The sequence below is a fragment of the Poromitra crassiceps genome (assembly GCF_964638095.1).
Source record: "Poromitra crassiceps genome assembly, chromosome: 10".
In the NCBI taxonomy this organism is placed as follows: domain Eukaryota; kingdom Metazoa; phylum Chordata; class Actinopteri; order Beryciformes; family Melamphaidae; genus Poromitra; species Poromitra crassiceps.
The window spans coordinates 46,265,729-46,337,817 of record NC_139631.1 but is presented as its reverse complement, the minus strand read 5'-3'; the positions used below and the strand labels follow the sequence as shown (position 1 = coordinate 46,337,817).

General features: G+C 43.3%; 2 protein-coding genes across 2 annotated transcripts; both read right to left on the bottom strand.

Annotated features, from left to right (window-relative positions):
* Nucleotides 1–16,118: 16,118 nt before the first annotated feature.
* Nucleotides 16,119–45,978, bottom strand: LOC310784476 (torsin-2A-like; the record flags this gene model as incomplete). The annotated part of the gene is made up of 6 exons (XM_083645465.1): nucleotides 16,119–18,601; nucleotides 27,417–27,544; nucleotides 36,282–36,457; nucleotides 40,037–40,302; nucleotides 43,217–43,364; nucleotides 45,811–45,978. 6 exons carry the CDS (start codon nucleotides 45,976–45,978, stop codon nucleotides 18,357–18,359), a joined length of 1,131 nt encoding a protein of 376 aa, XP_083501591.1. The 3' UTR covers nucleotides 16,119–18,356.
* A 1,841-nt stretch (nucleotides 45,979–47,819) lies between these two features.
* On the bottom strand, nucleotides 47,820–63,186 carry LOC310783875 (SH2 domain-containing protein 3C-like). Its single transcript, XM_083644776.1, has 4 exons — nucleotides 63,173–63,186; nucleotides 50,746–50,857; nucleotides 49,297–49,503; nucleotides 47,820–49,130 (listed from the first exon to the last, which is right to left on the bottom strand). The coding sequence occupies exons 2-4, from the start codon at nucleotides 50,768–50,770 to the stop codon at nucleotides 48,946–48,948; spliced, it is 417 nt and encodes a 138-aa protein (XP_083500902.1). The 5' UTR covers nucleotides 50,771–50,857; nucleotides 63,173–63,186; the 3' UTR covers nucleotides 47,820–48,945.
* Nucleotides 63,187–72,089: the final 8,903 nt, after the last annotated feature.

Here is a 72,089-nt window from a genome sequence, read left to right as displayed (position 1 = left end):
GCCTTTCTTTTGCAAAGAAGACATTAGCCCGCATCTATTCTTGTACAAAACATCATTTTCTGCGAAGTATTAGTAAAGTTATAAGCGAAGATCGATTCACAAGGATCTGACAGCTGTCTCCGCCATTTTTTTTTCTACGTTGTCATTTGAGGTAAGCCTTATTATTACTCTCTTAGTAAGAGAGTTGCCATGGCAACCAATAACCCATGGCCATGGGTTATTGAACTCGGTTACTGGAATTATACAATGGCTGTGAACCAATCAGATTGCTTGATTTGAGAGAACCATTTTATAATATATATATATAATATAGGGTATAAGGATATGAGCCGCTTAGTGTCGGAAAATAAGCTAGGACATAAATAGAAGCATTTCACATGCATGCCCCGAATTCCTCGTTTTCAGCAAATCAGATTAACGTTTCCGCGCTTGTTCATCAAACCGAAGTTATCGGGTTGAATTAAAAATCATATTTAAAGATGGAAATAAGGTCCAGGTTGTAAAAGAAAAAGAATGATCCTTTAACCCATTGATAACTGATGCAGCATTTGCGTGTATATCCCTCATTTGTGTGCGTATCCCTTTAAGACCGCGAACCGCGTTAACGCGGTTCGCGGTCTTAAAGGGATACACACACAAATGCTGCATCAGGTATCAATGGGTTAATAAAACAAATTTAGGAGAATCATCAACACGCATGAGTGAGGGGGTAGGCAGGGCATTGTGTACGTAGACTCTACGTATACGTAGAGTCTATGTACACAATACGTACATCATTTGTTGTAAATCTGCACTATAATCATTTCTGACTGGTTTGTTTGCTTGTTTTCAAGTGCTGGGTGTCTCCTTTTGCCCAAACTAACGGATGTAAAAATCAGGACACCAGGATGAGGGGAAACGAGGCCCATAAGAGAAGCTCAGCATGCTGGGATGCAGGTGGCATGTGCTTGCAACGCCGTAGGTTTGAGTCCAACACGTTCCAACAACCTTCGTGGACGCCATCCCTTCTTTCTCCCACCCACTTTTCATGTCGCGCCTGACTGTCATACCGTCCAACAGACTGCTGGAACATTCAGCTCTGTAGATGTTTAACACATTATCTACTGACTGTCATACAGCCCAACAGACTGCTGGAACATTCAGCTCTGTAGATGTTTAACACATTATCTACTGACTGTCATACAGCCCAACAGACTGCTGGAACCTTCAGCTCTGTAGATGTTTAACACATTATCTACTGACTGTCATACAGCCCAACAGACTGCTGGAACATTCAGCTCTGTAGATGTTTAACACATTATCTACTGACTGTCATACAGCCCAACAGACTGCTGGAACATTCAGCTCTTTAGATGTTTAACACATTACTGACTGTCATACAGCCCAACAGACTGCTGAACATTTAGCTCTGTAGATGTTTAACACATTATCTACTGACTGTCATACCGCCCAACAGACTGCTGGAACATTCAGCTCTTTAGATGTTTAACACATTACTGACTGTCATACAGCCCAACAGACTGCTGAACATTCAGCTCTGTAGATGTTTTACACATTATCTACTGACTGTCATACAGCCCAACAGACTGCTGGAACATTCAGCTCTGTAGATGTTTTACACATTATCTACTGACTGTCATACCGCCCAACAGACTGCTGGAACCTTCAGCTCTGTAGATGTTTTACACATTATCTACTGACTGTCATACAGCCCAACAGACTGCTGGAACATTCAGCTCTTTAGATGTTTAACACATTACTGACTGTCATACAGCCCAACAGACTGCTGAACATTCAGCTCTGTAGATGTTTTACACATTATCTACTGACTGTCATACAGCCCAACAGACTGCTGGAACATTCAGCTCTTTAGATGTTTAACACATTACTGACTGTCATACAGCCCAACAGACTGCTGGAACCTTCAGCTCTGTAGATGTTTTACACATTATCTATTGACAGTCATACAGCCCAACAGACTGCTGGAACATTCAGCTCTGTAGATGTTTAACACATTATCTACTGACTTTCATACCGCCCAACAGAATGCTGGAACATTTAGCATTGTAGATGTTTAACCTATTGCTGACTGTCATACAGCCCAGCTGGAAGCTTCAGCTCTGTAGATGTTTTACACATCTATTGAATTTATGTGACAATTCATGAACATACCCACATCCTCTCACATTTGATTACTTTCCCTAGTAACTAGTAATGTAAGACAGTACAATTTCCAAAAAAGTAAATACAGTTACTAGTTACTACTCCAAGTAACTTGAAGTTACTGCATTACTTTCTCCAGCACTGGCACAGTGCTCAAATGAAGTGTGGAGATACTGTAGGTCTGGCTATGTGAGACTTCTGCATTGCCAGAACATGATTCATGTTGTTGTTGTTGTTGTTGTTGTTGTTTAGGTAGGCAAATAAATAGAAACTGTGCAGTTTGGCTCCTGTAAGGTTCATTATTGTTCCAATAAAGTGGATTCAGTTGTAAAAGGAGCTGGCTAACAGGTTGTACGTCACTTCACGGAAAGGTGGGTACCTAAACTAATATAGTAAAGTAACGAGTAACTCATTACTTTGGATAGCAAGTAATATCTAAAGTAATTGTATTACTTTCTAAAGGAGTAATCAGTAATAAGTAACTAATTACACTTCCTGAGTAACTTGCCCAACACTGGTCAGGTCCATTTACAGGTTACATGCACGGAAGCATATTTTAACGACAAAGCAGAAATGGCTTAAAAAAGTTCTTTCTTAAAAGATCTCAAAACGAATGAGGGAGTAGATGTCGTTGTTGGGGCTGGCTCTGCAGAGCGTTGCGGCTGGCTCGTGGTTCCTCTGCGTGTTTGGGCAGCATGGGCCTTTTTCACAGCAGCCATTTTGTGTCTAAAAGGCAGGGAAAACACATGGTGCAACCAGAACATTAATGAGGGCCCCATGCAGCACTGGAACACCTAAATGGATTGGAAGTGGGAAACCCTCATTCATGTTTTGGTCGCACCTGTGTTTTACTACCTGCCTTTTAGACACAAAATGGCTGCTGTGAAAAAGGCCCATTACCATAACCTGTGGGTGGGAATGTACTCACTCATCAATCAGGAGCGTTGGGAAAGTGACCACGTCAAAGACCCGGGGGGGGGGGGCGCACAGGGGTCAGCTGGGGTGGTGTTTGTGTGTGTGTGTGTGTGTGTGTGTGTGTGTGTGTGTGTGTGTGTGTGTGTGTGTTTGTGTGTGTGTGCGTGTGCGTGCGCGTGTGTGTTGTCATTAATCACTCCAAGTTTGAAGAGAGCGAGAGGCGTCTCAGGCATTATCCCTCCCTGCTCTTCATCCTCCTTCACGGCCTGTGGCCTTCGCACCCCATCTGACCAGCGCACAGAGGCCAAGGTCATCCTACCCCCCCTAACCCCCCCTTAACCCCCTCTCATCAGCCCGCTCTAGTCACACATCAGCCCCCCCCCCAACCGTCCCCCTCACATTCCCCCCACCGCCTCCCCTTTGTTCACCTGTTGTCTTGGAGACTCGATTGCCACAGAGACCACCCCTCTGTTGCGTACAAAGTGTGTGTGTGTGTGTGTGTGTGTGTGTGTGTGTGTGTGTGTGTGTGTGTGCGTGTCTGAGTGTGTACGTGTCTGAGAGTGCAGGTGTGTGTGTGTGTCTGAGTGTGTGTGTGTGTGCATGTGCGTGTGTATCTGAGTGTGTGTGTGTGTGGAGGTCAGAACAGAAGCTAAAATAACATATAATCCCACGGCACGCTGGTCAGGCCATGACACCATGGAGCCTATTCAGCCACATAGTCACACATGCACAGCTCGCTGCTCTGAGCCGGAACGTACGTTAATGTAATGTAACTAGGTATGTCGATATAGGCATTGTGATATGATGTCACATATGATGTCACAATGCCTCTGACATCACTGATGATGTCACAATTTATGACATCACTCATGACATCATCACTGGGACTTTGTGTGTGTGTGAATTTATGACATCACTGATGATGTCATCAGTGGGACAGACAGAGAAACAAACAGAGCCAGCTCCCTTTTATATAGATAGATGTAATGTTAATGTAATGTGATGTTAATGTAACGTTAATGTAACGTGAAGGTAATATAATGTAAATGTAATGTAACGTTAATGTAATGTGACGTTAACACGTTCACTGCCAACGACGTGTTAACACGTTTTCAGAATCCAGCTGTTGACTGCCAACGACGTGTTAACACGTTTTCAGAATCGATTTTTTTTTTTTGACGGTGGGATGTGCATCTAACCCTTTTACATCTCTTATATAAGTATTGGACGTGTACAACGTGTACAACCCATTCCACCGACCCACTAAGTGGCGACAAGGAAGGAGGAAGGCAAGCAAAAAGCAGTGTGACGAAGCCATTCTCATGAAAATGGATTGGCGAAAACGCTTTCGTTTTCGCGCTGATTGCTGGCAGTGCGGGATTGCAAACTTGCATAATAGATTACGGATGGAACACACTTTGAAACACGCAGCATAAATATGACCAGAATCGCAAAAGCTTCATCAAAGCTCTCAACCAAAACTCCAAGAAGCGAGCGAGTCCAACCAGACTTCCTCAAAGAGCGGCCGCGCAGACAGGCACAGCCAGGCACAGCCGCACAGCAGCAGGAGCAAAGCAGTGAGACTGGTGACAAGCTTGTGACACGGCCGCTGCAGCCAAGAAGAACGCCCACGGAGGGAGGAGTTGGAAGCAGAGGGGAGTTTCCTGCTGTTATGGAGGAAATTACTGTTCAAAACTATTGTTTAGGTCTTACTGATGCCAAAAATGAATGGTTAAAGTGACTGTTCTATCGAATTTCACAAAAAGCCGTTTATCTCTGAATATTTTTTCTGACGCTGAAACCATGCTGTATTCAACTGCTAATGCTTACATAACTACTAACTCTACAAACTAACTCTTTTAGACAGAGAAAGCACACATTCTATTAGTTCTTTTTAGATGATTGGTGTTCACGAAGTCCTAACAGAAAAGAATCCTCGGCTCTTGTAAAATGAGCCTAGAATCCTCAAAAAAAAAACTGGCAGAACCTACCTACAGCATTGAAAAAAGGCTGGCAGTCAATGTGTTAATATAATGTAATGTAACGTTAATGTAATGTGACGTTATGTGATGTAATGTAATGTTTAATGTAATGTAATGTTAATGTAGTGTAATATTAATGTAATGTAATGTAACGTTAATGTAATGTGATGTTATGTGATGTAATGTAATGTTAATGTAATGTAATATTAATGTAATGTAACGTTAATGGAATGGAATGGAATGCAATGTAGTCTTATGGAACAGAATGGAATGGAACAGAATGTGACATGATGCATATCAGGATAGTGTCCCCAAGCTTTGTGAGGGGAGGCCCACAGTCTCAGTCTTTGAAAACCCCGGCTTTACAGTACTTTCACAAATCCACATGGTAATGATTTGTTCATGTTAAACTTCTACACAAAACACCTTTAAATTGGGTTGATGAAACTCTCTACAGCACTTTGAAAAGCTGCCTGGTCCCCTTGTTGTCCTGTAGCAGGCGTGTCAGCATGTACTCTGCAAGTCAATGTCAATGACACGTATATTTACTGCACTTTATGAATAAAGGCAAAAAAATTGCATGGAAAACAAATGGCTCAGGGGGCTAAAATGCAATCAGAAAGGACAAGAGAGCCGCTGATAATGCAAGAAACACAAAGTTTGTCCGTGGCGTAGCCCTTCAGAATGGGTACTTTTTATTTCAGTAAAAATAGTGTGGTGGGATTCTTGTAACTGGAAACACAACACACGTTAAAAGCAACACCTGTGGACAAAGCACATGTGTGCACCGTCCCACACAGGACACACATCGTCATCATCATTTATTTATATATACGGTATATACAAAACTGAGTAAGTGGGCTCTGTCTGTGTGTGATTTTGGTCACGTCTTTGGTCCCACATCAGTAATGATTGATATCACAATATCTATGACATCATCAGTGATGTCACTCGAGCATGTCATCAGTGATGGTCACGCGAGCAAGCACTCGAGTTTGAGTGATAATGTCACCAGTAAAATTGCCCACCGCATTAGGCAACAGCCTCTGTTTCGAGACTATGACATCACTGATGATGTCACAATAAAATCTTATCTTATGACATCACTGATGATGTCATATGACTAACCTATTCATATTTGTATTCTGTCACTTCCTGCTTCATTCTGTTGAAGGTCGCCACGACCGAATTGTGTTCTACAAATAAACTGGAAGTGAAGTCTAAATGCAATGTGTGGACTCTACTTTTCTCTTACTACTGATCACTCATGATGTCATCAATGATGTGAAGTTGCGCTGTGCCTGCCAATAGAGCAGGCGAGGGCACGCAGCAGCTGAGCTGCGTATGCGAGCCTGCGCCGCAGACGGGCAAGCCTATAGTGGGGCTCAAAACAGCACCTATAGGTCGCTTCCGGAAAGAAGCGCCAAAATTGGCACAAATACTCCTTGTGGACTGTTATTTTGATAAAAGTAACTGGCCACGCAGAAATTTTATTTTTTTCCAAGATGGCCGCCATTTCCAGCCTGAAAACACTATTTTGGGGGCAACTTTGGGTAGAATTTTCCAATATGAATGATCTTGTTATCAAACCATACATTTATGACCACAGAGAAGCCAGATTTCTTCCATGAAAATTTCAAAATGGCTGCCATTTTAAAGATGGCTGCCATTTCAGCAATTTTTACCATAGAATTTCACTGTGCAGGGCGATTTTGATGATTCTGGTGTCAAATGACAAGTTTTTAACTATGGAAATTTAAAAATTATACATCAGAAATCATTTGTATATCTCCTTTTACCATTTACTCTGCATATCTTTTCAAAGTAATGTGAAAATATGCATAAACAACAGTATTTTAGCACAACTTTTATTAGAAATGTATAGGAAATTGACATTTTATTTTCACAGGGAGCGATTATTTGGTTACAATTGAATATGCATGAGCTATAAATAAATAAATAAATGAATAAATACATTAATCTATTAACTCATTGAGTGCCAGCCACTTTTGGAGAACGGACGCTCCCAGTGCCAGAGTTTCAGAGCGTTTTCAGTGATTTCTCGAGGTCCACAGAATATTGTGTGATATTACTATGTAAACACCGAACACGCCCAAAGAACGATGAGACTCTCTTCTATCATCAGCAAAAAAAAAGTTTATTGATATCATTTTCCGTTCTTTAGTTATGAGCCGGAGAAGATAGGTTGATTTCACCAAAAAGAGACGTTTCAAATTAGAAGCTGAGATAATTAGCCTTTTGTGAAATGAAGCATTTGAAGCACATGACTGACTCTGAAGCTAATATTTTCTGATGTGACACCTCAAAAATAATTTCCTTCAATAAAACAGTGAAAACAAAGGAATTTTGTTTGGCAAAATAATATTTTTTAGCTGCAACCAGCAGCGCTGGCCCCTGCGTGTGCTGCTGGTTGCAGCTTCTTGCTGGTCTTGATTTACTGCTGGTGGGCATCAGATATTCTAGCTTGTGTTTGCTAATCCTGTCCTGCTGTCTGGGTCTGTCTGGGTCGGTGTTGTATGCTGCCCTGCGTGCCCCCCCCCCCCCTCAACTGCAAACCCCTCCTCCGTGGGTGTGTCTCTGGTGGCTCTGGTGGCTCTCTGCTGAGTTTGCTCTGCACTGAAAAGTGCGCTACATCCAGCTTTTTTACAGCGTTCCGCGTGTATTTTTCACCGGCTCCCATCGCTTCCAGTTGAGAATAATAACAACTCCACAACTAATCATGCGGATGGGCTATCGCAGCGGACACGGAGGGGCTTAATTGTGGCAGCAGATTGGCTGCTGCAGGCACAGCTAACGTTATGCTTCATGCATATCGATGCATACCGATGCGATTTCCGTTTCCCCATGACTTCTTCTCTCTTTTTTCCTCGCCTTTCTCTAATCTGGAGAGCACTGTCGCCACCTAATGGGTTGGTAAAATAGCTTTTACACATTCAACATCCACCATACTTTCACAGGAGATGGATCTGGCTTTGATCCACGTCCCACTGTCAAAAAACGCAATTGACGACAATCGTCGTCATTGGCACTCTACGTTAGTATTTGAATTGACGACGATTGTCGTCATTGGCACTCAATGAGTTAATTAATAAAGTACATTTGATCTAATAATTACCACTTTTATAAATGGACACCTTGCTGTAAAGTAATTACATACATTTTTGCTAAAACAATAAATAGCTTTGAAAGAATGAGAGTCAAGGTGGGGACAGGAAATCAATGAGGGGGGGGGGGGTCATCTCCTGAGTGTCCTGCAGGTGGTGCAGGCTGGCGCTGGAGTAGTCCTTGACACTACAGCTGCTAGGCAGGCTGACCCCTGAGTTGCTCATGTTGCTGGTGCTCCGCTCCAAGTAGCCCAGCTAAAATACTGTTGTTTATGCATATTTTCACATTACTTTGAAAATATATGCAGAATAAATGGCAAAAGGAGATATACAAATGATTTCTGATGTATAATTTTTAAATTCCCATAGTTAAAAACCTGTCATTTGACACCAGAATCATCAAAATCGCCCTGGACAGTGAAATCCTATGGTAAAAATAGCTGAAATGGCAGCCATCTTTGAAATGGCAGCCATTTTGAAATTTACATGGAACAAATCTGGCTTCTCTGTGGTCATAAATGTATGGTTTGATAACAAGATAATTCGTATTGGACAATTCTACCCAAAGTTGCCCCCAAAATAGTGTTTTTGGGGCGGGAAATGGCGGCCATCTTGGAAAGATCGAGATTTCTGCGTGGCCAGTTACTTTTATCAAAATAACAATCCACAAGGAGTATTTGTGCAAATTTTGGCGCTTCTTTCCGGAAGCGACCTATTTTACATTGAAAGTGCATTTTTTGAGCCCCACTACTAGGAGTTGAGCGCGGGTAGCGCGCAAGATTTTTGAATTTGTTTAAGTCAAAAAAATGTTTTTCTTCTTGTTCCTACAGTTGGATGTCTGAGCTTCACTGTGCAGAATGATGTCTGTTTGACACTAGAAGGCTGTTTCCAAAATCATCTGCTGAAATTTGATTTGTGACATCACAAATCTTGGAGCCAATCCCTGTCCAGTATTCAGCAGTTAAAGCCCCAACACATTCTCACTCCCAACTCATCATATACTGCAGATCGGTCAGGAACCATTCTTGAACTTTGTTGAAAGCCCGTGTTGTATGCTGTGATTGGCTAGTTATGTTCTAGATAACCCTGATTGGTTGCTTTGATTTTCAATGAGGTAGAAGTCATTTTAAGCATTCTTCTAACCAGTAGGGCTGTGCCGATTCACTTATCTCCCGATTCGATACTATCACGATACTTTGGTGCCGATTCGATATATATTGCGATTCACGATTATTGCGATTCTACGATTATTGCGATTCGATATTACGATTTATTGCGATTTTTGTTTATTTTTTTCTTTTATTTTTTCAGTTTGTTTGCTTTTTTACACTAGATTAGAACATGGGAAAAGTTGAATCATACACTAGAGACTGTATATTATATATCATGAGTAGGGCTGGGCGATATAGTTAAAAACAGGGGCGGACTGGGATCATAATTCAGGCCGGGCATTAGATACCAAGCAGGCCAGGCCGATATGGGCCAACGCGCGTGAAATTTGGGCCGTTTGAAGCCAGATTTGGGTCCAATTTTACAATGAGATGCACCCACTTTAACCCTGAAGTGTAATTATTACTTCAGACTAACTAATAAAGTAATAAAACCACTAGTAAACCAGTAGGCGGCGCCTGGCCTGCTGTTCAGTGAGTGGCCTGACTGCAAGCACCCAAAAATTTTTTTTTTTTTTTTTTTTTTTTTTTTTTTTTTTTTTTTTTTTTTTTTAATTTGCGATTATCGATTCTGGAATAAAAGATCGATCCAAAAAATCGTGACATTAAAAATCGCGATACTTAGGTGAATCGATTTTTTCCCCCACCCCTACTAACCAGAAAATCAAATGTTTTTTGTGGGAAAAACCATCAGACGCAAATTATTATTCAAAGTAGAGAGTATGTTCTATCCAACTTGAAACATGACTTAGTTTAGGGGGTCTTTAAAGGATCATTTCACCCCAAAATGAAAACTCAGTCATCTACTCACCTCTGTGCTGATGGAAGGAAGGGCGCGTTCACAGCAAAACACTGTTACACAATTCTCCTAAACAATTGCAGTGGGCGGAGTCTAACTTACAAATGTGTAAAAAGAAGAACTGGAGGGGAAGCTTCCACACATTTTCACTATAGCAGCTACAGTGAATAATTACACCTGTGAGATTTGTGGCCCCGTGGCTACAGTGCAGATTTCAGCTAGAAACAGGATGTAAATGACATCTTTTCAAGTCAACTTGGCATCTCAGGGCCTGTGGAGACAGGGATTACATTACGTCAGCTGAGCAGTATGGAGACATTTTTGTTTTCCGCAGTAGTGTTTTGCTGTGAAGTTTAGTAGACTAAAACCTCCATCAGCATTGGGGTGAGTAGATGCATTTTCATTTTGGGTGAACTGATCCTTTAAGGAAGACCCATGTGCTTCTCCAGAGTGTGCTTACAGCTCCTGCCCGTTGCTTGGTGCCGTCGCGCCCGGGCCATCCTGCAGGGGGACGGCTGCAGGAATGCGAGGCGAGATGCAGCAAGAGTTGGGCCGGGCCCAACCGTCCCGAATGACTGCACACACAAAAAAGGATTTAACTCTTTGTCACAATTGTCGCCTCACACTCTGGCCTGAAAAAAAAAAAAAAAATGCACAAGACTCCTTAAACCGCCCCCACAAACCCCCCTCATTGTATCCACCCCTAGCCCCTCCCTCTCTCCTGACCCCCTAGCCCCTCCCTCTCTCCTGACCCCGGCCGCCTGCATAAAAGACCCATCAGAAGTATCGCTGGCCACATTTACAAGTGAAAGAGGCCCAATAATGGAGCGGTTAGGGAGAAGAATGAGGAGACAGAGGGGCACTCACAGATGTGGAGGGGGGGGGGGGGGCAGGGTCCCATTGTTGCCCCGATGGAGGGGAGGAGGGAGGAGGGGAGGGGGGGAGGAGGGGAGGAGGGGGGAGGAGGAGAGGAGGGGGGGAGGAAGGCTGGAAAGGGTGAGGTGGTGGAGGCACAGTGGCTTTTTACACCCGATTTGTGACGGAGTAACAGAGGGGAAGAGGGAGAGAGAGGGAGAGAGGGTAAGGGAGAGAGAGAGGGGGAGGCGGAGAGAGAGGGAGAGATGGGGAAAGAGAGAGGAAGAGAGAGAGGGGGGAGGGTGAGAGAGAGGGAGAGGAGGAGGGAGAGAAAGAGAGAGGGAGAGAGAGAGGGAGAGGAGGTGGGAGAGAGGGGGAGAGAGAGGGGGAGGGGGAGAAAGAGGGAGAGGAGGAAGGAGAGAGGGGAGAGAAAGAGAGAGAGGGAGGGAGAGAGGGGAGGGGGAGAGAGAGGGAGAGGAGGAAGGAGAGAAAGAGAGAGAGGGAGGGAGAGAGGGGAGGGGGAGAGAGAGGGAGAGGAGGAAGGAGAGAAAGAGAGAGAGGGAGGGAGAGGGGGAGAGAAGGAGGGAGAGAGAGGTGGTCCAACAGTGGTGAGGGGCTGGTCCAGCTGTTCTACAGGGAGCGTGTGAACACAGGCTCAGAGGTCAGGCCATGGAGAGGTGTGTGTGTGTGTGTGTGTGTGTGTGTGTGTGTGTGTGTGTGTGTGTGAACTGGGTGGGGATCTCGGTGGTCATCCTGGCATTATATGGCCGTCTCATTGTCCGTCAGGATGGCGATGCAGAAAAGCCCTTCCTCCACCAGGCAGCTGGGCTGAAGAGAGGAGAGGCCTCTGAGCTGACCTCTGAACCCGCCTCTTCCTCACCAGGAAGGGGGGTGTTGTGGGTAATGAAGTCATCAGGGCACGATGGCAGTGAGATGTGACGTATATAGAGGACGGGGTGAAGGCTCAGAGGACCAGGCCACGTCAGCACCAGCTCCAAACAGCTGAGAAGTCTTCTTGCATAGCAACAGGTGGCAACAGGTAACAACAACAACGTGTCGTTACAAATATAGATCATCTTTTCACTGTCATGTCTCGTTACAGCGTGAGCCATCAATATGGTGAAAAAGACTTCAGGACGTTCTTCAGGTGATCTTGGGACCGAGTTTCATAAAATACTAATAATACAAGGTCAATAGGGTCACGCTCCTCCTGTCTGTACAAGCTGACTGAAGCTCACTGAAATTCACTTTGTGTGACTGTGGAGGACATTTTAGTGAGCCTAACTCAGCGTGTACATACAGGAGGAGCGTGACCCCATTCACCTTGCATGTGTTTCCCCCCCAAGAGTTCCTATGAGGAGCAGCATGGATTGTGTTGAGAAAGAACTCTACCAATCAACATCATCACATGGTCAGCAGAACATCTGTCTAACTGCCTGTGATTTCCATTCCGCTCCCTGCGTCTCGCTCTCAAACGCCTCCGCCGCTGTGAAACAACAACAACACGCTAGCTATCAAGCTAGCAACCTACACGCTGATAATGGCAAGTTTTGACGAAGATTTGGATTGTGCAATAAAGCAGGCCGGCTTGGTACTTTGGGTGGATGGTTGTGAAGATAACAGAGCCTTTTTTCCTGCTAGACCAGAGTGAGAGTAAGAGCAACCAGACTCTCTCCTGCACAGGTGTACAGCACGAAATGGAGATAGTCTGCGAGAATAGTAGCAAATAAGGCTAGACTTAAAAAAAAATTGAACTATCCCTTTAATAGCCCAACTTGATCAGTATGATGGGAAATGATGAGAAAATAGGGTCCAGGCCGAAAATGGCAGGAGTTTTATTTTAAAGGAACAGTTCACCCAAAAATGAAAGTTGTGTCATCATCTCCTCCCCCTCATGCCAGTGTAACCACAGGCGAAGCTAGCTCCTCCCCCTCATGCCAGTGTAACCACAGGCGAAGTTAGCTCCTCCCCCTCATGCCAGTGTAACCACAGGTGAAGTTAGCTCCTCCCCCTCATGCCAGTGTAACCACAGGTGAAGTTAGCTCCTCCCCCTCATGCCAGTGTAACCACAGGTGAAGTTAGCTCCTCCCCCTCATGCCAGTGTAACCACAGGTGAAGTTAGCTCCTCCCCCTCATGCCAGTGTAACCACAGGTGAAGTTAGTCCGTATAACACACAGGTAGGTTGCCAGCACAACTCCTGCCCAGTTACCTCAATATTCATATTCAGGCTCGTACCTCATGTGTCTAGGGGTTAAACTGGCATACTGGTTCAGTAACATGAGAAAGAAAACCATCATAGCATATACTAGGCTGTAGTATATGAAATTGAAGCAGCTGCTCACCTGTTAAGCGCAAATTATGCTCGAGCGAAATCGCCGGCGCTGACTGCGCCGAGGGGGTCGCCGCAGCTGGGCGTCCTATCGGCGCAGCTCGGCGTGCAGCTCCTCAAAAATGTGACTCTGCGCCGTCAACTCTTTGTTGTGAGGAATGAGGAAATGCCATTTCCTCATTTAACGTGCTTGTCCCTCATCTAGCAAAGCCTTCTGCAGGCTCACCGGAATGAGTTTTGAAATGGAGGGACAATAAAATGTTCCCCACCGACATGATTGCAAGTTCTTGGTAAACAACACGATAATGTTTTGGACGTGTTTTGGACGAGTTACGTTCGCACAGTATGCACAGTCTCGCTGTCGCCGCTTGTCAGCGGCAAGGCTCCAAGTCGTGGCTGCGGAGTCTGTCCTGACTCCTGAACAGCACTTGGATGTGTGAGGGTTCAGTAGCATCCTGACTCCTGAACAGCACTTGGATGTGTGAGGGTTCTAGCAGGTCCTCAGCAGGTTCAGAGGGTCCCATAAACATGAGACAACAAACAGGCTGCAGACGCCATCTTCTCTATGGGCCACCCGGATCAAGCCCAAGGGGCGGGCGAGCCACATAAGGACAAGTACGGCAGCCCCATATAGCCAAAAAGGCTCCCTCAGTATAAGCAGACCAACTTCAATTAACAAACAGCCAGACAAATAGAAATAAACATTTATCATATCGAAGCTGAAAAGGGCCAGTAAAGTACAACTGAAGACAAGTGTTTTAGTGTGTACATGATAGCCACACACACACACACATACACACACACACACACAAATCCAAATGTATCGCAATATTTTAACCACATTTTCATAAAGTCTGCAAAAGAAAATGTGAAATGATGCACGTTTCCATCCACTATTGTTTATTGTTTTATTGGATCCCCATTAGCTATCACAATAGTGAAAGCTAGTCTTCCTGGGGTCCTATGAGGAGTTGGTGATTAAAACAGCACCAGACACCAGGTGGAGGGAAACACAGCTTCTGCCAGCATGAGGAGGAAAGACTCATCCAGATTGAGATCTCTTGGATTATGTTTCTCCTAGACAGAAATAAGTGTGGTACAAAAAAGAGATGACTGCTTATGTTTCATGTTTCTCATTTTTCCCTCTCCTGAGAAACAGACGTCTCAGATCGATCTCAAAAAAATCTTAAAAGACCTCCTAAAGTCATGTTTCAAGATGTATAATACTCTACTTTGAATGATAATTTGTGTCTTGACGGTTTTTCCCACAAAAAAGTTAAATTATCTTGTTAAAAATAAATCCTTAAAATGGCTTCGCCTCCTTCTCCTTCGTTTAAAAAATCCAAAGCAACCAATCAGGGTGAACCTAACTAGCCAATCACAGCATACAACAGTCAACACATTCTCATTCTCGTGACAAAGTGACGACAAGGGTTCCTGATCGATCTGGATCTGGAGTGATGATTAAATTCCATTCTATAACAAACAAGATGGCGGGAGCAGGAGAATTAAGGGCTGCCATCGCTGATTTCATTTATAAATGGAAGTGGTTAGCTGCCTTTTCCGTATTTAACACGTTAGTAGCTTAGCTTGTGTATGTTTTTGTAAAGCCCAGTAAGTGCCATTACGCGATACTGGACGCGGATTGTTTGCATCACATGAATACCTGGCGCATCTTATGAAACATACATCTTCAGAAAATAAATCTGTGTAGTGTCCGAAACTCATTTGATCGTTCCCCATATAGTGAACTATATGATAAACACTACGTATAGTTCACTATATGATAAACACTACATATAGTTCACTATGATAAACACTATATGGGGAATAGTGAGTGAGTGAATGAGTGAACTATTCCGAACATGGCTACTTGCCTCTTGGAAGGTGCCACAACTTCCTTGTTTTGTTTGAATAATGCAGCCTGCTCGATGTCATTGGCTGGGCACTACACGCCCCCAGAGTGATTTAAAGACAGAGTGGCTCCAATGGAAGTCCAAAATGCTTGATCGTCACGTGGCCCACAGCTATAGTGTGTGCGGGGGAATAGTTCCAGGAAGTACGTTTGAAGGCATAAAATAAAGCTGATAATGTACAATTTGATTCTTACGTCTGACCCTTTCAAAGTACATCACAAACTGTCCATTCTGCTGCAACTCGACAGCACTGCTTAATCCAGAACCTTACTTCCGGGAACTACTGCGAGGTAAAGAAAATAAAAAATAAAAAAAATCCATTGGAGTGAATGGAGATGACACAACTCTTATATCTCAATGACTCTGCATGCTCCCATGTGGGGTTGCTAAAATGTTACAGCAACCCCACAGCAAAACAATGAGAAAATCTGAAAATACATACAGAGGGCAATGAAACAGCAAAAAGCTAACTTGCTATCGCTTGTCTTTATAACTTTATTAGCACTTGAAGTGATATTAAGTAGCACTTTCACAAAGTGCTTTACCGTACATATGCTTTTACAACAAGCCAATAGTAAACATGTTGTCCCCCACCAGTGATGTAGGTCCACCCTTGGGTCAGTCCCATTCATTATCTTTTTTTTAATTATCAACTTTTAGTACCATTCATTGTCAATGCCGCCCCCTAGCGGCACAAAGTCAATATTACAGTGTGACTAATGATTCATAGCCTCCCCTTTGGTGGGAGACGATGAGTAAAAAAAAATAAAAAATAAAAAATGAATCAATATAAATGTTAAAACGGAAGACTAATTTCAGGTCTGAAACACCACAAAACTAGACTTTTTTGTGTTTAAAATTTATTTTCAGTTACACTGCAGTACCTAAAAAAAACACATTTGGCTTTGTGGCTTTGAGATGGGCAACAGCCACAGAGATGAAGACAACAGTCCAATAGAGGAGCAAAGTTTGGTCATGTCAACCATCATGTCAACCTACACATGCCTCACATCAGCGTCAGAGAACTTACCATCACGACAGACTGCTGTTCTGTTCATAGTGTACATGTTATGGTCAAAACCTTAGTTCTGTTCATAGTGTACACGTTATGGTCAAAACCTTAGTTCTGTTCATAGTGTACATGTTATGGTCAAAACCTTAGTTCTGTTCATAGTGTACATGTTATGGTCAAAACCTTAGTTCTGTTCATAGTGTACATGTTCTGGTCCAAACCTTAGTTGATTGTGACTGAATGTTGAAAGTCCATCAAACAGCGTTCAGCCTACTTTTATGTAGTGTAGTAGGCGTCTTTTACTTCCCTTTTATACTGTCTCTGTATCATGTGTCACTACTGTGTCACTGAGGCGTCACATGTACTTGGTGAATTACTTTTTTTCTATTCTTTTGTATTTTTTGACCTGCTGTTTAAAGTTTGATCACAGCCATCATGACATAAAACAAATCATCCAAATTATTTGTGCGATCCAAATCCTGCACCTCTGAACAGATTTGTGTGAATTTCATTGGATTTGGCAGAGGGCCAGAGGCACATTTGCTTATATTACTTATCATCGACTGCATGTCGACACTTTGCCTTCACAAAGACAAAGAGTGTGTAAACTTAAAGAGAAGTACTCCTTTATAAAAACAGGTCCACTTCTCCTCCATAGAACTTCATCTAGTAAAGTGCACAATATCCACGCAGTCTGTTACCTTAAAAATAACTCATAAAGTAAAGCAACAAAATACAACAAAAGACTCTAAAAAGAAATGAGATTTAACAATGAAATCATATCTAACGGATTAAATTAATTAAAAAGCACCAAGCTGCAAGTCAACTCTCCCTCACCAGTGATCTTCTCTTGGCAATGAATATAAGGACTTTACTGCCACCTAATGGTAAAAAAGGATAATTTGCTCCCACCCCACACTGTAACTTCAAACATGTAGGTAAACCTAAGTAAGCCCTTTTTCAAGTAAAATCCTAATTCTGATTCTGATTTCTTTTCTTTTTACAATAGATTTCTTTGATCATCTTAAAATGGCTCTTTAGTTTGGCCAGAGATATTTTTCAGTACCACCGCAGCTTCCCATAAGACTAATCCTACACTTGTAAAAAGCCTGTGACATGTCTAGTTTGGTGCTGGTATAACAAACATGATTATTTTTCATTATTTTGATAACTAGACGAGACAGACAAGTTGAACCCGCCACAGAGTTTTTAGGAGAGCGCTACACAAAGTGCAGAGAGGGGAGGAAGCTTTACTATAGATTGCTGATCCAAAATAAAACTTCAAAGCAGAAATCTACATCTAAAGAAAGCGCTCTCCTTTAAACCGCAGTTAGCCAGCTAACAGTTAGCCAGCTAACAGTTAGCCAGCTAACAGAGCCCCGGCCGGCCAGCTCTGCTGCTCAGCGGCCACCAGTACAACACTGTGGTTGAACTGGGAAGCTTCCAGTGTGAATGTGAAGCCGGGCGATGCCGTTAAAACATAGAATTCCATAATGAAGGCTAAGCAAAACGGTTCCCTTGCTTGGATCAATTATGATAAAAAAAAAGGGGGGGGGGGGGGGGGGGGCGAGTCACAACCTCTGAAATCTAAAACCACGCTGGAGATACTTATAAGTTCAGGAAGGAAATATTGAGCTGGGTTTGAGGTCGAGCGTGGCGGGCCTCATGGGCTTGGACCAAAGAAACGGACTGGATTCTATTTCCGTTCTGTTTCTGATGTTTGGACGCTGCACCGAACAGACAGGCAACACTTTGGGGGAATAACCGCTCCTGTACCCACAGAACGGACTGGCGTTTCTGGGTGTGTGCACTTCAGAGTCTGGTAAAGCTCCGGTGCCTTCGGGGGAAACTCCGGGCCAACAGCAGGGCTGAAATGTTCAACGGATGGATGTATAGTCGGCTACGAGTTCGGTTTCCCATGACGCCAAGTTCCAGAGGTGCTGCTCTGTCTGCCCTCTCTGTGGAAAGGGAGGAAGACTACTCCCCCCCCCCACGGAGATCCAAACAGCTCTGCTCCTTCTCAACGTTCCGTTTCCCAGCTCGTCGTTGCCGGGGAGAACTTCCTCTTTCCACTCCCGTCCACCACTCGCTCACAGGAACAGGTTGATTTTGGCTGGGACGGCCTTGCAGCCCGTGGTGGAGAAGTAGCGTCCTTTGTCGGGCGCGTAGATCATGTCGCCCCCTACAGCCTCGGCCACGTCACTACGCCAGCACTGGCCCCGCTGGCACAGCTGGTGGCGGGCACAGCGCTCCACGTGGCGCCTGGTCAGCGGCAGGAAGGGGACAAAGCGGGTGACCAGCTTCTGTTGGATGATGGAGGAGTGGTAGAAGCCACCTGCAGGGAGAGGGACTCAGGTCAGGTCGCTTCATCAAGCTCAGTAGGTCTCAAACTGTGCCCCCTTCACCTGACTACAACATTTGGCTTAGAAAACGGCAAGAGAAAACTTAGAGAAAGCATAATGATGCAATGAATGAATTATAACCCACATTTGAAGAATATAACATTACGAAATAAGAAATTGAGTGAAAGAGTTGCAATTACCGTAAATTCCGGACTATAAGGCGCACCGGTCTATAAGACGCACCTTCAAAGGTGACTATTTTTTTCTTCTATAAGCCGCACCGGTCTATAAGCCGCGGGTGTTTTGATGTTTAATTACCATATGTAAGGCTTCGTGCACAGAGGGGATTGTCGGGAAAGAGATGGCTGTTTGGGGAAGCTCCCATTTATTAACATTTCAACAAAACAAGTTGCATATTTGCATAACGTATTCAAGTGTTACCATTTAGTGCAATAGTAGCTACAGAACATGTACTGTGCTGTGTAAATTTAGGGGTCCTTGGCATGAAAAAGGTTGAAAACCACTGATCTACATTATAGCCTACAGTAGTACCATAACAAAAAACAAAGCTTACAGCGCTTGACGAGGCAATATCAATGGCTAAATTAAATGTGTTTTTTTTAAAGTGCAAAATAAAGTGCCTGTAACACGACAGTAAGCGCGTAAGCCTAAAGTTGCAGTAACACGGCTGCTTAAAATATACGGTAATCAGCCTACCAGAAAAGTCATTAATCCTCGTCTTCATCTTTTAGGCTAAGGTGCAGTACACGGCTGTAACCAGAAAAGTCAAGTCATTAATCCTCATCTTCGTCTTCTTCCTGCGTACTAAAACCACCAAAGTCCTCATCTTCAGTGTCGGAAACGAACAGGCTCAGGGTGGCTTCGTCAGCCACTCTCCTCTCTCCTTCGTTGTCGCTCTCAAAACCAACGAACTCCTCTTCGTCACTGTCGGAATCGAACAGCCTCTGAAGGCCCTCAGCTGGCGGCGTCCTCCTCTTCATCACGCAGCAGTCCAGCCTTTCGGAACCCGTTGTTGATCGTGGATGTTTTGACACTCCTCCACGCTGTCAGGATCCACTGGCAAACTTGAGCCTTCAGTCGGATCTGAACGGCACCTCGGCCGTCTGCTCTCTGTGTCAACACCCTGATGCCAAGGTTACGTGCTGCTACTCGATTTCCTTCTTTCCTTCTTCTTCTCGCCGCCATCGTCGTAACACAGCCAGTTCTCCATCTTTTGAAGCATGATGTTAGATTACAACGAGCTAGTTGTGTGGCTTAGCCTTCCAAAATGTTGCTGTTAGTTTTTTAGAATGTAATACATAGAATTGGGAATGTTACATTCAATTTCATTCAGACTGTCTTTCAAGCTCAATCGCTGCCTTTTTCCCCCCGGAGCGAGGGAGGAGGGAGGGTGTTTTACCGTAGTGGCTGAGAGAGCGTAGTGGCACAGTGCTCCAATCAGGTCGCGAGACACATTTTTTGCAACATCATCCAATCAGGGTCTCGCTCTCGTAATGTCTGTCTTGCTCTCGTTCTGCCTCATACCAACATCCATAGATTTTGGAGGTTCCCGAGTGGCCGTTTGCTGAAAAAATCCATAGATAAGACGCACCGTTATTTAAGCCGCAGGGGCCAAAAAAGGCCAAAAAACGGGAAAAAAGCCGCGGCTTATAGTCCGGAATTTACGGTAGTGCCTCCTGAGCAGATTTATTTGAACATTTCCTTTATTTTAATATTTTCTTTATTTTCTTTTTAATTTTTACATTTTTATATTTTCCATTTTCTCTCAAGTACCCCCTGTAGTGCCGCCACGTCCCCCTAGAGGAGTGGCTCGCAACCTTTTCCGACTCATGGCCCACTTGAAAATCTCAGCAATGTTTGCAGCCCACATCCGACAGGAGGCCAAATAATGCAGAGCACCTTATTTGAACGATGAAAGGAGCTGTCTATCAGCACCACACAGAAACCACAAACTACAAGTGCATCTGCAACAGGTTCATCAACAAATACTGGATTACAAATGAAATAACGGTATCATTCAACAATGAAGAAATGCATTCTCATACATGATGATAATAATTACATTTCCCCCCCAAATGTTTTGTAAATTATTTGGCGGACCACTTTACTTTACTTTACTTTATTGCATTTGGCAGACGCCTTTGTCCAAAGCGACTTACAACATCACATCTCATCAGAATACACAAGAAATACACAGAACAATTGAAAGTAATAAATATAAGAACGTAGTGTAGTAAAAAACATGTAATACAATCAATAAGAGTCAGATATCCTGGTCTATCATGAACTAGAGTAACACCTTATGGGGATACAAATAATGTAAAGAATAGTCAGGGGCGTAGCTAGCAGCATGTGAGCGTTTAAGAAATGGTTAAGATTCAGAAAGGCCCAGGTGAAGGCCGAAAAGGTGGGTCTTTAGTCTCCGACGAAAAATTGCCAGTGATTCGGCCATTCTGATCGAGGGGGGAAGCTCATTCCACCACTGAGGAGCCAGTGAGGAAAAAAGTTGCGATCGGGACAAGCGACCTTCGGGCCCATGTAGTGATGGAGGGGCAAGGCAAGCTGGACAGGTAGAGGAGCGGAGGCAGCGATGCAAAGTTTGGAAACCTACCAAAGATTGCAGATATGGCGGGGCTTGAAATACCTTCGCGGCCCACCAGTGGGTCCTGGCCCACAGGTTGGGAATGCTGCCCTAGGGGTACGCGACGTGTACCCCGGTTTGGAAACCAGTGATCTTCTAGGTGGAACAAGGCTTACACACAAAGCTCTCAGCTAATAAGCTTTTTGATCAGTTTACCAGACCTATCTCCACACTTCATTTAGTGCTGGAGAAAGGTCTGCAGGGATTCCACTAGACTTTTTTCTGATGGCCAATGCGGCCGGTAATGTTCCAGATTTTCATTTTGTCTGGTTCTCTTTCACACAGCAATTTGTCACAAACGCACCAAACTTTCTGAACGATGTCAGGTAGTCGAAACAGTCACTCATCTATTGGACAGAATAGAGAAGGGAAATCTCTCCTCTCTTCAGCAGGCTTCTTGCCTGGCTGAGGGCTGACTGAACAACACAAGTGAATCCGCAAAACACAAACCATGGAGCAACACCACCTGCGATATTGGGATTTCTGGTTTAGTGTTACTATCAAATAAATATTTGACAAGAATGTGCCCAATATGAGCAGCAGATGAGGCAGAAAGCTGTTGAACATTTCATTCTGCAGATGAGACGAGTAGCCTACGTACCGAAGGAGACAGGCAAGCCAGCTGTTGAGAAAGGATGTGTTGTTGTTATGACGACGTAGCCTCTATGTCACGACGCGGCGCGCAGGTACTGTTACACGTGTGCACGCCGCAGTGTTTGTTTTGTTTTGCTCCCTACTACCGTCTTCTACTCATGATGCACTGCATGAGTGCATCAGATGCACTGGCGCTCTTGTGTTTAGTCCGTTTTGCTTTCACACAACAAATGAACCGTGCCAGGGTTCACTTGGAAGCGAACCGAGACCCACGTTTTCAAGCGGACCAGAGTTTGTTTGTTTGTTCCGCCCCAGAGTTTGTTTGCGCTTTCACACCACCCCAAACGAAGCGTATTATTCGAGGAAACGAACCTCATGGTGCGGTTAAAGCGGACTAAACAGCTTATATGTGAAAGCGACCTTACAAAAAAGGCCACTTAAAAACAGAATCACGTTTGGTAGCCTATGGAGAGCCATTTGCGCTTTATGCCTACCCCACACTACAGGATAATTTGCAAGATTATGGCCAAGATTCCCCCCTCCCGATTTTCTCGGGGTGCTCCCGATTTGAAGCGCGTCGGGCAGATAATCTTCCCAAATGATCCTGTAGTGTGTGGGGTTCAAAGATTCACAATCGGGAAGACTGCCTCTTCCCGATTGTGAATCGGGCATATCTAACATGTTAGATATTTACAACCCGACAGGCGATTGCATATTGAGCAGAGAGCCAGTAGTAGCTGCGTTTCCATTACAGTTTTTCGCAAAATAATCTGGTCCGCGTCCGCTCGCAGCCCCGCACAGAAACAAAGAACGAGGAAATTGTCATCGAGGTGAAATACCCGTGCGTCTTTGAACGGGACGGAAAACTAAATGCTATACTGCAAAGCATGTAGCCTACAACAAGCGCTTAGGTCTCAGCTTCCCGCATCGGCGAGTGTCCGCACGGAAAAGTGAGTCAAATCAGCAGACGCGCCCCTCCACAAGACACCTGTGCAGACGGTTTTCGCCTGGCCGTGCACAGTAGGCCTACACCCCGAATGGACGCGGCTGTCCGCGCAAATATTAGTTAAACAAATCCTTTCAGTGCAAATGCATTATAAAAACAAAAAATAAAATTTGTTTAGAAAACGAAATGACACTACTACACCCGGTGCGCACACTGAATAGGCATTTTAAAAGTTAACGCCCTGCTTCCAAGGTGAATCTTCGGCATAATCTTCTAGTGTGTGGGGTTGCGTTTGAACAGACGCGATTGTGTGTGTGTCCCAAGATTGAAATGTTAAAAAATCGGCTCTCTCTGTCCTGTAGTGTGTGGGCTCTCAAGATTTTTATAATCTTCAAGGATTTGAAAATCCTGTAGTGTGGGGTAGGCATTAGTTGCCACTAATGGGCTATTGTGCGCATTACTTGGCCCTTTTATTTGCACTGTTGCCATTCTAATTAATTATCTGCATCTCTGCTCGTTTGTGAAGCGGTAGCCTAATGAGCATTGACTGGGGTGGGCCTGGCAACATAGCCTATCTTACAGGTCACACAAGATTAGGCTATTTTAATATAAATTAATATGCTGTTCATTTCTTTCTTTATTTCTTTGGCATATTTCCAACAAGCCACATAAGCCGTTGACGTTTTAATATGCCGGCTCACTGCACGTGATACCGCCCAAAAGCCGGCCAGCTAACGCAATCCCTGGAGGTCTGGCATTATCATTCTGGCATAGGGTCAAAACACTCTGTCTTGTTTGTGTGCGTGTGGTCTGACTGAGGAAGTCATTCTCCGAGATTGGTACAAACTGCTGTCCCACAACCAAAAAACAATTTAAAAAAGCATTTAAAGTAGCTATGCAAATCTGATATGTTTACTAAAATCATTCTATTATCCATTCGAAACCCAAATAATATTTGAGATAGCTGTATAATAAATCTAACATTGAACCAATTTGGGAGAATGACCTAACGATGTGTGTGTTTAGAAAGAATAGAGCCAGTGTGAGACTGCGTTGTGGACTTGTCGGGGGATTCTCCTGGTGGAATATCTTGTCATGTGTGATCCCCCGTCGCAGCTCAGTCATATAGTGTGAAAACCAAAAGGAGACGAGGATCTTGTAGTCTGTATGTGCTATTACCAAACTCCATCTGATCTGCTGAGTCTCTCTCTATCTTTAAGAAGAGACTGCAGCTCTTTCATGAACACCTTCACACTTGATGAGCATGAATGATGAAAGGGATTGATGTAAAAGTGATAATAGATGTACATGAATGTTAATCTCATGAATGATGAATAATTAAAATAAAAAAAATCCTCTGCACTCTGTGCACTGCACTGTACTGTAGGTCCATTCAGACTCAAGCTTGGCCTCATGGCACTGACTCATGTTGTTGTCTTCTGACTAGATCATTGCTTGTGTTGTACATCGTTTTGGATAAAAGTCTTCTAAGTGAAATTGCAACATTGTAAGTAAACTGTTTCCCGTTTCTCAATTAACACTGTGAATGGCTATTTAGGTTAAGTTAAGTTATCCTTTATTTGAAGGAATACTATTAAATATATCACCCTTCTTTAAGGATGCTTTGAAGGCCTGGTTGAGTTTCCAGTATTCCCCTCCAGATAACCCAGAAGATATCAAATCAGGTATAATGGATGAACTCAGAAGTGTTAATAGCTGGAAAGCCATTCTTATGGGAAACACTATAGAGTCATAAATGACATACAAGATGGCATAGGTGACTTTCTTTCACACAAACCATTGTTGCTGTATGTATGGTCAGATATGCCATACATTTAAGGGCGCTTTCACACCTACCTCGTTTGGTCCGGACTTTCCAGTTTGATCCGAACCAAAATGACAGGTGTGAAACCTCCCACGGACCATGGTGCGGACCAAAGACCGAGTCTTTGATCCGACCAAAAGAGGTGGTCTCGGTCCGGACCAAGCTGGACCAAGGTTCGCTTCCTGTGCAGTGTGAAAGCATTTTATTGGAAGGTTCGCACTATCGGACCAATTACAGGAAGCTACAGCTGACTCATCACTCGTCACGTTGCCAGAAAGGCTTGCAGGATGGCTTGCAGTCTTCGCCCCCTTGCCTGTCTGCGTTGGTACAATTTGCGCACAACAAGGGTGTTCATTTGGTGAATTCGAACTGTAAAATCTACTTTCACGTGTGGTGTGTGAGTCAAGGATCACACACTTGTGAACAGATTGCTAGTTTTAATAACGTGAGTTGCGGACCAGATACATTGGCATGTAATCATGAACTGGCTATACGCTACCGGTGTCATGCCGAGTTTTGCACCCCCGCCGAGAATTGCACCCTCACCATATTTTGGGGCTGTTTTAACTTAAAAAACAGGGATGCAAATCTCGGCAGGTACAAACCGCAGAGACTTGCACCCCCCTCCATAAAGCCAGGAGAGATCCCCAGGTCTCGAGGTCCTCTGTACCCGGATTTTAAGCACCAAAGTCGGCTTCCATGAGGCAGAAGAGAGCCCCAAGCATGGAAGTCACCTCCATGCGGATCTAATGCATCAAAGTCGGTCTCCATGAGCCAGGACAGACCCCCTGGCTTGGAGATCACGTCTACCCAGACAATTATATCATTTTTAAACAGTTAAGTTTCCGTATAAATCATTAGAATATGCTCCCGGAAGGTGGGCATGCAAAAAAAAAAGGTGTGAAATGGCCCTTAAGACCGCTTGGGATTTGTTTTGAATTTACACCCTTTTAAAATTTTTACAGCTAATTTATTTTTTAATGTAGTAAGAGGCCAATTTCTTTTGGAGAGGATGGTGGCTGCAGGCGGTTGTGAGGTGCAGCATGATAAGAAGTGGGAGAGGGTCTGCTCCAGTGACTATGTTTACCTGCACACAATATTCCACTATTATTCGGAAAATGACAATATTCTGAATTTGATAAGGGTCATGTAAACACCATATTCCAGTTGCCTTTTCTGAATTTGGCCTTTTCCCGAATTTAGCATTTTCCCATTAACACATTCACTGCCAGCCGTTTTTTTTTTACTGTAGGTAGGTTCTGCCAGAGGGTTTTTTTGAGGATTCTGGCTCATCTTTCAAGACCCGAGGATTCTTTTCTGCTAAGATTTTGTGAACACACAATATCTCAAAAGAACTATTAGAATGTGTGCTTTCTCTGTCTAAAAGAGTTAGTTTGTAGAGTTAGTAGTTATGTAAGCATTAGCAGTTGAATACAGCATGGTTTCAGCGTCAGAAAAATTATTCTGAGATAAACGGCTTTTTGTGAAATTCGATAGAACAGTCACTTTAACCATTCATTTTTGGCATCAGTAAGACGTCAGACATCTAAACAATAGTTTTGAACAGTAATTTCCTCCATAACAGCAGGAAACCTCCCTCTGCTTCCAACTCCTCCCTCCGTGTGTGTCTTCTTGGCTGCAGCGGCCGTGTCACAAGCTCGTTGCTGCTGCTGCTGTAACCTCGCGTCACCAGGCTCATTGCTTTGCTGCTGCTGTGCCTGTCTGCGCGGCCGCTCTTTGAGGAAGTCTGGATGGACTCGCTCGTTACTTGGAGTTTTGGTTGAGAGCTTTGATGAAGCTTTTGCGATTCTGGTCATATTTATGCTGCGTGTTTCAAAGTGTGTTCCACCCGTAATCTATTATGCAAATTTGCAATCCCGCACCGCCAGCAATCAGCGCGAAAACGAAAGCGTTTTCGCCAATCCATTTTCATGAGAATGGCTTGATCACACTGCTTTTTGCTTGCCTTCCTCTAGTCAGGAGAGCACTGTCGCCACTTAGTGGGTCGGTGGAATGGGTTGTACACGTTCGGTAGCTCCAATAATTTTATAGGAGACGTGGGGGGCATTGATCCACGTAGCACGCCCAAAACTTTTTTTTTTTTTTTTTGACGTCTCAACTCGTCATTGGCAGTGAACCGTTGGAATTTTTTTGACGAGTCAACTCGCCATTGGCAGTGAACGTGTTAAGACATGTGGGTTATTCCAGTATTATTCGGGTTTAAGGAGGATTCTTTGATCATGTATACAGCGCATTCGGAATATGCGTCTCAATCAGGGTTTTTACCTCAGTTTGCGACGCATGTTGCCTGTTTGTGGTCAGCTGATGTGTGCTAGAAAGCACTAGAAGAGGCGATATAAGCTATCATCCATCATCTCTGGCATGCGAAAAGAAAAGCCCACATTTCAGATCGTGAGGAGATGAGAAACATCGATTTAAAGAGAGAGATATTTAAAGAGAGAGTGGTGCCCACGGAAGTGCAAAATGGTAATAACGTAGGCTACTAGCCTACTTTTTATGAAAGACTTGGATGTGCAAATATCGCAACGCCAAACTTCCCAGCAGCAAGCTCCTGAAATGGACCAAGTGATGCTGGTAAGAATAGCGCTGCTCTGTTTATTCGCAACAGAAAAACTCCGCCTACCTGTATCTCCCTCTCTCCCACCCTCCCTCACGTGTCGGGGAGGGCGAGCTACGGCTGCATGTAAACGTGAATATTAGTGGATTATTAACAACAACAACAAGAGAAATAATTGTGATTAGCACTTGTGATGGTCTTACTTGAGCTGCTGTTGTAAACTGCCTGGGCGATGGCGTCCTCCAGGTCGGACAGCCTGATCTCCTCTCGGTCCCGGCCTGCCTGCCGGTAGTCCAAAGCCAGCTGGTTGATGACGTTCTCCCCGATGGTGCTGCCAGGAAACACAACAACACAGAAAACACATCAGAACCCGATGGTGCTGCCAGGAAACACAACAACACAGAAAACACATCAGAACCCGATGGTGCTGCCAGGAAACACAACAACACAGAAAACACATCAGAACCCGATGGTGCTCCCAGGAAACACAACAACACAGAAAACACACCAGAACCCGATGGTGCTGCCAGGAAACACAACAACACAGAAAACACATCACAAGTCTGCAAAGAAACGCATTGAACTTAATCCTGCTTAGCACATTTCATACACAGAGGCAGTTCAAAGTGCTTCACATTAAAAAAAGATCAAGTTCATATAAAGTAACAAGCAAAAATGCATTACATTAAAATAATTAAATCAAGTAAAATATTTTTACCCCCTATAGACGGTTTTAACTTGACAACAAAAGCATTCTTCTAAATTGAACCCCAGCTCACTTCCTGTTGCAGTGTTTTACAGAAAAGAAAAAAGAGTGGAGGAGTGACCATTCTGTGAAAACCGTCTATGAGGGTTTTACAGCAGAGCCGTTAAGGGTTAATATGTCACTTTTATAAGTTTAGAAAAAAAGTTGAGACGGTCAAAGTCACCATTTAGATTAGCCTTGTGTGCTCAGTTTATCAAAAATAACGCCTATTTAGAAATCTGATTTTTGTTTTGGGAGATCTGAAGAACCAGGACGAGTCAGTCACCTCAGCTGACAGAAGCCAGGCTCTGAGCAGCACGGCTGTGGAACATAACGCGTGGTGATTAGCTAATGCCTCCGTGGCATTTCCATTATGATTTATTTCGTTTTGGAAGATAAATGTTCTCACATATTAAATCTAAGTCCTTGTAGTTAAAAATCAGTTTCCCCAATGGAGTTTTGTGGACGGTGCTTGTGCACACTGTCGCTTGTTCACTCAGCCTGTTTTGAGGTAAGGTGGTGCCTGTTTGTTGTAGGTTATGATTCTGTTAGTGTTGATCATTCACAAGGTTTTTACTGAGATAGTACGAGCCCAGGTCTCCTAATTCTCTAAAACACACGCTCTCGGCAATGAAGACTAGTAAAAACACACTAAATAAAGCAGATTGTTAAAGTCGAGCTGAATCCAAAAATGACTTTTATTTTCTTTTAGTTCAAATACCTGGGTATGCAGTGCACCTATTTAATAATGTATGCCAAATAAAATCACAAAAATTGAATTTATTTAGTTTTTGACATCAAAAGTTCATTTTTCAAGATTTCATTCATAACAGTAATCTACAGTTTGCTGACGTCACCTAGTACTATCAAATTTCGACCCCATTTCAACCAATCATATCACGACATGGCAGCTGTCAATCAAATCTTCATTTCAGGATAATTTTCTCTTTTAAATGAAGTAGAAAATGGCGCCTAGTGCCTGTCATCTGGCAGAAATCCTATCCCATAAACTAACTAACATGGCCAATTGTATGTTGATATACACAATAAAGAAAACAGTAATACCTAAGAATGCAAAGAAATGTAAGTGGCTCGTTGAAACTATTCCAGGAATATTATTTACCGCAATAGCGTAAGTGGCTCGCGCCTCAGAGAGCCTGGTTGTCAGGGGTCGCACCTCGGAGATTCCAGGCCGACGTGCTGCACTCTCCGCTCGGCAACACGAAGGCAGCTGGCTGCCTGCGGCTCGCTGAGCTCCACTCAGCCACTAACCTCCCGTCAGCAGGCTCTTCCCAAGGAGAGCGCCACAACACGCTGAATCCCACTCAATTTGGAGGCGGAACGCGCCAGGATTGGCCAAAGCCCAATCCAGTCCCCAGAATTGTCAAATAACATCTTGTGGACAGTGTCCATAAAGTCTTTATTGTACACAAGTTTGTATACAGAGTGCACATGGAGTTGTCAGACAGCGACTGCATGGGGGATAGGAGGGGTGGGTTTCACTTTTCCAAGTAACGTTACTGGAGGCGAGTTCATCGTTTCGTTTACCTATGAATGATTACGTCCGGTGTGCCGTAATCATGGATAAAAAGTCGTCATAATGGATTAATGGAACCTCACACTCTTTCTCTGTGGGGACTTTAATGAAACCGAGACATCCGATCTTCCTCACTGCATCTTGCTCGTCATCTCACGCTATATGTAAGTTGCCTGTTTAAGTTGCTAACAGCTTTGTCAGTGTTATGTTACATTATTAGCAAGCTTACCTCGTTAGCGAATTTAGGGCTTCTAGTGTGGAATTTAGAGATGCTGCGATCCGATCATGTGATCGGATATCGGCGCGATATCAGCCAAAAAACATGGATCGGATCGGATTCCAGCGAAAATGACCGATCCAATGCTCCGATATAAGCACTCCATTCCATGACTCCGCTCCAGGATTTCTATCCAGCATGCAGCACACTGAGGCCGCGTTGAGCCTAGGATGGCCAGGGCCAAAACGTTGTCTTGCTTCAACATACATCGCATTGCATAAACCATTTCCACCCGCAGGTTTGAGGAGTAGCTAACATAAACGTCAGATAAATACTCTCTATAGGCTAACGTTACCCACTGAGGCAGCTAACATGGCTAATTAGCTAGCTAACAGCAGCTATCTTTCTCCTCTATCTAACGTTAATGACACGTTAGTTGACTGAGCGAACGGCGCTGTACAGCAGGTCGTTATCAAAACGTATTGCACTGAAGAGAAGTAACATTAGATAATGACGAAAGACTCCTCCAATCTGGCAGTGGAAATGTATGCACAAACTTTGTGTGTAACTTTGCGAGACTCAACCGAATGACTGATGAGTCTCGCGTTGAGCCTAGGATGGCCAGGGCTTAGATCTGCGTGAGCACGACCCGTCGTAAATTGTCCAATTCAAGGTACATTAAAACGTTGTCTTGCTTCAACATACATTGCATCCCATAAACCATTTCCACCCGCAGGTTTGAGGAGTAGCTAACATAAATGTCAGATAAATACTCTCTATAGGCTAACGTTACCCACTGAGGCAGCTAACATGGCTAATTAGCTAGCTAACACCAGCTATCTTTCTCCTCTAAACTAACGTTAACGACACGTAGTTGACTGAGCGAACGGCGCTGTACAGCAGGTCGTTATCAAAACGTATTGCACTGAAGAGAAGTAACAGAAAATGACAAAAGACTCCTCCAATCTGGCAGTGGAAATGTATGCACAAACTTTGTGTGTGTGTGTGTGTGAGAGACAGAAACAGGGACAGGGCTGTGTGTGTGTGTGTGTGAGAGAGAGAGACAGGGACAGGGCTGTGTGTGTATGTGTCCTGTGTGAGCAGTCGGCAAGGCCACCAGTCTCTTTTTGAGGCCAATGCGGAAGTTGCCATACTCTCAAATGGCCAGTGGGGGGCGCAGCTTGTGTAACATCATCCCTGAACGTCCATTCAACTCTATGTGAAATGAGCCAACTTCTCTCTCGGTCTCTGTCTTAAATAAACACTTTACAAATGAGTTTATGGTCTGAAAAAACAATTTCAAGTATTTTTCATGCTCTCAAGGCTCCAGTTTTTTTAATTATAGCCCCATTTCGAGGAAAATAGGCGATATACTTCGGATATTGGGAAACAGTAATACCTCCGCCCGTTAGAGGCAGCAATGTGCCGCAAAGGCATCTAGTCTGCGGAAAGTACACGAATAAGAAAACCTAGCAAAACAAGGCTAGTATGGCTAGCAGATAGCAAGTCATACTTTAGCAAATTATCAGAAAATAGCGCTACTTTATATTTTAATAATGTTAGTAGACACACGTAACTGTATAGATGGCATACATGTAACGTGACGCTCATAACATGGCGGACCATTTAACGTTATCTAACGGTATGTAAAGTAGCCTAAAGTTAAATGGTCTGTCCATGTTATGAGCGTCACGTTACATGTATGCCATCTATACAGTTACATAAGGTTAAATGTTAACGTGACATAACATCACAAGTTTTTGCAGACTTGAATGCTGTTGGTCGTTTGTTCAATTTGCTTTTCTGTATGGTATTGGACATTTAAAAATGATACATACTTGTCTTGAGGCATCCGCCAAGCTCAGCAATTTGTTATCCTTATTTTAAAACATACTTTATCAGATCGATATAACTCAACATAGCCTAAGGTCTTGCACGAATATGTCTACTGGTAAATTAGGCATATATAGATAATCTACCAAGCAACACTTGATACAAATATAGGTAACCATTTCACAGCAGTACAGCCTACCATGGTGGAAAATTAACCATTCTTTAAGTTTGAATGATATCAAAATATATGTTGCATGGTGTAGCCTTTGTTTATGTCGAATTGTTACAGATAACCATATTTCAATAAATATAAATCATTCGTTGATTTGAAGCAGTCGGTTGGTTCTCCATCTTCATTCTTCTTCCTGGTCATTTGGTTGAAGCTGGTTCACTCGACATCAAATATCTTTATATCACATCTTATTAACAACCTGCCTGCTCTGACCAGACAACTATAATGGGCTCGTTCTATGAGATTTGGGGTACATTCGGGTACATGATTTACTTGCACATAGCCTACACAACAAGGTTCTTTGTTGGCAATGTTTATTGACAAAAACACACTGGCAGATACATACCAAATGGCTCAAAGTAAATCTATCAAAAGTCTCAAATCTGTCAGCATTTAGCTTATGTTATTGCAATATCTTAGGTTGAACAACTGATGATCAGCAATATTCTCACAGTAATATGCACATGGGAATCAAAACGTAGCATTCATTTTCACAAATAATTTGACCAAGGGACAATGTGCCTCTGTTCTGTTGTGCTGTTCCTGCTCCACCATGGTACTCCGACAGCCATCCCTTGAAGAAACAAACGACACCGTGTTATATTAATTACTATAACATAACGCCACCAAATTTCAGTTAAAGTAGGCTATAACCACGGTGCTCACACGTTAGCACACGATGCTAATCGAGCTAGCGTTAGCTTACAAACATGAGCATCACTCAAACAGTCCAACGAGTCCAACATAGCAGAGCACCAAGTGCGCGACCAAATCCACCTCAGTTATCAATTTTAGAGTTTGCCCAGAGATAAGTATAATAGCAGTTTACCTTGTGGAGGCTTAGCAGCAGCTAGCAGGCTGGAGACTCACACCAGCTACTCAGGCACAATGCACCAGGATCACACCACACCATGGTCTCTTGGCCAGGCCCCGGACAAGACGGTGGTCGGCTGGCTGGACTCCTACTCGCCCATACCTTCGGACTAAAAGTTATTATATTTGTTGTCCTGGACCATTTCACCACTGCAACCAGCCAGCCAGCGAGCAAGCTAGCAAACAGAAGCGAACAACAAGATGGCAGTCGTTCAAGCCTGTGAGACAAATTCGGAAACTCCCCCGGCAGCCGCTAGGGGCAGCCGCCCCCTCCTCCTTCTTCTTCTTCTACTAGTTTTTAACAGCCCTCTCTCCCCGTACTTCCGTGTAAAGTTAATCCATTCAACCAATCAACGATGAGCAGGAAGCGGGAGATTCAAGCCTCATTTTGTTCCATCAAAACCCAATGGGTGACGTCACGCTGGCTTTATCCAGTTCTATTATACAATCCATGTGTGTGAGACAGAGTGGGGGTGTATGTGTGAGGAAACAATAATTATTTGTGTCCAGTGTTCACCCATTACAAAATAAGTGTGTATTTGATTGTTATGTTTTAGTTTTACATCAAATTAATTAGATGAACTAAATCGTTTACATACTATATTACCAAAGCACACACATACATACCTAACCCTAAAAATTTTGTTGCCTGCTAGCTATCAGACAGCATAGAGAGGCTTAAATATGTGCTGTATCGGTATCGGATCGAAATCGGTATCGAATCGTGTATCGAAATTTGATCGGAATCGGATCGGTTTTGAGGCTAAAATATCGGAATCGGATCGGAATTGAAAAATCTCGATCGCAGCATCTCTAGTGGAATTATTTGCTTTTTTCATGACGTTAAAGGGGGAGCAGCTGGACACTTCAACATTGTTGTGGTTTTGTGAAGTAGCAGAGGAGTGACGTGCAGCTTGTAAACACGCTGGAGTGACTCCCGCTAATGTTTCCTCTCCACAAAACCTTCCGTCTTCTCCCGAAAACGGAATTTCAGTCCAATTATGGTCAATTCTGCAGTATTCCACGTTTTACAGTTGATTCCATTTTTATTGGTCAATTTTCTGATTCCGTCCGCATTTCCGTGACTGCGGATTTCATATGTCTCTACAGTTAGTGGGGACTTTACACCCTAACTTACGAGAGAACTTACGTTCAGGTGATGCAATAAGCTCCTGACCTTAACCAATATAAACTTCAGTGGAGTCAAATCTCCACTGAAGTTTAAGTTTCTGTAACCTACAAGCCATCCTGACCAAGAACAAAACTCTCTTTTCCAAAAATGGCTGGTAAACCACTGCTAAGAATCTGGTGAAGTAGATGTAGATGGCCTGTGTGTGCACCTGATGAAGACATAGATGGCCTGTGTGGCCTGTGTTTTACTGTTCTACGGTAACTCTGAGGGGACATCCACAGAGCCTCGCACACACACTGAACAGTCTGTTACAGTGATATCATTGTGCCCTCTGGAGGATCAGTGAAAAATGATTTGAAAACACCGTTCTACTGACAGAACGCACGTTGCTTTTTGTTTTGTTTTGATCGAGTAAATCCTTGTGTACCGGTTGAAGACATAGATGGCCTGTGTGTGTGTGTGTGTACCTGCTGAAGACATAGATGGCCTGTGTGTGTGTGTACCAGAGATGGGGACTTGGACTTGAGACTTGGACTTGAGTCGCACTTAAGTCACCCACACAGTGACTTGAGACTTGACTTGAGACTAGTCCTCAAAGACTTGAGACTTGACTTGGACTTGAAGGTTTGGGACTTGTGAACAATCTTTTTTTTCTTTTTCTTTTTTGTGCATTAACATTAAGGAAACGTCTACTAATGATAATGTCAACAATCAATGCTGATACTGTATATGTTAATAAAGGAGTGAGGATAATACAGTACATGCTTTGAATCCCTTAGTTTTAGCTATGCAGTGTTCTAAGCAGACTGGATGGCATCCAGCAGATGATAGAACACTCATCCATAAGAGACTTGAGACTTGACTTGGACTCGTGATCAAAGACTTGAGACTTGACTTGGACTTGTGAGCATCTCTGTGTGTACCTGATGAAGACCTAGATGGCCTGTGTTAGGGCTGGAATCGAATTTTAATCATGATTACGATTTGGGCTGTCCACGATTATGAAAACAAGATAATCGACATACAACGATTTTGTGGCTCTTGTCACTCTCGTTCTGTCTTGTATTGTAAATCAAGCGCACCCCTTCCTTTGCAGCGGTGTGCTCGGCCCCTCCCCCAAAGCCAAAAGCACACACACACCGCTCGAGTTGGGAATGGTTGTGTCATGTGAACAGAGAGCCGCTGCATGTTTCTCCTCCCCGCTTATTTCCGTGGTAGCACAAGAATAAGATGAGAGAAGTCACAGAAAGAGAGCCGCTGGTCGAGAGGAGAGGTAAAACAACATATGTGGGGTGGAAACACTAGTATGGTTTCGCCGAGTTTAAAGGTCCACACATCAAGAGCGATGCGAATATACAGCACGGAATTGCGATGCGAGTTTTGTCCCACCTGTCAATCACAGCCACAGACTTGAAACAAACAGCGCAAGATATGCGCGGTCGTGGCAGCACACAACCTCTCCCTCTTTGTTTAATCACTTGAAATCCACTCACAAAGTGGTCTATGACCAAGAAATAAACGCTAAACGAACAAAAATACAAAGCCCCATCTAGTTACTGCCACCACATACAGTCATCGATTCAGGACACTCTTTACAATGCGACCGCATATTCAACAGCTAACGAGCTCACAGATAAACATTAACAATAGCCTATTATGAACCTAAACGACGTAAGTCGCTTTGGATAAAACCATCTGCCAAATGAGTAATTTAATGTAATGTAAACGAACGTTACTAGCGTTCTCATTTGGTTAGTTTTGAGGTTTAAGGACTACTAGTTCAGATGTTTACCAACATATTGAATGTAGATTAATAGTTGCAGTTGGTTGTGGCAGTTCACTGCAACATAGTAGGCCTACATATACTGTATATTTATTTTAGTTTTTATTTTATTTCTAAATCTTTGCACTTTTATTATTTATTTTCACTTATTTATTTTTAATTATATCTAAAATCCAAAGACATCCAATGTTAAATAAAAAGCCAGTGTAAATGTTCAATAAATTCATCATGTTCTCAATGTCAATGAGTAATCGTGTTAAATAATCGTGATCTCAATATCAATCAAAATAATCGTGATTATGATTTTTGCCATAATCGTGCAGCCCTAGCCTGTGTGTGTATGTGTGTGTACCTGCTGAAGACATAGATTGCCTGTGTGTGTGTCTGTGTGTGTGTGTGTGTACCTGCTGAAGACATAGATGGCCTGTGTGTATGTGTATGTGTGTGTGTGTGTGTGTGTGTGTGTGTGTGTGTGTGTGTGTGTACCTGCTGAAGATATAGATGGCCTGTGTGTGTGTGTGTGTGTGTACCTGCTGAAGATATAGATGGCCTGTGTGTGTGTGTATGTGTACCTGATGAAGACGTAGATGGCCTGTGTGTGTGTGTGTGTGTGTGTGTGTGTACCTGCTGAAGACATAGATGGCCTGTGTGTGTGTGTGTGTGTGTGTGTGTGTGTGTGTACCTGCTGAAGACATAGATGGCCAGTGTGTGTGTACCTGATGAAGACGTAGATTGCCTTGCGGTAGTTGGTGCTGTACACGACGTGGGAGGGGCCAAGGAAGGGCTCCAGGACGTTCACCACGCCTGGCGCCATCTTCTCCATCTCGTCGAAAATGAAGACGGAGCGGGCGCACGCCGTCAGGTTCCCCGTCACCCAGCTCCTCAGGTCTGACTGCAAACCAAGCAGGAGGAATGAACCCTCATGTTTACAGGCAGAGAATACTCCAGCTCATAAGAGATACTACTCCTGACTCCAGCTCATAAGAGAGAATACTCCTGACACCAGCTCATAAGAGAGAATACTCCTGACTCCAGCTCATAAGAGAGAATACTCCTGACTCCAGCTCATAAGAGAGAATACTCCTGACACCAGCTCATAAGAGAGAGTACTCCTGACACCAGCTCATAAGAGAGAATACTCCTGACACCAGCTCATAAGAGAGAGTACTCCTGACACCAGCTCATAAGAGAGAATACTCCTGACACCAGCTCATAAGAGAGAATACTCCTGACACCAGCTCATAAGAGAGAATACTCCTGACACCAGCTCATAAGAGAGAATACTCCTGACACCAGCTCATAAGAATACTCCTGACACCAGCTCATAAGAGAGAATACTCCTGACACCAGCTCATAAGAGAGAATACTCCTGACACCAGCTCATAAGAGAGAATACTCCTGACTCCAGCTCATAAGAGAGAATACTCCTGACTCCAGCTCATAAGAGAGAATACTCCTGACACCAGCTCATAAGAATACTCCTGACACCAGCTCATAAGAATACTCCTGACACCAGCTCATAAGAATACTCCTGACACCAGCTCATAAGAGAGAATACTCCTGACACCAGCTCATAAGAGAGAATACTCCTGACTCCAGCTCATAAGAGAGAATACTCCTGACACCAGCTCATAAGAGAGAATACTCCTGACTCCAGCTCATAAGAGAGAATACTCCTGACACCAGCTCATAAGAGAGAATACTCCTGACACCAGCTCATAAGAGAGAATACTCCTGACTCCAGCTCATAAGAGAGAATACTCCTGACTCCAGCTCATAAGAGAGAATACTCCTGACACCAGCTCATAAGAATACTCCTGACACCAGCTCATAAGAATACTCCTGACACCAGCTCATAAGAATACTCCTGACTCCAGCTCATAAGAATACTCCTGACACCAGCTCATAAGAATACTCCTGACACCAGCTCATAAGAATACTCCTGACACAAGCTCATAAGAATACTCCTGACACCAGCTCATAAGAGAGAATACTCCTGACACCAGCTCATAAGAGAGAATACTCCTGACACCAGCTCATAAGAGAGAATACTCCTGACACCAGCTCATAAGGCTCAAAGGCTGCATCATTCATTGAAAAAGATCGTAGATATCTACATCAACATTGACGAGAATTTCCACACAGCAAAATAGTGTATTTTTAAGTGGAATCAAAAGTGGAAAAAGGAGCTTACTGGTTACTTTTTAGGGAGAATATTTAATGCAGAAGTGTTGGTACACAGGTAACCTAAGGTTTACATACAATGTACAGGTTGAAACGCGTTGCGTTTTTCTTGCCCGTGTCTCATATTTGTTTGAAGTTGTACATTGTATGTAAACCTGTGAGGTTACCTGTGTACCAACACTTCTGGATTAAATATTCTCCCTAAAAAGTAACCAGTAAGCTCCTTTTTCCACTTTTGATTCTACTTTGACTTTGAGCTTGCTTGCTGCCACTTTCTCTGCTCCTGTATTTTTAAGTGGTGCAGCCGCTTCTATAAGTGACTTTGTGTGTCCGTTTGTAGCACGCGATGTAGGTATGATGTAGGTATGATGTAGGTATGAGTTGAGATCTGTAGCTTGGGCCACTCCCCTGGCTCCCTGGTCCACACAGAGAGAGCATCTCAAGGTCGATAGTGGATGGAGACACAATCTGGGCACCCAGAGTCTATCAGTCTGATCTAAGAGACTAAGACTAATAAGAGTCTATCAGTCTGATCTAAGAGACTAATAAGACTAATAAGACTGGGACAGACGGACGATATTTCACTGTAGAGCTGACGTCCCGCCCCTTCCGTCATTGTTTACAGTTCGACGACATCTCATATGCAGCTATTTATTATTATTATTAACTCCATTCTCACATCAATTGGACTGTGAACAGTAGCCGCGGTGCACGGAAGCAGCAGTCTCAGTGCAGACGTCCACTATACAGCGGAAACACCGGAATATCACCGTCTGTGACAGAGTCATATTAGATATCAGATTGACTGGGTAAGTACTGAGTTTAGCTTATTGTTCTCTAAATAATTTGCGCTGCATTAATATAGGCTACCATAGCGCTTGTGTCTTTGTGTCTCTTTTTTGGAGTGAATATGCGACTGCTCTCTCCATGGATAATCTCTCCAACATATATTTTTTAGCCACATTGATTGCCGACGTATCCTCTTCTAATCTTAGTACTGTAGTCAGCGTGGCAGCGTTTCACTCGGCCAGTCAGACAGATGCGTGTGGTGCGACCGTCCATCGCGGCTTTTGGGTGTTAAAGAAAGCGCTTTGGCATCGTTCTATATCCTGCCTGCCTCATTCAGTTTGTTAAGTTTATGCACAAGCTTTTTCTTATTGTGATAATAATCGTTTTTGAACTGTCATTGTGCTGTTCAAAGTGTTTTATTTATTATGTTTCATTTTTTGTTTTTTAATCGGGCCGGGCTCGGGATGATTTTCACCTGATTAGCTAGGCCCCTGTTCTGGCCCGGGCCGGGCTAGGGCCTAGATTTGAGGCCTGTGCAGGGCTCTACCATCTACCACTATGAAATATATACATAATTAGACCCATACATAGCCATTAGGGGTGGGGGGGGGAAATCGATACACCATAGTGTAAAATCTTTTTTCTTTTTTTTGCAGGCCATGCCAGGCCACCGGGCTACTATAAACTTTAGTTCCAAGGCCACACACACATCCAGTTAAGGTGGACTGTAAGTAGACTGTAACAAACAGTTCAGTTTGTCAGGTGCATGCAACTATGATATGACTTTATGAAAGTTGTTGGTCTGTCTACTTGACAATGTTGCTGCAATAAAATGGTTGAAGTCAGATGTACAGACTGGAAGATTGTTCTTATATAAACCAGATGTTGACAAAGTTTTCCTTTGGGGACATCATTTGCAGTTGAAAAAGTAAGAAATCGCAATATCCCAATATTCAATATATCGCAATATCGGCGATATCACAATACTATCGTATCGTGACTCAAGTATCGTTTTAGTATCGTATCGTGGGCATCTGGTGATTCCCAACCCTAATAGCCATTTACATACACACCTATACGTATCAAATTACCTCCTTTCCATACTTTCCTAATGAATGTCCATTTCTTTAGTTGAAAGGTGTTTTACCAAGATTATGAATCAAATGTTGCTATTTTCTTGTGAAATATGTTTGGGAAGAAGGTTCTTGCACCTCAACAGTTCTCTTCATTGCATTAGACCTCACTTCTGGAAGTGTAAAGCCTCCTGCAGAAGCATGTCTGGTATAGTAGTCATGCCTGTCCAGACTTAGAGATCAATTATTATACAGAATTAAGGGAGGCTTTGTAGCACGAATATTCCTGATAAATACAAGGAGTGCGAGTGAGTAATCTATTTTTGACAATTAGCCAAGCTTGTGCGTTGTGGCAACATTTGTTCTATACTCACAGGTGTGAGTGATTTAGTGAACAGTGGGGTGAGGAGGCGTGCGACTCGTACCCGGTACTGCTCCACCCGGTCAGGTGAGGGGAAGTGGAGCGCCGGCACAAACTGGTGGATGTAGGGGCTGCTCATGGCTGAGCTGTACAAGTGTCTGCCCAGCATGGAGCTGACCAGCGTCTTCCCTGTCCCGGACGAGCCGTGGAAGGACAGCACCAGGGGCCGGTCGGGGCTTTTATTCTGAAGGAAGTTAGCCACTTCCTGTGACACAATGTCCTGCGCCAGATGTTGTCCATACAGATTCTTGTACAGGTCCCACTCCAAGTCTGGTTCACATAAAGAAAGAAAGTAATGTTAGGTATACTATACAACTATTTCATAAAAAAACTAAACATTTTAACTAGTAGAAAAGTTTCCCCTCAAAAACATCAGTTATAACGCATACAATACTGTGGCAGTGTGTTTATGTGTAGCGACGCTGCCCCCTGCCTGATATTGGCACGGTTTACATTTCTTTGGCTGTGCCGGGACGTATTTGGGCACATACATTGTGTAGAGGTCCATGTGGGGCTGTATGATGCCCAGCCAATAACATAGCTCACAGCGCAACAGCTCAGCCAATAGCATCGCTAAGATGTTCTGAGAGTGGATTGCGTCAGCACAGCGGGGTCAGCGTGGCTAAAACCAGGAAATGGAGCTTCTCACCAGAGCATTTTGCGAGCTGTTTGGAGCTCATGCCTCGATGGTTTGGAGGTATGCGTGTGTGTTTATTTGTGCTTTTATACCATAACCACTGTGAAATTATCAGAACAAATTAATCCTTGCGTTTCAATGGTTTTCTGGGGCTCTCTCTCCCCTATATGTATATAGTCAAGCTTAGCCTGGTAAACCAGCCGGTCACGTGAACTCACATTTCATTTCGTTCCTCGTTCCCAGTTCTGGCCCCATTCCCTTGGTGTGATCTTAGCAGAAACTGCAAAGTAGGGTTGGCACGATGGACGATGGCATCGACCATCGTGATAGGCCGACCCCATCATCGTGATTAATTATCTGTTCGAATACATTTTTTGCCGTTTTAATAATAAAAAATACCAAGTCCACTGTCTATTAGCTAGGGCTGTGAATCTTCACTGGCCTCACGATTCGATTACGATTCAGAGGGCTACGATTCGATTCAATTACGATTATCGATGCATCTCAATGCATCTCAATGCATCTTAAATCGATGCATTACTTTTTTCCGCAATACATGATTAATTTTTTTCACTTTCTTTTTTCTCACTGTGTGGCTACTTTTAAAATAAAAGTGCATTTGGAATTGCATTGTATTATGATCCATAATTAAAATAAACAACTGCATGTACTTCCATTATATTTTATTTGATTATTATTATTATTTATTTTTTTATAATCGATTTTTGACATTTGTGAATCGATGCAGAATCGTGCACGTCCGCATCGCGATGCATCTTATAATCGATTATTTTTGACACCCCTACTACCAGCAATATTGAACGCCGCAAAACAAATAGGCTAACGTTAACGTTACAGAGCCTGACCAACAACGTGTGTGTGTGTGTGTGTGTGTGTGTGTTGAATTTAACTAGCTGGCAGAAAACTGACAGAATTACTGGCGGATATAACGTTAGATTTGCGTGGGCTTTTGAACCTAATGAGAGAGAGTTGAGGAGACTGGAGAGAGTTGAGAGAGAAATACAGCAGCAGGAGGTATATCGCACAACCCTACTGCAAAGCAGACGAGCCAATCAGCGACCCGCCTCATAGTTGACATCGTGACCGGCCAATCAGGGACGCCACTAGCAAAACAGTAATAGGCGCCTCGAGGAGTAATGTCAGCGTTCGTCCAGCCATAAAGTGCAGTTATTGCAGAAATAGACTCAATAACAACAATTAAACAAGTACAGGAGTATCGCTGCAACCGCAGAGTTTCTCGCGGAAAATGTGTTTTTGCCGTTCTCCCGAGTGGATTTGGGTTTGACTGGATCCAACACTGATTGGCTGAAGGAGTTGTCTGTCAAGGCAAGCACACCCGCCCAACTTCCGCCCACTGCAGATGCCGGGTGAAAGCTTGGGGCCAGACGGGAATGAGGAATGAAATGCAATGTGAGTTCACGTGACCGGCTGGTTTACCAGGCTAAGTTAAGCTCACTCCACCACATAAACAAAGAACACAGCAAAACAATGTCCAACCACAAAATACAGACAGGGGGCAGCGTCGCTCCACATAAACACTGCCACAGTATTGTATGCCATAACTGATGTTTTTGAGGGGAAACTTTTCTATCAGTCTATATGAGGGATCAGTGTTGGTAAACAAATGGCTTCATGGGGGTAACTTTATAATGGAACCCTATGGAGCCAGCCTTGAATGTCTCACTCTAGCCGGCTGTGCTGTTTACTAAATTCACTTGATTTTAAAAACTGTGACAGTTCACACAACTTTAACACGACATACTGTACATATATTATACATCAGACCCTTTAGCTACTTCTGCGCTCACTCATGTAAAAATATATGTATATGAATGTAAAAATATAAGCGATGTGATGTATAGTTTTTGAGGTATTAACGCTTGTTTGGCACAACTGATCTGTTAACTCCTGCGGGGTTCCGCATTTCCGGGTGGTTGTGATGTCATGCTGATTTGTCCTATAATGTTTTTTTATTAAATAGTTGCATACCTTTAATCACTCCAAGTCTAGTTCACATGAATGAAGACACTCATGTTAGATTGGTGTGAGCAGTTTACCCCCAATATCTCTGTTGGCCAGCATTAATAACGAGCTAGCCTCGCTGCATACAGTAACACATGTGAGTTACAGCATTAGCTTCTTTATTTCCTGTCCTACACTATTGGATGAACTGATTAATCAGGTGTGCCTGATCATTGTTGTGACTGCAGCACATCTGACATTAATCACTTCATCCAATAGCTAATGTAAACACTGGGTGCTAGGCTAGCTAGCTTGTCACAACCCAGCTGTGGAAAACACAACAATGTTTCCAATCAAACATCTCTGTAGCCTGTTATGGACACAGAATGCTAAAACGCCAGGTAACATTTTTAGGACGTAGCGTTAAATGAGACACATTTTAATATTTCGGCTAACTGGTGGAGCTAATAATAACGCTGGCTTTTCAGTCCAGTTATGCTGGCTAGCTAGCTGGCTGGCTAACAAGAGGAAGTTAGTGTTAGCTCTGATGTCTCTGGTCGGTACCTCTGATGTTGGGCTGGAAGTCGCAGTCACAGCTGTCGGACAGAGAGCAGAGCAGGGTCTGGAAGACGCAGCCTACTGGCTGGGCACACAGCAGCACACACACACACAGCAGAGCTGACGTTAGCATTTGAGCTAGCATGTTAGCAGCCTGCAGGCAGCAGGGATCAGCCCACAGCGGCCACAGAGAGCAGGGCTGACGGCGCTGACTTTCTCTGCTTCAGGACAGCGTTCAACAAGGTAGCTATTACAGAGGAACTACACTTCCCATGATGCATTTGGCTAGGGCGCAGGGCGTAGGTCGCAAAGAACACGTTGGAGGGTCACAGTCCAGGGAGAAAAAAAAGAGAAGTAATGTAACGTTATTACGTTATTACTCAGTGAGGGCAGACGGAAACTAACAGAATACATTTCTGACCAGACCATTGGGTTGTTTTGGAACGTCAACGCTATTTTTCAAAAAACGTACAGTTACTTTTGTAACAGACCCCAAAACGATGTGTCCTATGAATATTGAAAAAGGACATAAACTGTCCTTAGGGGTCATATTATAAAGGTTAATACTATAATAATGTTGTTGTTGCTGCTGCTACTGTGTTATTATTGTTACTAGATTCTCATTTTAGTTTATAGCCTAGTTATAGAGTAATAATTTATGTAATTTGTCAATACAGTGTAGGCTAAGAACGTTTCAAACTGATAGCCAGGGTTGGGAGGGTGATTAAACATGTAATCTGATACAATTACTAATTATTACATGTTAAAAAATTGTAATCGTAATCCAAGTATCACAAAATAAAAGTAATTAATTACTTTTGAACAAATGTCCTGCATTTGACTATGGAGTCTAAGGGTCTTTCACACCGGCCATGAAAGCCGAAAAATGCGCGGAAATTAGGATTCGCGGCTCCGATGTGAAAGGCATGAACGCGCGTTGGTGGGTAATTCTTGTACGCCTTTTGTCCCGGCACCAAAGGTTGTCACATCGCCGTATTGGCGGACAACCCGCCTCCACTTGAAAGGTCGTCGCAGCGAGCCGGAAAAGGTGCGAATGGTCAGCTCATTCATAAAAAAAATTACAGGGGAAATCACCTCATGTATCAAGAAAGTGACAAGTGAAAGTAAAAAAAGTAGACTGATAGACAGACCTATCTCCACACACCACACTGTGCGAGGCAGCGCTTCATACGAATCGCTCATAAGATCGTGGTGTTTTTGCAATGTCAGCGTAGGTAATTATTATGTATATTAACTTTATTACAACTTTGGCATGACAATATCTGCTGCTTTACCTTAACACAGTGTGAGTGTTACAGTTACAACAGCCAACTAGTCCGCTGCTCTCGCTTCAGGCAGCCTCGCACTGTCCCCCTGTCTAGTGCAGGCTGCGGCTGAACAGAAAGCACTGAGGTGAGGTGTCAAGATTTCATCTCTGAGCTCTCTGATAGGCTATTGCTTGATGTGTAACCAATCAGATAGCGCTGTGGGCGGGACATTGCTCCAGACACAGAACTACTGTAGGAGGGGATTCTTCCAGGTGCAGCAGCCGCAAATTAGCGCATTTTTTTATTAAGTTATGATATCGGCAAACAGCCAATGAAAATGCCGATACAGATCTCCTCAGCGGACTAGGAGAAGGAGGAAAGTCTGTTGTTGAATTGAATTCGTTCATCATACAGTAGCCTAGGCTAGAAAATATTAATTTGGGCTAGGAGGAGCTGGAAATCCCTCTGCTCGCCTTTCAATGCGGGAGCGGGGGATTTCACCTGAAAGTACAGAGCAGCACGGTAATGTGGCCGTGCTGCTTGGCTCGTGTGAAAGCAATTTCTGTGGCGAGGCGGCTGGCTTTACGGGACTCCTAAACGGCTATTTTTCCGCGATCTGTGTATGAAAGAGCCTTATAGTCATCCTCATTTCAGACCATACATGTGTTTCAGCAGGCTTTCAGCAAATCTATCTATAGTGTCACCTGTTTCACAATAATACAATAACAATATCTTCAGAGATAGGATATAGGCCTAATTATCTGGTTTCTAGTCATTTATTTTTTGATGCACTGGTCCAGGTTTTTAGGTTTTATGCACCATATGATATCAAACATAAATTAGACAATAAGAAGTGTCAATTGTGCACTAGTCTCGCTGGCCAGCCTCCCCTCCCTACCGGGAGAGTCGTCTGGCTGCACAGAAACAGGCTACTGGGATAAACCCTCCCCTGCTCTACAGCTGCTCCCCATGCCGGATGTCCGCTCCCGGCTTATTACAAACTCTGTCATTGGCTCCGACCATGTCAATCAGAGTGGCTTCCGCTCCCTCCTCCCTGTGTGTCACTGTAAATAGTGCCTTGCCGCCTCAGTGAAAACAACGCTAACTTGCTAGCAAGCTAACGGCAGAAACCTACACGCTAGCTCGTTGCTACATGCTGAAAATGGCAAGTTGGATTGTTGGAAACTATTTTCCAAGGGCACTGCCGCCAAGCGCCGCCCATCGCAATCCCACTTTGGAGACCTGCGCCGCCAGACTCCTCTCCCGGTAGGGAGGGGAGTCTGGCCCGGTAGGGAGGGGAGTCTGGCCAGCGAGACTAATTGTGCACTGCACAATGGTCTCCAGACTTTTCCAAAGCTTGCCTTCTTTCTTTCCTTGCAGCAGCGTCTTCTTTGAGGTGGTCTGGAGTGGCTCCAGAGGGCAGTTGTATCCCATTATGGGTGCTGTTCCAGGTCTTCTGTCCTCTTTGTGGTCTGGGAGTGGCTCAAGCTGCTGGTCCATGTTGTTGTCGCAGGTTCAGGCTTGGTTGGCTGGGCTTTATGGATTTGTAAGGATTTATGACATCACCGATGACATCACATTTTCCTATGACATCCCTGATGATGTCACAATGCCTCAGTCTATAGCCGTTTTCCCACATGCGCTTTGTACCGCTAAATGACCGGAACGTGGTCTAATGCCTGCATGTGGGAAAGTCGTCGTGCCGGTATAAGCGCGACCCCGTCATCGCCGACATTTCACCAGTTTCGAGCCAGTCAGAAGAGCGGTATGCGCGATAACAGGCGCAAGTGTAGAACGGGTCCAGTCATTTGCCGGCATGGGCGAGGTGTACACACGTTGCTTAATGTTCCAGCGGGCATAATCGAATCATTCGCGCACATTAAAGCAAACTGGCGGAATGATCTTGTGATCTCTCCTCTCTGCTACCTGCTCGCTCTCTGGCCACAGTCGTTCAGTCCTCCTCCTTCAGTCACAGGCACAGCCTGACAGGGACACAGACGAAGCAAATGCACGAAGCGAAATGTGGAAGTATTTTGCTTACGTTGCCGACAGCGAAGGCAAGCCCGGACACATCAAACGAAGCCAGTCTGTAAAAAGTGCTTCAACGCGACGCAGGTGAAACGGATAAACAAGCAAACTTATTTCACCATCAAGAGTTTTGCCGACACGTCACTCCCCACCCGCTCTGCAGTGCCGCCCCGCCCCCCAACATACAGGCAATTTGGCTGCTAGATTCCCATATGCGAGAGCCGAAGTGTGAAGGGAAATGTCCGATATTGACTTACAGGTAATTTTCCGGTACGCATGGGGGAAAACGGCTTATGAGACTCGTCCAATTTATAGCCTACTACTACTACTAAGCATTTATCGCTGCTGCACCGCCACTGCCAGCCCTATTATTAGGAAGATAATACACAATGCTTCATACTGCTGTGTTGGTGTTTCATGGGTTTGGGCTCACTCACTTCAAACTGGAAACTGGAATCCCAACACACACAATGATGGAGTTAACATTCTTAATCATGTGTTTACAGATGGGATGTTATGAGCTAATTTACATTAAAAGTTGTCCAGTGTTGTTATGGGGTTTTTTTTTTTTTGGGGGGGGGGGGGGGGGGGGGGGGCAGTGGGAAGGGAGTCCATGTTTCAGAAAGACAGGTACATGTTGTTACAGTAGCCTACATTATATTATATTTACATTACATTATATTGCATTACATTATGCCATTTAGCAGACAAAGCGACAATAAGTTTAATAAGTAGAATACAAACAAAGGCTATACTGATAAATCAATCATTTTCTATCAGACAATGCTATTCAGTTCAACTGTTATTGTTATAAAACATGGCACTTGTTATGCATACGTTAATATACATCATGTATATCATACATCATACGTTATCGTACAATGAATACTGAAGTCCCAGCCTTCAGGCAGTTAAAGGAACACTCCGCCCATTTTCAACCAGCTTTGTATCATTAGAACATCAGTAGTATATCAGAAAACTGTAAACGGTTTTGAAGTTTGTCATTTAATTTGACAGTTATTGAGTGTTAAAGTGTGGACCAGTGACATCACTGGTCCACACTAACTCAAATTAATAACTCATTAACTCAAATCAACACTCAATAACTGTCAAACTAGATGAATGATGAATAGTTTGACAGTTATTGAGTGTTGATTTGAGTTAATGAGTTATTAATTTGAGTTAGTGTGGACCAATGATGTCACTGGTCCACACTTTAACACTCAATAACTGTCAAATTAAATGACAGACTTCAAAACCGTTTACAGTTTTCTGATATACTACTGATGTTCTAATGATACAAAGCTGGTTGAAAATGGGCGGAGTGTTCCTTTAAGACATTTGTTCACACGGGGCAGACAGGAGATGTCCCTCAGAGATCCATAGAGACAGTCCGCATGTCTGGGAACACCCACAAAATGTTAAACGGCTGGCGCGCGAGTGGGGTAAAACCGCCCATATATCTTATGGGCTGACTCACCAAAAGACGGTGCTGCGGCTCTAAACTACATGTTTGGGGGTTCTAGAGCAGAACACAAGACGTCTGCTCAGATGTGCGTTTACTGCGGTGGTTAAATCCCCGATCGTGTCTGCCTGGGCTGGGCTATCAGCTAAATTCTAACTTTGCTGAATGGATAGAACGGGGTTGTTTTACCCCACCCTGACCACGCCCCCAGCCAGGCTGAGCCAGCTAAACCAGCGTGTATGATGAGACGTGGCCTCAACCTATGGCTCAGCTGCAGCTTACTGTCATGGAAAATGTGTTTCTGCCATACCCCACCTGTCACAGTACCACCTCACCTGTCACAGTACCACCCCACCTGTCACAGTACCACCTCACCTGTCACTGTACCACCTCACCTGTCACAGTACCACCCCACCTGTCACAGTACCACCCCACCTGTCACAGTACCACCTCACCTGTCACAGTACCACCCCACCTGTCACAGTACCACCCCACCTGTCACAGTACCACCCCACCTGTACCACCCCACCTGTCACAGTACCACCCCACCTGTCACAGTACCGTTTGTTTTCACACGTTTTGTTCACAGTTCAGTTCTGTTTGGAATGGATCAGAATGGATTTGCTAACCCTGAGTACAGCAGTAGTGATTCTCAACCTTTTTCATATCAAGAACCGCATATTGTCCCCATCTGGAGCCCATATTGCCCCCAAGCCTCAATGTTTAAAAATGCTGCTATTAGGAATTAATAAGGCCTGTGTTGACATAGGCTCCTGCTGAAGTGTACTTGAGCAAAACACAGAAAATACCAGAAAAGAACCATTATTCCCAACAGGGATCAGCAAAGCATCACATTATGTTAGCTTCTACACCTCTTGGGTTTGGTTTGAGTTGGGACAGAAAATCGTCATGTTCTGTCTCAAATGTTGGTCCTGGTCCTGGTCCTGGTCTGTTGTAGGTTCAGTCACTGAGGTTTAAAGGTAGTCATTAGGTCTCGTCCGGCCGGGCGGCTCCAGCTTGTTGGACAAGGCGGTCAACACCTGATGGAACTTGGCGTAGCGCTGAGCCTGGCTCTCCTCGGCTCCCCTGCTCCCCCACAGCAGCCTCATCTGGAAGTCGGTTAGGAAGAGCTCCATCAGCTCCGCCCGCTCCTGGAAACCTGCAGCATCACAACGAAACGAACGCACCTTCAGGTTATTACAGCATCAACGAGAACATGAACAGTTTCTACCCCCACATGGCTATGAGGCTCACAAACAAGCCGCCTGCCCCCCACTGACTTTGAGACTTCCAAGTTTGGTTTGGGCGTTGGAGCCGTGGTTTACCTTGTAGTTTGGTTTGGGCGTTGGAGCCGTAGATGCCCCCAAGCTGTGCGATGGTCCTGGCCGCCCCCAGGTGGAACATGAGCACATCCACCCCAGCCTCCACCGTCTCCCAGGGCTCCACCCCCTCGCCCAGCGCCACGCTCTTCTCCAGAAGGGACAGGAGGGGCACCACATGGGGGAAGGTGGTACTGGACAGAGGGCAGCTCTCTGGAGAGAGAGAGGGAGCGACAGAAAGAGAGAGAAACAGACAGGGAGATGGCGAGAGAGACAGACAGAGACAGGCAGAGAGAGAGACAGAAAGAAAGAGACAGACAGACAGACAGACAGACAGACAGTCAGACAGACAGACAGACAGACAGACAGACAGGCAGACAGACAGACAGACAGAAAGAGAGAGAGGATAAACACCAGCTCATCTATTTCAGCGTAGCCCATAGACGAGAATGGCGATGATGCAGCAAAAAATCAAGACCTACAAAGTATGACACTCTATTAAATTTCTGTGAACAAAACAATAAATCTATATTTTCTGTCGTTGCTTTTTCTAAGTTCTAATAACCTATATATATATATATAGGTTGTCTAAGTTCTAATAATTTATGTGAAATGTACAGTATATGGTGCGGTGTCAATGATTTGTCTTTACCTTTTAACGGTTGTTAAACAACAGCAAGATAATTTAAATCTTGTTGTTTTTCCTGCTCCTCTCTTGAACAGAGGTTTGCTAGCTTGTTAGCATTTTGTGACTTCCACACAATTCAATTCTAATGATCAACAGTTGTTTGACATTAGTAAAAAGGTTTTTGGCAAATAACAATAACAAATACATTTATTACATTCAATTATTAGAACACGGAAAAAGCAACCACATAAAATGTTGATTGTTTTTATAATATATTTAAATAAACAAACACACAAACAAACAAATAAATAATTCCCTCTGATAAATACAAAAGTAAATACATGTATAAAATAACATGCAGAGAATCTCTAGAGAGAGAAGAATAATTCGAGTAAAACTATGTAATCAAGAAAACATTGATTTATGCTCACTGTTATTCATTTATATGTATTTATTTCTGAATTTCTATGATATATATGATGAGTTAATTTGCAAAAACAGGCATCTGTTTGTATTTTTTTATGGTGAGGTGATGTTATGGTCAATTTTTTAATTGATGAATCTATATTGTAATAGTTGTATTTTTTGTATATTTTTATTATCAATCATAATTCAAACATATTCATCTGATCATTTTCACATAAATCACCTCGATAATGTTTTTTTATGTGCACTGACTACAGGGAGTATCAAACAGGTGTTGTTTATTCATGTTAAGAATGGCATTTACCTGTTTTTGCAAATGAAGCCTTCACACACACATGTATATACTATTTTTTGCATTTATTAATATAAATCCCCCAGCTGAGAGGAGACAGAGTGTCTACCTCTCCCGTCGTTCAGGCTCTTCATGAAGGGCTTAAGTGTTTTCTCGTACAGGATGGCGCCCTCTGTGTGTCGTTGCCGTAACACCGTCCAGGTCCGCTCCAGACGGGACACCTGACACACACACACACACACACACACACACACACACACACACACACACACACACACACACACACACACACACACACACACACACACACACAGAGCCCTCAGTCAACACCCAAAAGCCCATACAGCTGCAGGTAAGAGTAGATTAAAGGTCCCATAGCTCAGACATGGTGTAACACAGAACTGGCGGGCTATCTTAGCCCTGGGCTAACTTAGTTTGTTTTATTTTTTGTGTTTTAAATGTAGTGTTTTTTGCTTGTGTGTCTTCTTATTGGACCTTATGTGTCTGTCAATAAAGAGTTGATGATGATTAGCCCATTTTCACACACACATTAGTTAACCTAAAGCTTTAGGACTCCACACAGAAAGGCCCTTTCGTTGCAGGCTAGGCTACATTTTAATTAAGCCCTACTTACCACTTTGGAATATGTTTTTATATATTAATCTTTGTGCTCTCAAGTAGCCTAGATACGTTGTTTGACCCCGCCGATCGATTGCAGCTGAACGGTGAGTGGAGAAATATCACTAAACCGGTATAAAAAGGTTACATAAACGTCTCCGTTGCGCACGGTGCCATGTGCGCAACGGAGCTGAGGCTGACGTTGGGTTGGACATGGTCATACATGCCAGAATAGCCTACTACTATCTAAGCCAGGGGTGGCCAAACGTTTTTGTGCCGCATACAGAAAAATATAAGGAGTCGCGGGCCAAACAATATATACAGTATATAATGTTTTGGTGAGGGGTTCCTATATGAAGGAAACCCCCAGGGAGCATGGGGAGAACATGCAAACTCCACACAGAAAGGCCCTTTTTGACGACCCCACCCGGGCGGTGGGCACTCGAGGACATGCGGACGGGCACGCACTCCTTCAGAGCTCACAGCGTCCCAGGTGAGAGTCGAACCCAGGACCTTCTAGCTGTGAGGCGACAGCTCTACCACTGAGCCACCATGCCCGACCCCCCCCCCCGACCCCCATGTTGAGAACCACTGGTGTAGGCTACGTGAGTTTTAATACATGTAGGCTATGTGAGGTTTTTACATTTTAAAACATGTAGGCTATGTGAGGTTTTTTTACGCACATTTCTGACTTTTCTTGACTTTTTTCTTAGAATGCTCCGGTGGCCCCAGCTGCAGCAAGATAACATTTCACCTACACACAGTGACCTTCTTCATCTTCTTCTTCCGTTTGGTTTTACGGCGGTTCACAGTGACCTTAATACACCATCGTAAAAACATTGGCTGTCCCTTGTTACATGATGAGGCCCACATGACTTGACTGTATGAATGTCAGTCATGCCATTGTATTGATCCTGAGTAAGATAACATGGTCATAGTGCAACATGACCAACTTTACAACAGCGTTCATAGTCTAATGGAGTCAAGGGTTATGCAACGATAAGCTCTTGAGTTATACTGCAGAGAAACACTGACAACCATGGCAGTCATGACAACCAATTACATGACCTGCTAGAAGTTGTTCATTTTGACCTGGCTATCCAGAGATTTATTCAGTCATGTTATCGAGAACAGACACACAGCTGTGTTGGAATCATGCATAATTTAACAGTGAGTAAGATGTGGCAGATGAGAGTTCCGCACAAGACCTTTAAACGGGAGCTATTTGGTGTACGGATGACAAAAATATGTTTTTTTCCAGGCAGGATCCCGATCCACGATCTTATCATTATTCTTTTACATGTTGATTAAAGGGATAGGGCAACATTTTTGGAGATTCGCCTATTTGCCATATTGCCGATAGTAAAAGTAGAATCTAGATGTCTTTATCTTCACTGTGTGTGCAGTACAAACAGCAGTACAGGCCTTACTGCTATTTAGCTTAGCACAATTCCAACAGCGCTACAAACACTCACAATGTAGCCTACATGTAGTGACTCGTGTACTCACCCCGTGATGAAATAACCTAAAGTTGTGGGAAACGGTCATTTTTTAAGTAAATCCATAGCGAGAACTAGAGGCAGTTCTAAGGCTTTCATAATGTATAAAGCTGTTTAGCTGAGGCAGCTCTAAGGCTTTCATAATGTATAAAGCTGTTTACCTGAGGCAGCTCTAAGGCTTTCATAATGTATAAAGCTGTTTACCTGAGGCAGCTCTAAGGCTTTCATAATGTATAAAGCTGTTTACCTGAGGCAGCTCTAATGCTTTCATAATGTATAAAGCTGTTTACCTGAGGCAGCTCTAAGGCTTTCATAATGTATAAAGCTGTTTACCTGAGGCAGCTCTAAGGCTTTCATAATGTATAAAGCTGTTTAGCTGAGGCAGCTCTAAGGCTTTCATAATGTATAAAGCTGTTTACCTGAGGCAGCTCTAAGGCTTTCATAATGTATAAAGCTGTTTACCTGAGGCAGCTCTAAGGCTTTCATAATGTATAAAGCTGTTTACCTGAGGCAGCTCTAATGCTTTCATAATGTATAAAGCTGTTTACCTGAGGCAGCTCTAAGGCTTTCATAATGTATAAAGCTGTTTACCTGAGGCAGCTCTAAGGCTTTCATAATGTATAAAGCTGTTTACCTGAGGCAGCTCTAAGGCTTTCATAATGTATAAAGCTGTTTACCTGAGGCAGCTCTAAGACTTTCATAATGTATAAAGCTGTTTACCTGAGGCAGCTCTAAGGCTTTCATAATGTATAAAGCTGTTTACCTGAGGCAGCTCTAAGACTTTCATAATGTATAAAGCTGTTTACCTGAGGCAGCTCTAAGGCTTTCATAATGTATAAAGCTGTTTACCTGAGGCAGCTCTAAGACTTTCATAATGTATAAAGCTGTTTACCTGATGCCTGGTTCAGACTACACGAATTCAGCCCGATTTTAGACCGATTTGGTCGTGCGCGACAGATTTTCAGCGTCGGGCCCGAATATGACCGTCGGGGACGACGATCGGCCGTCTTCACCTCTTGTAGTGTGACATAATCAAAGACCAGCGTCGGGACCAGTCGGGACGTCTAGGACGCCTCACGACGCCCTGACGAAAAGACTGGCATGTCAGTCTTTTGGACATGGTTTCGCCTAGTGTGACACCCCGGAAGACAGGTATCAGGTCCTGGGGAGACCGCTCCCCGCTCGATACAGATTTCACCCGCTCGCACTCACCGCTCCGCTCCGCTCAAAAGAATAAAAGAGATAAAAAGGCCAGGGTGTTTTAATTTGCGTTTAAACGCCTGGGCAATGGGCATTGCTCACTACAAATAACATGAGCTCAGCAGAGTCGGCTGCATGTTCGTTTTTTCTTCCTTCTCGTCTCGCAGCAGCTGGCAAGAAAATAGTGGGCGTGCACATGAAGTAAGTTGGAGGCTGGAGCGGACATCACAGTGCATCACAGCAGAGCCTGTCACTCATCCAAATAACGTTAATTCTGCAAGGGATATATATAGCACCTGGATTACATACATGTTTTACATAGGGTTGTGTTTGGATTTCAATGTTTTATTTTGCCCAATATTGAAATGTTTTACAATTGCATGTTGTGCTAACATAAACATTATTTCTATCTACCACTTTAGCCTATTTAGGCTGATTTGGTTGCTATTTCTTGTCAATGTAGTGGCCTCAATGCATGCTGGGAGATTTCGTTCACAGGTCCGCCTCCCCGACGACCTGTGAACTCGCTGACGACAGCAGACGACGTGATGACGGTGGCATACGATGCTCTGTCGGTGTTAAGCGAGAATACACTTGTAGTGTGGCCAGTCTCCCGACCAAGACATGTCACGAATTTATGGCAGTATGATGGCCTCGTCTGACATGGTGACATCGTGAACGACAAAAAATATCGTGTAGTCTGATCCTGGCATGAGGCAGCTCTAAGGCTTTCATAATGTATAAAGCTGTTTACCTGAGGCAGCTCTAAGGCTTTCATAATGTATAAAGCTGTTTACCTGAGGCAGCTCTAAGGCTTTCATAATGTATAAAGCTGTTTACCTGAGGCAGCTCTAAGGCTTTCATAATGTATAAAGCTGTTTACCTGAGGCAGCTCTAAGGCTTTCATAATGTATAAAGCTGTTTACCTGAGGCAGCTCTAAGGCTTTCATAATGTATAAAGCTGTTTACCTGAGGCAGCTCTAAGGCTTTCATAATGTATAAAGCTGTTTACCTGAGGCAGCTCTAAGGCTTTCATAATGTATAAAGCTGTTTACCTGAGGCAGCTCTAAGGCTTTCATAATGTATAAAGCTGTTTACCTGAGGCAGCTCCAAGGCTTTCATAATGTATAAAGCTGTTTACCTGAGGCAGCTCTAAGACTTTCATAATGTATAAAGCTGTTTACCTGAGGCAGCTCTAAGGCTTTCATAATGTATAAAGCTGTTTACCTGAGGCAGCTCTAAGACTTTCATAATGTATAAAGCTGTTTACCTGAGGCAGCTCTAACGCTTTCATAATGTATAAAGCTGTTTACCTGAGGCAGCTCTAAGACTTTCATAATGTATAAAGCTGTTTACCTGAGGCAGCTCTAAGGCTTTCATAATGTATAAAGCTGTTTACCTGAGGCACCTCTAAGACTTTCATAATGTATAAAGCTGTTTACCTGAGGCAGCTCTAAGGCTTTCATAATGTATAAAGCTGTTTACCTGAGGCAGCTCTAACGCTTTCATAATGTATAAAGCTGTTTACCTGAGGCAGCTCTAAGGCTTTCATAATGTATAAAGCTGTTTACCTGAGGCAGCTCTAAGACTTTCATAATGTATAAAGCTGTTTACCTGAGGCAGCTCTAACGCTTTCATAATGTATAAAGCTGTTTACCTGAGGCAGCTCTAACGCTTTCATAATGTATAAAGCTGTTTACCTGAGGCAGCTCTAAGGCTTTCATAATGTATAAAGCTGTTTACCTGAGGCAGCTCTAAGGCTTTCATAATGTATAAAGCTTTTTACCTGAGGCAGCTCTAAGACTTTCATAATGTATAAAGCTGTTTACCTGAGGCAGCTCTAAGGCTTTCATAATGTATAAAGCTGTTTACCTGAGGCAGCTCTAAGGCTTTCATAATGTATAAAGCTGTTTACCTGAGGCAGCTCTAAGACTTTCATAATGTATAAAGCTGTTTACCTGAGGCAGCTCTAAGACTTTCATAATGTATAAAGCTGTTTACCTGAGGCAGCTCTAAGGCTTTCATAATGTATAAAGCTGTTTACCTGAGGCAGCTCTAAGGCTTTCATAATGTATAAAGCTGTTTACCTGAGGCAGCTCTAAGGCTTTCATAATGTATAAAGCTGTTTACCTGAGGCAGCTCTAAGGCTTTCATAATGTATAAAGCTGTTTACCTGAGGCAGCTCTAAGGCTTTCATAATGTATAAAGCTGTTTACCTGAGGCAGCTCTAAGGCTTTCATAATGTATAAAGCTGTTTACCTGAGGCAGCTCTAAGACTTTCATAATGTATAAAGCTGTTTACCTGAGGCAGCTCTAAGACTTTCATAATGTATAAAGCTGTTTACCTGAGGCAGCTCTAACGCTTTCATAATGTATAAAGCTGTTTACCTGAGGCAGCTCTAAGACTTTCATAATGTATAAAGCTGTTTACCTGAGGCAGCTCTAAGGCTTTCATAATGTATAAAGCTGTTTACCTGAGGCACCTCTAAGACTTTCATAATGTATAAAGCTGTTTACCTGAGGCAGCTCTAAGGCTTTCATAATGTATAAAGCTGTTTACCTGAGGCAGCTCTAACGCTTTCATAATGTATAAAGCTGTTTACCTGAGGCAGCTCTAAGGCTTTCATAATGTATAAAGCTGTTTACCTGAGGCAGCTCTAAGACTTTCATAATGTATAAAGCTGTTTACCTGAGGCAGCTCTAACGCTTTCATAATGTATAAAGCTGTTTACCTGAGGCAGCTCTAACGCTTTCATAATGTATAAAGCTGTTTACCTGAGGCAGCTCTAAGGCTTTCATAATGTATAAAGCTGTTTACCTGAGGCAGCTCTAAGGCTTTCATAATGTATAAAGCTTTTTACCTGAGGCAGCTCTAAGACTTTCATAATGTATAAAGCTGTTTACCTGAGGCAGCTCTAAGGCTTTCATAATGTATAAAGCTGTTTACCTGAGGCAGCTCTAAGGCTTTCATAATGTATAAAGCTGTTTACCTGAGGCAGCTCTAAGACTTTCATAATGTATAAAGCTGTTTACCTGAGGCAGCTCTAAGACTTTCATAATGTATAAAGCTGTTTACCTGAGGCAGCTCTAAGGCTTTCATAATGTATAAAGCTGTTTACCTGAGGCAGCTCTAAGGCTTTCATAATGTATAAAGCTGTTTACCTGAGGCAGCTCTAAGGCTTTCATAATGTATAAAGCTGTTTACCTGAGGCAGCTCTAAGGCTTTCATAATGTATAAAGCTGTTTACCTGAGGCAGCTCTAAGGCTTTCATAATGTATAAAGCTGTTTACCTGAGGCAGCTCTAAGGCTTTCATAATGTATAAAGCTGTTTACCTGAGGCAGCTCTAAGACTTTCATAATGTATAAAGCTGTTTACCTGAGGCAGCTCTAAGGCTTTCATAATGTATAAAGCTGTTTACCTGAGGCAGCTCTAAGGCTTTCATAATGTATAAAGCTGTTTACCTGAGGCAGCTCTAAGGCTTTCATAATGTATAAAGCTGTTTACCTGAGGCAGCTCTAAGACTTTCATAATGTATAAAGCTGTTTACCTGAGGCAGCTCTAAGGCTTTCATAATGTATAAAGCTGTTTACCTGAGGCAGCTCTAAGACTTTCATAATGTATAAAGCTGTTTACCTGAGGCAGCTCTAACGCTTTCATAATGTATAAAGCTGTTTACCTGAGGCAGCTCTAAGACTTTCATAATGTATAAAGCTGTTTACCTGAGGCAGCTCTAAGGCTTTCATAATGTATAAAGCTGTTTACCTGAGGCACCTCTAAGACTTTCATAATGTATAAAGCTGTTTACCTGAGGCAGCTCTAAGGCTTTCATAATGTATAAAGCTGTTTACCTGAGGCAGCTCTAACGCTTTCATAATGTATAAAGCTGTTTACCTGAGGCAGCTCTAAGGCTTTCATAATGTATAAAGCTGTTTACCTGAGGCAGCACTAAGACTTTCATAATGTATAAAGCTGTTTACCTGAGGCAGCTCTAACGCTTTCATAATGTATAAAGCTGTTTACCTGAGGCAGCTCTAACGCTTTCATAATGTATAAAGCTGTTTACCTGAGGCAGCTCTAAGGCTTTCATAATGTATAAAGCTGTTTACCTGAGGCAGCTCTAAGGCTTTCATAATGTATAAAGCTTTTTACCTGAGGCAGCTCTAAAGCCCATGGCACACCAAACGAACATTCTCAAACAAACACAAACAAACACGAACAAAGACAAATGTTCGTTTGGTGTGCCATAGCTGTCTGTCCTTGTCTGTTCGTGTTTGGCGATGTTCGGCGATGTTCTGTCATGTTTGCCAGGATTCGACTTGTTCAATCCGGCGTTGTTCGCTGTTCGCTGTTGTCTGGTAACTTCCCATGTTTTCAGTCGCGTATCCATGGAAACGGAGCTCACGCATGCGTGCCTAATGCCTGCGGTTGTCTGGTCAGTTTGGTCAGAGGCAGAGCCTCCTAACGTTACACGCGACGCAGCAAACATACGTTTCTCTGCCAACCATGTGCCATCACACTGGGCATCAACAACACTAGCGGGAGACTTCTCCCATGCACTCCCGCAAATAAGTAATGTTTTGCGCAGCAAGGTTACATAATGAGGGGGAGAGAGAACATCCATGACGGCTAACAACGAGCTATGCTAATAACTAGCTAGCCGTTCAGAAACACATGTAAACAGCCGTGTGATCACTGAGAACGTCAGTAAAATAAGGAGAGAGCTGCAGGTGCTTATGCAGAACTAGTGCACGATTAAGTGCACAGTGGGTAATGACCCGCTGTGATGAAGAATATAGCGAGATTAACCAGGTTGATAGCAGAGAAAACACTGTTGCAGCTGCCATCAGCAGGACCTCCAAGCTTCAACTAGCGTTGCCTGCGGTTGCCTGTCACATGACGCCTTCATGGTCCCTCGATAAAGTCTGCAGAAATATGCACGTTCCCTCACCTCTCTCTCAAGAAGCGTCACGTGAGTGTGGCGTTTAAGGCCATCTGTCGCTACAAAAGAAATAAACTGGGTGTATCATTGTATTACTCGACAGATGTATAACTAACTTTGTCAGTCTGAGCCATCTTCTATGTGCTGTAACACAGTGCAGTTTCTATTTTTCTGGTGTTTCTTTTTTACATGTTTGGGACTGTTGTGCTGAATATGTTTGGTCGGTGTGCCATGCTTTCAAACAATCTCCAACATCTGCCAACATTCACAGACAATTGTCTGTTGGTGTTTGTTGGTGTTTGTTGGAGAATGTTTGATTGGTGTGCCATGGGCTTAAGACTTTCATAATGTATAAAGCTGTTTACCTGAGGCAGCTCTAAGGCTTTCATAATGTATAAAGCTGTTTACCTGAGGCAGCTCTAAGGCTTTCATAATGTATAAAGCTGTTTACCTCAGGCAGCTCTAAGACTTTCATAATGTATAAAGCTGTTTACCTGAGGCAGCTCTAACGCTTTCATAATGTATAAAGCTGTTTACCTGAGGCAGCTCTAAGACTTTCATAATGTATAAAGCTGTTTACCTGAGGCAGCTCTAATACTTTCATAATGTATAAAGCTGTTTACCTGAGGCAGCTCTAAGGCTTTCATAATGTATAAAGCTGTTTACCTGAGGCAGCTCTAAGACTTTCATAATGTATAAAGCTGTTTACCTGAGGCAGCTCTAACGCTTTCATAATGTATAAAGCTGTTTACCTGAGGCAGCTCTAAGACTTTCATAATGTATAAAGCTGTTTACCTGAGGCAGCTCTAAGACTTTCATAATGTATAAAGCTGTTTACCTGAGGCAGCTCTAAGGCTTTCATAATGTATAAAGCTGTTTACCTGAGGCAGCTCTAAGACTTTCATAATGTATAAAGCTGTTTACCTGAGGCAGCTCTAAGGCTTTCATAATGTATAAAGCTGTTTACCTGAGGCAGCTCTAAGACTTTCATAATGTATAAAGCTGTTTACCTGAGGCAGCTCTAAGGCTTTCATAATGTATAAAGCTGTTTACCTGAGGCAGCTCTAAGGCTTTCATAATGTATAAAGCTGTTTACCTGAGGCAGCTCTAAGGCTTTCATAATGTATAAAGCTGTTTACCTGAGGCAGCTCTAAGGCTTTCATAATGTATAAAGCTGTTTACCTGAGGCAGCTCTAAGGCTTTCATAATGTATAAAGCTGTTTACCTGAGGCAGCTCTAAGGCTTTCATAATGTATAAAGCTGTTTACCTGAGGCAGCTCTAAGACTTTCATAATGTATAAAGCTGTTTACCTGAGGCAGCTCTAAGGCTTTCATAATGTATAAAGCTGTTTACCTGAGGCAGCTCTAAGGCTTTCATAATGTATAAAGCTGTTTACCTGAGGCAGCTCTAAGGCTTTCATAATGTATAAAGCTGTTTACCTGAGGCAGCTCTAAGGCTTTCATAATGTATAAAGCTGTTTACCTGAGGCAGCTCTAAGACTTTCATAATGTATAAAGCTGTTTACCTGAGGCAGCTCTAAGGCTTTCATAATGTATAAAGCTGTTTACCTGAGGCAGCTCTAAGGCTTTCATAATGTATAAAGCTGTTTACCTGAGGCAGCTCTAAGGCTTTCATAATGTATAAAGCTGTTTACCTGAGGCAGCTCTAAGACTTTCATAATGTATAAAGCTGTTTACCTGAGGCAGCTCTAAGGCTTTCATAATGTATAAAGCTGTTTACCTGAGGCAGCTCTAAGACTTTCATAATGTATAAAGCTGTTTACCTGAGGCAGCTCTAAGGCTTTCATAATGTATAAAGCTGTTTACCTGAGGCAGCTCTAAGACTTTCATAATGTATAAAGCTGTTTACCTGAGGCAGCTCTAAGGCTTTCATAATGTATAAAGCTGTTTACCTGAGGCACCTCTAAGACTTTCATAATGTATAAAGCTGTTTACCTGAGGCAGCTCTAAGGCTTTCATAATGTATAAAGCTGTTTACCTGAGGCAGCTCTAACGCTTTCATAATGTATAAAGCTGTTTACCTGAGGCAGCTCTAAGGCTTTCATAATGTATAAAGCTGTTTACCTGAGGCAGCTCTAAGACTTTCATAATGTATAAAGCTGTTTACCTGAGGCAGCTCTAACGCTTTCATAATGTATGAAGCTGTTTACCTGAGGCAGCTCTAACGCTTTCATAATGTATAAAGCTGTTTACCTGAGGCAGCTCTAAGGCTTTCATAATGTATAAAGCTGTTTACCTGAGGCAGCTCTAAGGCTTTCATAATGTATAAAGCTTTTTACCTGAGGCAGCTCTAAGACTTTCATAATGTATAAAGCTGTTTACCTGAGGCAGCTCTAAGGCTTTCATAATGTATAAAGCTGTTTACCTGAGGCAGCTCTAAGGCTTTCATAATGTATAAAGCTGTTTACCTGAGGCAGCTCTAAGACTTTCATAATGTATAAAGCTGTTTACCTGAGGCAGCTCTAACGCTTTCATAATGTATAAAGCTGTTTACCTGAGGCAGCTCTAAGACTTTCATAATGTATAAAGCTGTTTACCTGAGGCAGCTCTAATACTTTCATAATGTATAAAGCTGTTTACCTGAGGCAGCTCTAAGGCTTTCATAATGTATAAAGCTGTTTACCTGAGGCAGCTCTAAGACTTTCATAATGTATAAAGCTGTTTACCTGAGGCAGCTCTAACGCTTTCATAATGTATAAAGCTGTTTACCTGAGGCAGCTCTAAGACTTTCATAATGTATAAAGCTGTTTACCTGAGGCAGCTCTAAGACTTTCATAATGTATAAAGCTGTTTACCTGAGGCAGCTCTAAGGCTTTCATAATGTATAAAGCTGTTTACCTGAGGCAGCTCTAAGACTTTCATAATGTATAAAGCTGTTTACCTGAGGCAGCTCTAAGGCTTTCATAATGTATAAAGCTGTTTACCTGAGGCAGCTCTAAGACTTTCATAATGTATAAAGCTGTTTACCTGAGGCAGCTCTAAGGCTTTCATAATGTATAAAGCTGTTTACCTGAGGCAGCTCTAAGGCTTTCATAATGTATAAAGCTGTTTACCTGAGGCAGCTCTAAGGCTTTCATAATGTATAAAGCTGTTTACCTGAGGCAGCTCTAAGGCTTTCATAATGTATAAAGCTGTTTACCTGAGGCAGCTCTAAGGCTTTCATAATGTATAAAGCTGTTTACCTGAGGCAGCTCTAAGGCTTTCATAATGTATAAAGCTGTTTACCTGAGGCAGCTCTAAGACTTTCATAATGTATAAAGCTGTTTACCTGAGGCAGCTCTAAGGCTTTCATAATGTATAAAGCTGTTTACCTGAGGCAGCTCTAAGGCTTTCATAATGTATAAAGCTGTTTACCTGAGGCAGCTCTAAGGCTTTCATAATGTATAAAGCTGCTTACCTGAGGCAGCTCTAAGGCTTTCATAATGTATAAAGCTGTTTACCTGAGGCAGCTCTAAGACTTTCATAATGTATAAAGCTGTTTACCTGAGGCAGCTCTAACGCTTTCATAATGTATAAAGCTGTTTACCTGAGGCAGCTCTAAGACTTTCATAATGTATAAAGCTGTTTACCTGAGGCAGCTCTAAGGCTTTCATAATGTATAAAGCTGTTTACCTGAGGCAGCTCTAAGACTTTCATAATGTATAAAGCTGTTTACCTGAGGCAGCTCTAAGGCTTTCATAATGTATAAAGCTGTTTACCTGAGGCAGCTCTAACGCTTTCATAATGTATAAAGCTGTTTACCTGAGGCAGCTCTAAGGCTTTCATAATGTATAAAGCTGTTTACCTGAGGCAGCTCTAAGACTTTCATAATGTATAAAGCTGTTTACCTGAGGCAGCTCTAACGCTTTCATAATGTATAAAGCTGTTTACCTGAGGCAGCTCTAACGCTTTCATAATGTATAAAGCTGTTTACCTGAGGCAGCTCTAAGGCTTTCATAATGTATAAAGCTGTTTACCTGAGGCAGCTCTAAGGCTTTCATAATGTATAAAGCTTTTTACCTGAGGCAGCTCTAAGACTTTCATAATGTATAAAGCTGTTTACCTGAGGCAGCTCTAAGGCTTTCATAATGTATAAAGCTGTTTACCTGAGGCAGCTCTAAGACTTTCATAATGTATAAAGCTGTTTACCTGAGGCAGCTCTAACGCTTTCATAATGTATAAAGCTGTTTACCTGAGGCAGCTCTAAGACTTTCATAATGTATAAAGCTGTTTACCTGAGGCAGCTCTAATACTTTCATAATGTATAAAGCTGTTTACCTGAGGCAGTTCTAAGGCTTTCATAATGTATAAAGCTGTTTACCTGAGGCAGCTCTAAGACTTTCATAATGTACAAGCTGTTTACCTGAGGCAGTTCTAAGGCTTTCATGATGTATAAAGCTGTTTACCTGAGGCAGCTCTAAGGCTTTCATAATGTACAAGCTGTTTACCTGAGGCAGCTCTAAGGCTTTCATAATGTATAAAGCTGTTTACCTGAGGCAGCTCTAAGACTTTCATAATGTATAAAGCTGTTTACCTGAGGCAGCTCTAAGGCTTTCATAATGTATAAAGCTGTTTACCTGAGGCAGCTCTAAGGCTTTCATAATGTATAAAGCTGTTTACCTGAGGCAGCTCTAAGACTTTCATAATGTATAAAGCTGTTTACCTGAGGCAGTTCTAAGGCTTTCATAATGTATAAAGCTGTTTACCTGAGGCAGCTCTAAGACTTTCATAATGTATAAAGCTGTTTACCTGAGGCAGCTCTAAGGCTTTCATAATGTATAAAGCTGTTTACCTGAGGCAGCTCTAAGGCTTTCATAATGTATAAAGCTGTTTACCTGAGGCAGCTCTAAGGCTTTCATAATGTATAAAGCTGTTTACCTGAGGCAGTTCTAAGGCTTTCATGATAGCAGCGAAGCCAAACATGTTGCCCATGTTGCTCTTGAGCTCAGCAGCGATCTGGATGGTTTTGTGCAGCAGGCCGGCTCGCTCCTCTGTGCTCCCTGTGCATCCGAGCACAGCCACAGCCAGCATGATGGACATGGTCTGGAACCTGTAGGCCAGGAGACGACACAGGACACTCACTGTATCATGTATATATCATTTGCATGGAAAGGATTAAACTAACTTTAAACTTTAAAAATACAGATTATGCAAGATAAATATGCATCTTTCAAAGAAAAAAGAAAAGAAGAAGTGTGATGTTTATACACACACATATACTGTGCATATATATATACAGTATATATGTATATATATATGTATATATATTATTGTATACATATATATATGTATATATACATATATACATATATATGTATATACATGTATATACATATATACATATTAGAGATGTCACAATATTTCATCCCACGAAATTTCGCGATATCAAAACGTGACGATATGTGTCATGGAGATGAAAAACTATATTGCGAGAAAAAGAACCTCTGAACATGCTGGACTGACGGTGCTGATCTGCATTCTCTCTCTCTCTTTTTCATTGCTTTGCTTGAAATGGGGACTAAACCGACGCTCATTAATTAAATAACCGACAAGATTAAATGTGCTATTTGTAGACTAATGCATTCCCCTGGCTGGCGAAGTTTGCGCAACACTTATTTGCGTTTCCCCGTGCGTTTTCCGATGCAGACCGTGTGTTTCAGTGGATGACAGCAGGGCTGTGTGTGTCTGCCTCTCTCTGCCTGCACTGTACATGAGGAGGAGGACGGACAGGGAGACCCCGCCGGTCCAAGCAGCAGGCGAGATGTCTTCCCTCATCTGTAAAGGACCCGCGCATCCGAGACTCTGAAGGAAGAATGAGTGATGAGTCTCGCCAGCTAGCGGCCAGCTAGCAGGTCCGGTATGCTTAGCTTTTAGGTGATAGCTCAAACTCGATGTACTTCGGTGATATTTTAATTCTGTTTTACACAAGGTGCAAACTACTGTTGACTTGTCCACTGTGCCATTTGGGAGTTTTTTAAAGTAAAACGAGCCATTTAGAAGCATATTGCTGTCTTTCTCTTCCATGCTTGCACAGGCAGGAGTATGTCGGGGAAGCAGTTAATCAATGCATAGCCTACAAATGAATCTCGCTCTGAATGCGTCTAATGTGCGCATAATATCTTGTTATTAGGCGATGCAGCTCTGTACTCCGTTGTGAAACAATTTCTCTGGCATGTGTTGGATTGGTAAAGAAAGAGTAACGTTAAATTGATACGTTTCAATCATCAATTAACGCTGTGCAACGCTCAACATGCAGTGCAGTCAGATAATTAATTGAAGAGGATGACAATTAAATGTGAAGATACTAGCCTACACAATACACAGCTCGTTGCCTGCATAAGTTATTTAAGATATAGATTGTATAGTTTATTTTTCTTTTACCATGCAACAAACGTTTCGTTTGTGACAGTGTGACACATTATATTGCAAGATAAGCCTTATCTTCCATGTTGTTAATTTCCAACAACAGCATTTGTTTTGCATTTTGTGTATTTCAAATAAAAGACTTATTTTCCCAGTCATATATTTTCAATCGTATCGTATCGTTATCGTGAACCCAATATCGTGTATTGTATCGTGACACCCCTAATATATATATACTGTATATATATATATATATATATATATATATGTGTGTGTGTGTGTGTGTGTGTGTGTGTGTGTAGCATGGCTCACACCTCTCCAGCAGGTCCAGGCGGAGTTGCTGGCCGTGTGGCAGGGTGAGCAGCTCCATCCCTGAGCTCACACCCATCGCCCTCTGCACCTCCGGACTCACCTCCAGGATACGGCCCACCTGGACAACACAAACATCTTAGTCTATCTGTTTGAGGATGACCTCCAGGATACGGCCCACCTGGGCAACACAAACACGTCAGACTATCTGTTTGAGGGACTTCTGCTTGTGTTTACTGTACACATTTTGGCCCCTATCTTCCCACTGGGCTGGCATGGTGTTAAACTGGTGAAACGCGCCTTGCGCCTGCCTCGGGGAGATAGCATCATGGTTTTAGGCCCCGAAATGCGCTTTACGCCGAAGAGGCGTGGCGCAGTGCCAGAATAGGCCAGAATGGGCGTTTCGGCCTTAAATACCGGCCTAACGATATTTTCCCCCCTGGTGTTAATTTAGCGTTTAGCGCTTTTCAAAACCAGGCCTTATTCAGTGCGCCGGAGATATGACTGTGCATAATTGCGCACAGCTCTCCTCTGCCATCTCACTCTCTCTCGCCCTCTCTCTCTCTCACTCCCTCTCTCTCGCGCATCAGACAGGCACAAAGACCGATGAATAAGAAAAGGTAGCGAGAGAAAACAATATCATTCTGCCCAAACTTTCACCAATCTAATCTCATCATGACATTCAGGGATAGGCTATATTTTTTCTAGTCGATGCGTTTAGAACATTCTTTTCACTTTGATCTTGCTATAGTGTAGCGTATTTACATGCTTGTGGTATTTAAACTGCAGTTAGATTGGTTTGAGAAGCATACTAATGTGGAATAATACATATGGAGACAGACGGGGATGAAAGAGGGAGGGGGGAGCTCAGAGCGCTTTGGTTGGGCTTTTCTGACCGGATTGGATCGCTTTATGGAATGCAACATGAAAGGGACATTGTGATTCGTTTACTGCACTTATCCAATGAGCACGGGGTGAATAATTCTACGCTTAAAATGCGTGGTTATGAAAAGGGGCTGGTCTCCATCAGTGACCTGTATATTGATGGCCAATTTGCATCCTTTGAGTTGCCCCAAACGCATCTTTATAGATATATACAAGCTAGACATTATGTCCGATCCAAGATTCGCAATTTTGAAGTTCTCCCAGATGAACATGTTTTTTTTTAGGTTTTGTTAAGCCCTTCCAACTCCAGGCATCTTATTTCTAAGTTTGTGTCTTTGTTCGACGATTGCATTAAGGCCCCCACTGAGAGGATCAGAGAGGCATGGCAGGAGGAACTTGGTGTGGATCTGTCTGAAATCATATGGGACAGGAGTCTGTCTGTGGTCCAGCTCTGCTCAGTTAATAGCAGACATCAACTTATCCAATTCAAAGTTGCTCACCGTCTTCATTACTCCAAGCATAGGTTACACAAGATATATCCTTCGGTCGCACCACTATGTGATAGGTGTCCCATGCTTTTTGGTTTTGCCCTTCACTATCAGGATTCTGGGCCAAAATATTTGACTGGTACTCTAAGGCCTACAAAATAACCCTCCAGCTGGAGGCGGAACTCGCCATCTTCAGCTGCTCGGAGTCCTCTTTGCTCCTCCCAACGGCCGTGCAGCAATCTCTGACAACAGACAGTTGCCAAGAAACTAATTTTGAAGAAATGGAAGTCCTCTTCTCCACCTTCTTTTCAGCTGTGGCTGACAGACATGATCTCAGTTATACGTATGGAGAGACTCAGATTCCAGAGGACAAATTCTTTGAGGACATTTTTTGTTATTTGGGACCCGTTCCTGACCTATTTCGATCAGGCTAAAAGTGGTAATTGAGTTTCTTTTGGATCCTTTGCACAGTATTTGGTTTTTTTTTTATCGTTTTGTAAGCACATTTTCTATTACTGGTAGCACCATTTTGTAGCATTGTAATGTTGAATGTATGTATACTTGTTTACTGCACTTATCCAATGAGCACGGGGTGAATAATTCTACGCTTAAAATGCGTGGTTATGAAAAGGGGCTGGTCTCCATCAGTGACCTGTATATTGATGGCCAATTTGCATCCTTTGATCTTCTGAAGAGAGCATTTGAGTTGCCCCAAACGCAAAACGTATGTCTTTTCTTTTCTTTTTTCCTGTTCTTGTTTTATTTTCTTTATGTTCTGAAAAAGTAAAAAAATAATAATAATAAAATAAAAAAAGTGTGGTTATAATGCCGACAGGAGAATAGGCAGTGCGCCGGTCCACGCCCACTAATATGCGCTGCGCCTGGCGCTAAGCGCTCATTTAAGGCCGGTGGGACGATAGAGGCCATTGTGTGAACATAAGGGTTCCTCCAATTTCACATCATTTGCATTCACATTCAAATTGTATGTTAATTGGTGAGTTGAACCCTGGGAAGCAGTACCATGCAGTCGGCCTTCGTGATGTGTTTTGCAGCGGTCTTTGGCTCCACCTCAGTCAGCAGCTCCTTCACTCTCCGCAGGATGCAAACCTCCAGCGGTTTGTTCTCCTTGGGCATCAGCTGAGACCGGTACCTCCCCGGCCTGAAGGCGGAGGTGGTCTCCACCAGGGGGCAAAAGTACACGTTACCCTCCTCCGCCCGCAGCGGGTCGACGCCCGGCGCTTCGTCTGCACGCAGCCGCTCTACGTAGCTCTGAGGGCCGGGGCGGAGCTCCGTGTAGCCGCTCCCATTCGGGTCTGAAGCCAGGCAGTCCTGGTGTAGGGGAGGCTGGGGTCGCTCGGTACCTTGTCTGTGCAGGGTGTTGTTGGGGGAGGGCCGGGGTCCAGAGCACCTGGAGAGGGACGGGGATGGAGCCACACTGGTCACCTGGCTACCACAAGGGCTTCTGGAGCACACAGCGAACATGTTAATAGGGGGGTAATAGTGTGATAATAAAGAAGTAATAATTAGGTTATACCATGTAATTACCAAATAACCAGGTAATAGTCGAACACACGCTCTCTTGCTTGCAAGATGCGGAAGCTACAGGTCTGCCAATCCCACCCTCAGCCGGCAGTGACCTGCTTCAACATGACACTGATCTTACGTTAGCGGGCCGCTCGCCCGCAACGTCCGTTTCCGACGCAACAGCGTTATGTGCCTGTCATGTGACTAGCCTTTGCCTCACCCATAACTTTAGTATAGGGACACCAAGGGCCAACACCTCGACATGAGGCGTCGGGAATGAGATCGGGCTTGACCATCTTCCTGACCCGTTACGGTACTGCTCAACAGCTGAACCTTTCATGGGCATCAGATTTCAAGATTCAAGATTCAAGATTCAAGATTTTTATTGTCACTCCATGGTACAAGTATCACGTGTGAAATTCTTGTGCTGTGGACTCCGTTTACAACATAGTACAAATATAACAGGGCATATGAGTGCAAAAACAGCAAGAGACACAACAAACAATAAGGCAGTATAGTGATAAGACAAGTCAGAGACAGTGGCATATTCACTGCACATAGGTGCACATGTCATGTGCATACTTTAGACGTGCTTAAACATTTTAAATTCGACGTATTTGACATACAGGTGCAAATAGCATGTACCTTATTAAACATACAATTAAACATTAGACATACATAATGGTAGCAGCTACAGTACGGTACAGTACAGCTACTACACTATTTGTGTATGTTAAGGAGTCTCGTGGCCCTACGCTAACTTGATTCCATAAATTATTAATGAATGAGGTACTGCAGCCGTTGCTGGAATCTATTCTTCTTCAGTGTTGAGCCCAAAACGCACACAATGCTTTAATTGATGCACCTCATTTGATGTGCGTCAATTTCTGCTCCTATAGCGCACTGTAGGCATCAAGGCTACCAGATACCAGCAGCACAGAACCACGAGTATTTTGGGGAAAAGGTCACTAATTTATATGTAGGCAGGCACAATGACCGATGAATAAAAAGTTGTTATACCATAGTTTTGAGTCCCTGTCAGTCAGAGGGTGTACTCGTCCTACCTGTCTATCAGGCAGTGTAGAGGAAAAAAGGCAGCGCTGCTGTGGGAAGCAATCTAGTCTATCCAAACTTTTGCCGATCTGATCTGATCATGACATGCAGCAGGGAAATATGTGTTGGTATCCGATGTGTTTAGAAGAGCATTCTCACTTTGCAGTGAGATTTGAAAGTGGGCAGAGAGGGGGAGAGAGAGAGAGGGGGGGGGGGCTCAGAACGCTTTGGTCGCTGCTGGAACCTCATTTGACGCTCCAAAATCGAAACAGGTTCGGAGTTAGCTGTCCATTCCATGCACCTTGTCAGTATGTGAAGTTGCATCAGAATTCCCTTCGGCCTTCACAGTCAGACAAAGACACAGACTGTCAGTTAGCCCTGCGTCTGTCTATGGTGTTCTTTATTTGCTAGCATTCACTGTTGACATTGTTGATTGCTTAGAGACTGATGCCTGTCGGACAAAAAACAGACAAACAAAAACTGCCATGTGTGTCTTGCCATGCAAACGCCTAAGGGCATTTCATCTTTATGTTTATTTATTTGCACACAGTAAAAACATAAACGGATAAAAAAAAATGCAAATAGGAAAATAACGTGCAGGTAGAGAGAGGAAAACCTGGAAGGCCTTACTTTCCAAGCCAAATAATAACAATCATCCATACAAAGCAACAATACAACAGAAACAGAAGGAAAGACAAAAACAAATAGACAAGGAAAAGAACAGCAACAATAAAAAAGAACAAAAAGAAGAAACAAAGAAGCAATACAAATAAGTGAGTTGACAGTAGTTGGACAGGTAAGAAGTGTGAGGTGTATGTGTGATGTATGAGGGCTATGTGTGACTCATCAGACAGGTAAGAAGTGTGAGGTGTATGTGTGATGTATGAGGGCTATGTGTGACTCATCAGAGAGATTCTAAGCTTGGATTTAAATGCGTTAAGAGATGGTGCATGTTTGGCAATATTGATATAGGTGTTCTATAGTATGGCTCCTCTGTAACGTATTGGAAATTTGTTCTTGGTATTTAGACAGTAGGGGGGTGAAGGTGATCAGAATGTCTTGTATTATGTGTATGTATGTATGTTAGAATAACTGCCATTAACTGTCAGCTGTGAAACTAGGAAAAAAATCTTGTTCTGACATAAGTATTGTTGGTAAATTAACAAGATTTACACTTCTAAGTTTTACTGACATCATACAGTATATAAAAGCTAGTCATTAACTTTGACCTTTAAAACGCATACAAATTATGTAGTTACGTCTTTTTATTGGGGGGGGGGGCAGTAATACTGTGAGGCACTAACAATGCAGACTCATTTGAGAAGGGAACACCTACCTACCGTTGGAACACGATCTGGGAACGATCTGCAAAAATGCCTGAGCCTCAACTCCTCCTCACTGCTTTTGAAGCACAAACTTTTAAACGATACTTACTCCCCTCCCCTCCCTTCTCCTGCTCTCTCCTCTTTCCCCTTCCCCACCTCCTATAGTCTCCAACATTTCCCATTCCCTCCCCACCTCATCACTTTCCTGCTCTCTCCTCTCTCACATTCCCCCTGCTCTCCCTCCCCTGCACCCTCCCCACCTCCTCCCTTTCCTGATCTCTCCTCCCCACTATTCCCCCACTATTCTAAAGCATCGCACCCATTCTACCCTAAAGCATGCCACCCATTCTATCCTATATTTCTATATTTTCTATATTTCTCTATTATATGACTGTTCAATGTGCTATTATTACTACTGTAATTTGCTACTGTTGTGTCAGCTAGCCCTCCTCTCCCTGTTCTCTCCACATACACCCCCTGCCCTCCCTCCCCACCTCCTCCCCTTCCTGAACTCTCCCCCCACACTATTCTAAAGCATGGCACCCATTCTCTTTCTCTTTTGCCCTTCCCCACCTCTCCTTCCCTGTTCTCTCCTCCCCCACATTTCCTATTCCCTCCCCACCTCCTTCCTCTGCTCTATCCTATATTTCTATATTTTCTATATTTCTCTGTCAATTGTTCAATGTGTTATCATTACTACTGTAATTTGCTACTGTTGTGTCAGCTAGAATTAGCTAGACATATTTTCTGTGAAGTCCTCTGGGACATGCTTGTGAATTAGGGCTATACAAATAAACTTGACTTGACTTGACAATAAACAAAACTCTTCCTCCTTTGTAAACGCCATTTTATTTTTGCCGCTCGGCAGCATGACTATTGGGAAATCTTGCGTGTCAACTTCCGCCCAAGTGAAGTAGCGTTGTTCACTGCTTCCCTACACCGTGCACAGTTCCCTTTGAACCGAACATTTTGTCTCCCTGCGGTTTGGAATCTTGGTTGACATGGCCGAATACCCTGTGCAGTCCACTTTGTTGGGAACTACTTGCCGAACGGAATGCAGCCAGTGAGTGAGTCAGTAAGTCAGTGAGTGAGTCAGTAAGTCAGTGAGTGAGTCAGTAAGTCAGTGGGTGAGTCAGTAAGTCAGTGAGTGAGTCAGTACGTCAGTGAGTGAGTCAGTGAGTGAGTCAGTAAGTCAGTCAGTGAGTCAGTGAGTGAGTTAGTAAGTCAGTGAGTGAGTCAGTGAGTGAG

Coding starts and splice junctions, on each gene's coding strand:
- LOC310783875 (XM_083644776.1), bottom strand. CDS start 50,770: ATGAAGAGCCTGAACGACGGGAGAG. Junction 49,504..50,745: donor GAGCCTGAACGACGGGAGAG/GTAGACACTCTG, acceptor CTCTCTCTCCAG/AGAGCTGCCCTCTGTCCAGT. Junction 49,131..49,296: donor CGCCCAAACCAAACTACAAG/GTAAACCACGGC, acceptor GTGATGCTGCAG/GTTTCCAGGAGCGGGCGGAG.